Here is a 72,089-nt window from a genome sequence, read left to right as displayed (position 1 = left end):
GGCATAAAAATTACTATTCCCACTCCAGAGAGTGAAACAATAGTGAAAGCGTTGGATAGCGTAGGGGTAAAAATTACTATTCCCACTCCAGAGGGTGCAACAGTAGGGAAAGCGTTAGATAGCATAGGGGTAAAAATGACTATTCCCACTCCAGAGAGTGCAACAGTAGGGAAAGCGTTGGATAGCGGGTGGGTAAAAATTACTATTCCAATTCCATAGAGTGAAACAGTAGGGAAAACGTTGGATAGTGTAGAGGTAAAAATTACTATCCCCACTCCAGAGAGTGCAACAGTAGAGAACGCATTGGATAGCGTAGGGGTAAAAATTAATATTTCCACTCCAGAGAGTGCAACAGTAGGGAAAGCGTTGGATAGCGTAGTGGTAAAAATTACTTTTCCCAGTCCAGAGAGTGCAACAGTAGGGAAAGCGTTGGATAGCGTAGGGGTAAAAATTACTATTCCCACTCCAGAATGTGCAACAGTAGGGAAAGCGTTGGATAGCGTAGGCGTAAAAATTACTATTCTCACTTCAGAGAGTGAAACAATAGTGAAAGCGTTGGATAGCGGGTGGGTAAAAATTACTACTCCAACTCCATAGAATGAAACAGTAGGGAAAACGTTGGATAGCGTAGAGGTAAAAATTACTATTCCCACTCCAGAGAGTGAAACAGTAGGGAACGCGTTGGATAGCGTAGTGGTAAAAATTACTATTCCCACTCCAGAGAGTGCAAAAGTAGAGAAAGCGTTGGATAGCATAGGGGTAAAAATTACTATTTCCACTCCAGAGAGTGCAACAGTAGGGAAAGCGTTGGATGGCGGGTGGGTAAAAATTACTATTCCAAATCCATAGAATAAAACAGTAGGGAAAACGTTGGATAGCGTAGAGGTAAAAATTACTATTCCCACTCCAGAGAGTGAAACAGTAGGGAAAACGTTGGATAGCGTAGGGGTAAAAAATTACTATTCCAACTCCAGAGAGTGCAACAGTGGGGAAAGCGTTGGATAGTGTAGGGGTAAAAATTACTTTTCAAACTCCAGAGGGTGCAACAGTAGGGAAAGTGTTGGATAGTGTAGGGGTAAAAATTACTATTCCAAATCCAAAGTGTGCAAGAGTAGGGAAAGCGTTGGATAGGGTAGGGGTAAAAATTACTGTTCCAACTCCAGAGAGTGAAACAGTAGGGAAAACGTTGAATAGCGTAGGCGTAAAAATTACTATTCCCACTCCAGGGAGTGCAACAGTAGGGAAAGCGTTGGATAGCGGGTGGGTAAAAATTACTATTCCAAATCCATAGGGTGAAACAGTAGGGAAAACGTTGGATAGCGTAGAGGTAAAAATTACTATTCCCACTCCAGAGAGTGTAACAGTAGGGAACGCATTGGATTGCGTATGGGTAAAAATTACTATTCCAACTCCAGAGGGTGCAACAGTAGGGAAAGCGTTGGATAGTGTAGGGGTAACAATTACTATGCTAACTCCTGAGGGTGCAACAGTAGGGAAAGCGTTGGATAGTGTAGGGGTAAAAATTACTATTCCAACTCCAAAGGGTGCAAGAGTAGGGAAAGCGTTGAATAGCATAGGGGTAAAAATTACTATTCCCACTCCAGAGAGTGCAACAGTAGGGAAAGCGTTGGATAGCGGGTGGGTAAAAATTACTATTCCAACTCCATAGAGTGAAACAGTAGGGAAAACGTTGGATAGCGTAGAGGTAAAAATTACTATCCCCACTCCAGAGCGTGCAACAGTAGGGAAAACGTTGGATAGCGTAGGGGTAAAAATTACTATTTCCACTCCAGAGAGTGCAACAGTAGGGAACGCATTGGATAGCGTAGTGGTAAAAATTACTATTCCCACTCCAGAGAGTGCAACAGTAGGGAAAGCGTTGGATAGTGTAGGGGTAACAATTACTATGCTAACTCCAGAGGGTGCAACAGTAGGGAAAGCGTTGGATAGTGTAGGGGTAAAAATTACTATTCCAACTCCAGAAGGTGCAACAGTAGGGAAAGCGTTGAATAGCGTTGGGGTAAAAATTACTATTCCCACTCCAGAGAGTGCAACAGTAGGGAAAGCGTTGGATAGCGGGTGGGTAAAAATTACTATTCCAACTCCATAGAGTGAAACAGTAGGGAAAACGTTGGATAGCGTAGAGGTAAAAATTACTATCCCCACTCCAGAGCGTGCAACAGTAGGGAACGCTTTGGATAGCGTAGGGGTAAAAATTACTATTTCCACTCCAGAGAGTGCAGCAGTAGGGAAAGCGTTGGATAGCGTAGTGGTAAAAATTACTATTCCCAATCCAGAGAGTGCAACAGTAGGGAAAGCGTTGGATAGCATAGTGGTAAAAATTACTATTCCAACTCCAGAGAGTGAAACAGTAGGGAAAACGCAGGATAGCGTAGGGGTAACAATTACTATTCCCACTCCAGAAGGTGCAACAGTAGGGAAAGCGTTGGATAGCGTAGGCGTAAAAATTACTATTCCCACTCCAGAGAGTGAAACAATAGTGAAAGAGTTGGATAGCGGGTGGGTAAAAATTACTATTCCAACTCCATAGAGTGAAACAGTAGGGAAAACGTTGGATAGCGTAGAGGTAAAAATTACTATTCCCACTCCAGAGAGTGCAACAGTAGGGAACGCGTTTGATAGTGTAAGGGAAAAAATTACTATTTCCACTCCAGAGAGTGCAACAGTAGGGAAAGCGTTGGATAGCGTAGTGGTAAAAATTACTATTCCCACTCCAGAGAGTGCAACAGTAGGGAAAACGTTGGATAGCGTTGAGGTAAAAATTACTATCCCCACTCCAGAGCGTGCAACAGTAGGGAACGCGTTGGATAGCGTAGGTGTAAAAATTACTATTTCCACTCCAGAGAGTGCAACAGTAGGGAAAGCGTTGGATAGCGTAGTGGTAAAAAATACTATTCCCACTCCAGAGAGTGCAACAGTAGGGAACACATTGGATAGCGTAGGGGTAAAAATTACTATTTCCACTCCAGAGAGTGCAACAGTAGGGAAAACGTTGGATAGCGTAGGGGTAAAAATTACTATTCCAACTCCAGAGGGTGCAACAGTAGGCAAAACGTTGGATAGCGTAGGGGTAAAAATTACTATTCCCACTCCAGAGGGTGCAACAGTAGGGAAAGCGTTGGATAACATAGGCGTAAAAATTACTATTCCCACTCCAGAGAGTGAAACAGTAGGAAAAACGTTGGATAGCGTAGGGGTAAAAATTACTATTCCAACTCCAGAGGGTGCAACAGTGGGGAAAGCGTTGGATAGTGTAGGGGTAAAAATTACTATTCTAACTCCAGAGGGTGCAACAGTAGGGAAAGTGTTGGATAGTGTAGGGGTAAAAATCACTATTCCAACTCCAAAGGGTGCAAGAGTAGGGAAAGCGTTGGATAGGGTAGGGGTAAAAATTACTATTCCACCTCCAGAGAGTGAAACAGTAGGGAAAACGTTGTATAGCGTAGGAGTAAAAATTACTATTCCGACTCCAGACAGTGCAAGAGTAGGGAAAGCGTTGAATAGCGTAGGGGTAAAAATTACTATTCCCACTCCAGAGAGTGCAACAGTAGGGAAAGCGTTGGATAGCGGGTGGGTAAAAATTACTATTCCAACTCCATAGAGTGAAACAGTAGGGAAAACGTTGGATAGCGTAGAGGTAAAAATTACTCTCCCCACTCCAGAGCGTGCAACAGTAGGGAACGCGTTGGATAGCGTAGGGGTAAAAATTACTATTCCCACTCCAGAGAGTGCAACAGTAGGGAAAGCGTTGGATAGCGTAGTGGTAAAAATTACTATTCCAACTCCAGAGAGTGAAACAGTAGGGAAAACGCAGGATAGCGTAGGGGTAACAATTACTATTCCCACTCCAGAAGGTGCAACAGTAGGGAAAGCGTTGGATAGCGTAGGCGTAAAAATTACTATTCCCACTCCAGAGAGTGAAACAATAGTGAAAGAGTTGGATAGCGGGTGGGTAAAAATTACTATTCCAACTCCATAGAGTGAAACAGTAGGGAAAACGTTGGATAGCGTAGAGGTAAAAATTACTATTCCCACTCCAGAGAGTGCAACAGTAGGGAACGCGTTTGATAGTGTAAGGGAAAAAATTACTATTTCCACTCCAGAGAGTGCAACAGTAGGGAAAGCGTTGGATAGCGTAGTGGTAAAAATTACTATTCCCACTCCAGAGAGTGCAACAGTAGGGAAAACGTTGGATAGCGTAGAGGTAAAAATTACTATCCCCACTCCAGAGCGTGCAACAGTAGGGAACGCGTTGGATAGCGTAGGGGTAAAAATTACTATTTCCACTCCAGAGAGTGCAACAGTAGGGAAAGCGTTGGATAGCGTAGTGGTAAAAAATACTATTCCCACTCCAGAGAGTGCAACAGTAGGGAAAACGTTGGATAGCGTAGGGGTAAAAATTACTATTCCAACTCCAGAGGGTGCAACAGTAGGGAAAACGTTGGATAGCGTAGGGGTAAAAATTACTATTCCCACTCCAGAGGGTGCAACAGTAGGGAAAGCGTTGGATAACATAGGCGTAAAAATTACTATTCCCACTCCAGAGAGTGAAACAGTAGGAAAAACGTTGGATAGCGTAGGGGTAAAAATGACTATTCCAACTCCAGAGGGTGCAACAGTGGGGAAAGCGTTGGATAGTGTAGGGGTAAAAATTACTATTCTAACTCCAGAGGGTGCAACAGTAGGGAAAGTGTTGGATAGTGTAGGGGTAAAAATCACTATTCCAACTCCAAAGGGTGCAAGAGTAGGGAAAGCGTTGGATAGGGTAGGGGTAAAAATTACTATTCCACCTCCAGAGAGTGAAACAGTAGGGAAAACGTTGTATAGCGTAGGAGTAAAAATTACTATTCCGACTCCAGACAGTGCAACAGTAGGGAAAGCGTTGAATAGCGTAGGGGTAAAAATTACTATTCCCACTCCAGAGAGTGCAACAGTAGGGAAAGCGTTGGATAGCGGGTGGGTAAAAATTAATATTCCAACTCCATAGAGTGAAACAGTAGGGAAAACGTTGGATAGCGTAGAGGTAAAAATTACTATTCCCACTCCAGAGAGTGCAACAGTAGGGAACGCATTGGATAGAGTAGGGGTAAAAATTACTATTCCAACTCCAGAGAATGCAACAGTAGGGAAAGCGTTGGATAGTGTAGGGGTAACAATTACTATGCTAACTCCAGAGGGTGCAACAGTAGGGAAAGCGTTGGATAGTGTAGGGGTAAAAATTACTATTCCAACTCCAAAGGGTGCAAGAGTAGGGAAAGCGTTGAATAGCGTAGGGGTAAAAATTACTATTCTCACTCCAGAGAGTGCAACAGTAGGGAAAGCGTTGGATAGCGGGTGGGTAAAAATTACTATTCCAACTCCATAGAGTGAAACAGTAGGGAAAACGTTGGATAGCGTAGAGATAAAAATTACTATCCCCACTCCAGAGCGTGCAACAGTAGGGAACGCGTTGGATAGCGTAGGGGTAAAAATTACTATTTCCACTCCAGAGAGTGCAACAGTAGGGAAAGCGTTGGATAGCGTAGTGGTAATAATTACTATTCCCACTCCAGAGAGTGCAACAGTAGGGAAAGTGTTGGATAGCGTAGGGGTAAAAATTACTATTCCCACTCCAGAGAGTGAAACAATAGTGAAAGCGTTGGATAGCGGGTGGGTAAAAATTGCTATTCCAACTCCATAGAGTGAAACAGTAGGGAAAACGTTGGATAGCGTAGAGGTAAAAATGACTATTCCCACTCCAGAGAGTGCAACAGTAGGGAACGCGTTTGATAGTGTAAGGGAAAAAATTACTATTTCCACTCCAGAGAGTGCAACAGTAGGGAAAGCGTTGGATAGCGTAGGGGTAAAAATTACTATTCCAACTCCAGAGAGTGAAACAATAGGGAAAACGTTGGATAGCGTAGGGGTAAAAATTACTATTCCCACTCCAGAGGGTGCAACAGTAGGGAAAGCGTTAGATAGCATAGGGGTAAAAATTACTATTCCCACTCCAGAGAGTGCAACAGTAGGGAAAGTGTTGGGTAGCATAGGGGTAAAAATTACTATTCCCACTCCAGAGAGTGCAACAGTAGGGAAAGCGTTGGATAGCGGGTGGGTAAAAATTACTAATCCAACTCCATAAAGTGAAACAGTAGGGAAAACGTTGGATAGCGTAGGGATAAAAATTACTATCCCAACTCCAGAGGGTGCACCAGTAGGGAAAGCGTTGGATAGTGTAGGGGTAACGATTACTATTCTAACTCCAGAGGGTGCAACAGTAGGGAAAGCGTTGGATAGTGTAGGAGTAAACATTACTATTCCAACTTCAAATGGTGCAAGAGTAGGGAAAGCGTTGAATAGCGTAGGGGTAAAAATTACTATTCCAAATCCATAGAATGAAACAGTAGGGAAAACGTTGGATAGCGTAGAGGTAAAATTACTATTCCCACTCCAGAGAGTGCAACAGTAGGGAAAGCGTTGGATAGCGGGTGGGTAAAAATTACTAATCCAACTCCATAAAGTGAAACAGTAGGGAAAACGTTGGATAGCGTAGGGATAAAAATTACTATCCCAACTCCAGAGGGTGCACCAGTAGGGAAAGCGTTGGATAGTGTAGGGGTAACGATTACTATTCTAACTCCAGAGGGTGCAACAGTAGGGAAAGCGTTGGATAGTGTAGGGGTAAAAATTACTATTCCAACTTCAAAGGGTGCAAGAGTAGAGAAAGCGTTGAATAGCGTAGGGGTAAACATTACTATTCCCACTCCAGAGAGTGCAACAGTAGGGAAAACGTTGGATAGCGTAGAGGTAAAAATTACTATCCCCACTCCAGAGCGTGCAACAGTAGGGAACGCGTTGGATAGCGTAGGGGTAAAAATTACTATTTCCACTCCAGAGAGTGCAACAGTAGGGAAAGCGTTGGATAGCGTAGTGGTAAAAAGTTACTATTCCCACTCCAGAGAGTGCAACAGTAGGGAAAGCGTTGGATAGCGTAGGGGTAAAAATTACTATTTCCACTCCAGAGAGTGCAACAGTAGGGAAAGCGTTGGATAGCGTAGTGGTAAAAATTACTATTCCCACTCCAGAGAGTGCAACAGTAGGGAAAACGTTGGATAGCGTAGAGGTAAAAATTACTATCCCCACTCCAGAGCGTGCAACAGTAGGGAACGCGTTGGATAGCGTAGGGGTAAAAATTACTATTTCCACTCCAGAAAGTGCAACAGTAGGGAAAGCGTTGGATAGCGTAGTGGTAAAAATTACTATTTCCACTCCAGAGAGTGCAACAGTAGGGAAAGCGTTGGATAGCGTAGGGGTAAAAATTACTATTTCCACTCCAGAGAGTGCAACAGTAGGGAAAGCGTTGGATAGCGTAGTGGTAAAAAGTTACTATTCCCACTCCAGAGAGTGCAACAGTAGGGAAAGCGTTGGATAGCGTAGGGGTAAAAATTACTATTTCCACTCCAGAGAGTGCAAAAGTAGGGAAAGCGTTGGATAGCGTAGTGGTAAAAATTACTATTCCCACTCCAGAGAGTGCAACAGTAGGGAAAACGTTGGATAGCGTAGAGGTAAAAATTACTATCCCCACTCCAGAGCGTGCAACAGTAGGGAACGCGTTGGATAGCGTAGGGGTAAAAATTACTATTTCCACTCCAGAGAGTGCAACAGTAGGGAAAGCGTTGGATAGCGTAGTGGTAAAAATTACTATTCCCACTCCAGAGAGTGCAACAGTAGGGAACACATTGGATAGCGTAATGATAAAAATTACTATTTCCACTCCAGAGAGTGCAACAGTAGGGAAAACGTTGGATAGCGCAGGGGTAAAAATTACTATTCCAACTCCAGAGGGTGAAACAGTAGGGAACGCGTTGGATAGCGTAGTGGTAAAAATTACTATTCCCAATCCAGAGAGTGCAAAAGTAGAGAAAGCGTTGGATAGCATAGGGGTAAAAATGACTATTTCCACTCCAGAGAGTGCAACAGTAGGGAAAGCGTTGGATGGCGGGTGGGTAAAAATTACTATTCCCACTTTAGAGAGTGAAACAGTAGGGAAAACGTTGGATAGCGTAGGGGTAAAAAATTTACTATTCCAACTCCAGAGAGTGCAACAGTGGGGAAAGCGTTGGATAGTGTAGGGGTCAAAATTACTTTTCTAACTCCAGAGGGTGCAACAGTAGGGAAAGTGTTGGATAGTGTAGGGGTAAAAATTACTATTCCAACTCCAAAGTGCGCAAGAGTAGGGAAAGCGTTGGATAGGGTAGGGGTAAAAATTACTGTTCCAACTCCAGAGAGTGAAACAGTAGGGAAAACGTTGGATAGCGTAAGGGTAAAAATTACTATTCCGACTCCAGACAGTGCAACAGTAGGGAAAGCGTTGAATAGCGTAGGGGTAAAAATTACTATTCCCACTCCAGGGAGTGCAACAGTAGGGAAAGCGTTGGATAGCGGGTGGGTAAAAATTACTATTCCAACTCCATAGGGTGAAACAGTAGGGAAAACGTTGGATAGCGTAGAGGTAAAAATTAATATTCCCACTCCAGAGAGTGTAACAGTAGGGAACGCATTGGATAGCGTAGGGGTAAAAATTACTATTCCAACTCCAGAGGGTGCAACAGTAGGGAAAGCATTGGATAGTGTAGGGGTAACAATTACTATGCTAACTCCTGAGGGTGCAACAGTAGGGAAAGCGTTGGATAGTGTAGGGGTAAAAATTACTATTCCAACTCCAAAGGGTGCAAGAGTAGGGAAAGCGTTGAATAGCGTAGGGGTAAAAATTACTATTCCCACTCCAGAGAGTGCAACAGTAGGGAAACAGTTGGATAGCGGGTGGGTAAAAATTACTATTCCAACTCCATAGAGTGAAACAGTAGGGAAAACGTTGGATAGCGTAGAGGTAAAAATTACTATCCCCACTCCAGAGCGTGCAACAGTAGGGAACGCGTTGGATAGCGTAGGGGTAAAAATTCCTATTTCCACTCCAGAAAGTGCAACAGTAGGGAAAGCGTTGGATAGCGTAGTGGTAAAAATTACTATTCCCACTCCAGAGAGTGCAACAGTAGGGAAAGCGTTGGATAGCGTAGTGGTAAAAATTACTATTCCAACTCCAGAGAGTGAAACAGTAGGGAAAACGCAGGATAGCGTAGGGGTAACAATTACTATTCCCACTCCAGAAGGTGCAACAGTAGGGAAAGCGTTGGATAGCGTAGGCGTAAAAATTACTATTCCCACTCCAGAGAGTGAAACAATAGTGAAAGAGTTGGATAGCGGGTGGGTAAAAATTACTATTCCAACTCCATAGAGTGAAACAGTAGGGAAAACGTTGGATAGCGTAGAGGTAAAAATTACTATTCCCACTCCAGAGAGTGCAACAGTAGGGAACGCGTTTGATAGTGTAAGGGAAAAAATTACTATTTCCACTCCAGAGAGTGCAACAGTAGGGAAAGCGTTGGATAGCGTAGTGGTAAAAATTACTATTCCCACTCCAGAGAGTGCAACAGTAGGGAAAACGTTGGATAGCGTAGAGGTAAAAATTACTATCCCCACTCCAGAGCGTGCAACAGTAGGGAACGCGTTGGATAGCGTAGGGGTAAAAATTACTATTTCCACTCCAGAGAGTGCAACAGTAGGGAAAGCGTTGGATAGCGTAGTGGTAAAAAATACTATTCCCACTCCAGAGAGTGCAACAGTAGGGAAAACGTTGGATAGCGTAGAGGTAAAAATTACTATCCCCACTCCAGAGCGTGCAACAGTAGGGAACGCGTTGGATAGCGTAGGGGTTAAAATTACTATTTCCACTCCAGAGAGTGCAACAGTAGGGAAAGCGTTGGATAGCGTAGTGGTAAAAATTACTATTCCCACTCCAGAGAGTGCAACAGTAGGGAACACATTGGATAGCGTAGGGATAAAAATTACTATTTCCACTCCAGAGAGTGCAACAGTAGGGAAAACGTTGGATAGCGCAGGGGTAAAAATTACTATTCCAACTCCAGAGGGTGAAACAGTAGGGAACGCGTTGGATAGCGTAGTGGTAAAAATTACTATTCCCACTCCAGAGAGTGCAAAAGTAGAGAAAGCGTTGGATAGCATAGGGGTAAAAATGACTATTTCCACTCCAGAGAGTGCAACAGTAGGGAAAGCGTTGGATGGCGGGTGGGTAAAAATTACTATTCCCACTCCAGAGAGTGAAACAGTAGGGAAAACGTTGGATAGCGTAGGTGTACAAAATTTACTATTCCAACTCCAGAGAGTGCAACAGTGGGGAAAGCGTTGGATAGTGTAGGGGTAAAAATTACTTTTCTAACTCCAGAGGGTGCAACAGTAGGGAAAGTGTTGGATAGTGTAGGGGTAAAAATTACTATTCCAACTCCAAAGTGTGCAAGAGTAGGGAAAGCGTTGGATAGCGTAAGGGTAAAAATTACTATTCCGACTCCAGACAGTGCAACAGTAGGGAAAACGTTGGATAGCGTAGAGGTAAAAATGACTATTCCCACTCCAGAGAGTGCAACAGTAGGGAACGCGTTTGATAGTGTAAGGGAAAAAATTACTATTTCCACTCCAGAGAGTGCAACAGTAGGGAAAGCGTTGGATAGCGTAGTGGTAAAAATTACTATTCCCACTCCAGAGAGTGCAACAGTAGGGAACGCGTTGGATAGCGTAGGGGTAAAAATTACTATTTCCACTCCAGAGAGTGCAACAGTAGGGAAAGCGTTGGATAGCGTAGTGGTAAAAAGTTACTATTCCCACTCCAGAGAGTGCAACAGTAGGGAAAGCGTTGGATAGCGTAGGGGTAAAAATTACTATTTCCACTCCAGAGAGTGCAACAGTAGGGAAAGCGTTGGATAGCGTAGTGGTAAAAATTACTATTCCCACTCCAGAGAGTGCAACAGTAGGGAAAACGTTGGATAGCGTAGAGGTAAAAATTACTATCCCCACTCCAGAGCGTGCAACAGTAGGGAACGCGTTGGATAGCGTAGGGGTAAAAATTACTATTTCCACTCCAGAAAGTGCAACAGTAGGGAAAGCGTTGGATAGCGTAGTGGTAAAAATTACTATTTCCACTCCAGAGAGTGCAACAGTAGGGAAAGCGTGCGATAGCGTAGGGGTAAAAATTACTATTTCCACTCCAGAGAGTGCAACAGTAGGGAAAGCGTTGGATAGCGTAGTGGTAAAAAGTTACTATTCCCACTCCAGAGAGTGCAACAGTAGGGAAAGCGTTGGATAGCGTAGGGGTAAAAATTACTATTTCCACTCCAGAGAGTGCAACAGTAGGGAAAGCGTTGGATAGCGTAGTGGTAAAAATTACTATTCCCACTCCAGAGAGTGCAACAGTAGGGAAAACGTTGGATAGCGTAGAGGTAAAAATTACTATCCCCACTCCAGAGCGTGCAACAGTAGGGAACGCGTTGGATAGCGTAGGGGTAAAAATTACTATTTCCACTCCAGAGAGTGCAACAGTAGGGAAAGCGTTGGATAGCGTAGTGGTAAAAATTACTATTCCCACTCCAGAGAGTGCAACAGTAGGGAACACATTGGATAGCGTAATGATAACAATTACTATTTCCACTCCAGGGAGTGCAACAGTAGGGAAAACGTTGGATAGCGCAGGGGTAAAAATTACTATTCCAACTCCAGAGGGTGAAACAGTAGGGAACGCGTTGGATAGCGTAGTGGTAAAAATTACTATTCCCAATCCAGAGAGTGCAAAAGTAGAGAAAGCGTTGGATAGCATAGGGGTAAAAATGACTATTTCCACTCCAGAGAGTGCAACAGTAGGGAAAGCGTTGGATGGCGGGTGGGTAAAAATTACTATTCCCACTCCAGAGAGTGAAACAGTAGGGAAAACGTTGGATAGCGTAAGGGTAAAAAATTTACTATTCCAACTCCAGAGAGTGCAACAGTGGGGAAAGCGTTGGATAGTGTAGGGGTAAAAATTACTTTTCTAACTCCAGAGGGTGCAACAGTAGGGAAAGTGTTGGATAGTGTAGGGGTAAAAATTACTATTCCAACTCCAAAGTGTGCAAGAGTAGGGAAAGCGTTGGATAGGGTAGGGGTAAAAATTACTGTTCCAACTCCAGAGAGTGAAACAGTAGGGAAAACGTTGGATAGCGTAAGGGTAAAAATTACTATTCCGACTCCAGACAGTGCAACAGTAGGGAAAGCGTTGAATAGCGAAGGGGTAAAAATTACTATTCCCACTCCAGGGAGTGCAACAGTAGGGAAAGCGTTGGATAGCGGGTGGGTAAAAATTACTATTCCAACTCCATAGGGTGAAACAGTAGGGAAAACGTTGGATAGCGTAGAGGTAAAAATTACTATTCCCACTCCAGAGAGTGTAACAGTAGGGAACGCATTGGATAGCGTAGGGGTAAAAATTACTATTCCAACTCCAGAGGGTGCAACAGTAGGGAAAGCATTGGATAGTGTAGGGGTAACAATTACTATGCTAACTCCTGAGGGTGCAACAGTAGGGAAAGCGTTGGATAGTGTAGGGGTAAAAATTACTATTCCAACTCCAAAGGGTGCAAGAGTAGGGAAAGCGTTGAATAGCGTAGGGGTAAAAATTACTATTCCCACTCCAGAGAGTGCAACAGTAGGGAAAGCGTTGGATAGCGGGTGGGTAAAAATTACTATTCCAACTCCATAGAGTGAAACAGTAGGGAAAACGTTGGATAGCGTAGAGGTAAAAATTACTATCCCCACTCCAGAGCGTGCAACAGTAGGGAACGCGTTGGATAGCGTAGGGGTAAAAATTCCTATTTCCACTCCAGAAAGTGCAACAGTAGGGAAAGCGTTGGATAGCGTAGTGGTAAAAATTACTATTCCCACTCCAGAGAGTGCAACAGTAGGGAAAGCGTTGGATAGCGTAGTGGTAAAAATTACTATTCCAACTCCAGAGAGTGAAACAGTAGGGAAAACGCAGGATAGCGTAGGGGTAACAATTACTATTCCCACTCCAGAAGGTGCAACAGTAGGGAAAGCGTTGGATAGCGTAGGCGTAAAAATTACTATTCCCACTCCAGAGAGTGAAACAATAGTGAAAGAGTTGGATAGCGGGTGGGTAAAAATTACTATTCCAACTCCATAGAGTGAAACAGTAGGGAAAACGTTGGATAGCGTAGAGGTAAAAATTACTATTCCCACTCCAGAGAGTGCAACAGTAGGGAACGCGTTTGATAGTGTAAGGGAAAAAATTACTATTTCCACTCCAGAGAGTGCAACAGTAGGGAAAGCGTTGGATAGCGTAGTGGTAAAAATTACTATTCCCACTCCAGAGAGTGCAACAGTAGGGAAAACGTTGGATAGCATAGAGGTAAAAATTACTATCCCCACTCCAGAGCGTGCAACAGTAGGGAACGCGTTGGATAGCGTAGGGGTAAAAATTACTATTTCCACTCCAGAGAGTGCAACAGTAGGGAAAGCGTTGGATAGCGTAGTGGTAAAAAATACTATTCCCACTCCAGAGAGTGCAACAGTAGGGAAAACGTTGGATAGCGTAGAGGTAAAAATTACTATCCCCACTCCAGAGCGTGCAACAGTAGGGAACGCGTTGGATAGCGTAGGGGTTAAAATTACTATTTCCACTCCAGAGAGTGCAACAGTAGGGAAAGCGTTGGATAGCGTAGTGGTAAAAATTACTATTCCCACTCCAGAGAGTGCAACAGTAGGGAACACATTGGATAGCGTAGGGATAAAAATTACTATTTCCACTCCAGAGAGTGCAACAGTAGGGAAAACGTTGGATAGCGCAGGGGTAACAATTACTATTCCAACTCCAGAGGGTGAAACAGTAGGGAACGCGTTGGATAGCGTAGTGGTAAAAATTACTATTCCCACTCCAGAGAGTGCAACAGTAGGGAAAGCGTTGGATGGCGGGTGGGTAAAAATTACTATTCCCACTCCAGAGAGTGAAACAGTAGGGAAAACGTTGGATAGCGTAGGGGTACAAAATTTACTATTCCAACTCCAGAGAGTGCAACAGTGGGGAAAGCGTTGGATAGTGTAGGGGTAAAAATTACTTTTCTAACTCCAGAGGGTGCAACAGTAGGGAAAGTGTTGGATAGTGTAGGGGTAAAAATTACTATTCCAACTCCAAAGTGTGCAAGAGTAGGGAAAGCGTTGGATAGCGTAAGGGTAAAAATTACTATTCCGACTCCAGACAGTGCAACAGTAGGGAAAACGTTGGATAGCGTAGAGGTAAAAATGACTATTCCCACTCCAGAGAGTGCAACAGTAGGGAACGCGTTTGATAGTGTAAGGGAAAAAATTACTATTTCCACTCCAGAGAGTGCAACAGTAGGGAAAGCGTTGGATAGCGTAGTGGTAAAAATTACTATTCCCACTCCAGAGAGTGCATCAGTAGGGAAAGCGTTGGATAGCGTAGGGGTAAAAATTACTATTCCAACTCCAGAGAGTGAAACAATAGGGAAAACGTTGGATAGCGTAGGGGTAAAAATTACTATTCCCACTCCAGAGGGTGCAACAGTAGGGAAAGCGTTAGATAGCATAGGGGTAAAAATTACTATTCCCACTCCAGAGAGTGCAACAGTAGGGAAAGCGTTGGATAGCGGGTGGGTAAAAATTACTAATCCAACTCCATAAAGTGAAACAGTAGGGAAAACGTTGGATAGCGTAGGGATAAAAATTACTATCCCAACTCCAGAGGGTGCACCAGTAGGGAAAGCGTTGGATAGTGTATGGGTAACGATTACTATTCTAACTCCAGAGGGTGCAACAGTAGGAAAAGCGTTGGATAGTGTAGGGGTAACGATTACTATTCTAACTCCAGAGGGTGCAACAGTAGGGAAAGCGTTGGATAGTGTAGGGGTAAACATTACTATTCCAACTTCAAAGGGTGCAAGAGTAGGGAAAGCGTTGAATAGCGTAGGGGTAAAAATTACTACTCCAAATCCATAGAATGAAACAGTAGGGAAAACGTTGGATAGCGTAGAGGTAAAATTACTATTCCCACTCCAGAGAGTGCAACAGTAGGGAAAGCGTTGGATAGCGGGTGGGTAAAAATTACTAATCCAACTCCATAAAGTGAAACAGTAGGGAAAACGTTGGATAGCGTAGGGATAAAAATTACTATCCCAACTCCAGAGGGTGCACCAGTAGGGAAAGCGTTGGATAGTGTAGGGGTAACGATTACTATTCTAACTCCAGAGGGTGCAACAGTAGGGAAAGCGTTGGATAGTGTAGGGGTAAAAATTACTATTCCAACTTCAAAGGGTGCAAGAGTAGAGAAAGCGTTGAATAGCGTAGGGGTAAACATTACTATTCCCACTCCAGAGAGTGCAACAGTAGGGAAAACGTTGGATAGCGTAGAGGTAAAAATTACTATCCCCACTCCAGAGCGTGCAACAGTAGGGAACGCATTGGATAGCGTAGGGGTAAAAATTACTATTTCCACTCCAGAGAGTGCAACAGTAGGGAAAGCGTTGGATAGCGTAGTGGTAAAAAGTTACTATTCCCACTCCAGAGAGTGCAACAGTAGGGAAAGCGTTGGATAGCGTAGGGGTAAAAATTACTATTTCCACTCCAGAGAGTGCAACAGTAGGGAAAGCGTTGGATAGCGTAGGGGTAAAAATTACTATTCCCACTCCAGGGAGTGCAACAGTAGGGAAAGCGTTGGATAGCGGGTGGGTAAAAATTACTATTCCAACTCCATAGGGTGAAACCGTAGGGAAAACGTTGGATAGCGTAGAGGTAAAAATTACTATTCCCACTCCAGAGAGTGTAACAGTAGGGAACGCATTGGATAGCGTAGGGGTAAAAATTACTATTCCAACTCCAGAGGGTGCAACAGTAGGGAAAGCGTTGGATAGTGTAGGGGTAACAATTACTATGCTAACTCCTGAGGGTGCAACAGTAGGGAAAGCGTTGGATAGTGTAGGGGTAAAAATTACTATTCCAACTCCAAAGGGTGCGAGAGTAGGGAAAGCGTTGAATAGCGTAGGGGTAAAAATTACTATTCCCACTCCAGAGAGTGCAACAGTAGGGAAAGCGTTGGATAGCGGGTGGGTAAAAATTACTATTCCAACTCCATAGAGTGAAACAGTAGGGAAAACGTTGGATAGCGTAGAGGTAAAAATTACTATCCCCACTCCAGAGCGTGCAACAGTAGGGAACGCGTTGGATAGCGTAGGGGTAAAAATTACTATTTCCACTCCAGAGAGTGCAACAGTAGGGAAAGCGTTGGATAGCGTATTGGTAAAAATTACTATTCCCACTCCAGAGAGTGCAACAGTAGGGAAAGCGTTGGATAGCGTAGGGGTAAAAATTACTATTCCAACTCCAGAGAGTGAAAGAGTAGGGAAAACGCAGGATAGCGTAGGGGTAAAAATGACTATTCCCACTCCAGAAGGTGCAACAGTAGGGAAAGCGTTGGATAGGGTAGGCGTAAAAATTACTATTCCCACTCCAGAGAGTGAAACAATAGTGAAAGTGTTGGATAGCGGGAGGGTAAAAATTACTATTCCAACTCCATAGAGTGAAAAAGTAGGGAAAACGTTGGATAGCGTAGAGGTAAAAATTACTATTCCCACTCCAGAGCGTGCAACAGTAGGGAACGCGTTGGATAGCGTAGTGGTAAAAATTACTATTCCCACTCCAGAGAGTGCAACAGTAGGGAAAACGTTGGTTAGCGTAGAGGTAAAAATTACTATCCCCACTCCAGAGCGTGCAACAGTAGGGAACGCGTTGGATAGCGTAGGGGTAAAAATTACTATTTCCACTCCAGAGAGTGCAACAGTAGGGAAAGCGTTGGATAGCGTAGTGGTAAAAATTACTATTCCCACTCCAGAGAGTGCAACAGTAGGGAAAACGTTGGATAGCGTAGGGGTAAAAATTACTATTCCAACTCCAGAGGGTGCAACAGTGGGGAAAGCGTTGGATAGTGTAGGGGTAAAAATTACTTTTCTAACTCCAGAGGGTGCAACAGTAGGGAAAGTGTTGGATAGTGTAGGGGTAAAAATCACTATTCCAACTCCAAAGGGTGCAAGAGTAGGGAAAGCGTTGGATAGGGTAGGGGTAAAAATTACTATTCCAACTCCAGAGAGTGAAACAGTAGGGAAAACGTTGGATAGCGTAGGGGTAAAAATTACTATTCCAACTCCAGAGGGTGCAACAGTGGGGAAAGCGTTGGATAGTGTAGGGGTAAAAATTACTTTTCTAACTCCAGAGGGTGCAACAGTAGGGAAAGTGTTGGATAGTGTAGGGGTAAAAATCACTATTCCAACTCCAAAGGGTGCAAGAGTAGGGAAAGCGTTGGATAGGGTAGGGGTAAAAATTACTATTCCAACTCCAGAGAGTGAAACAGTAGGGAAAACGTTGGATAGCGTAGGAGTAAAAATTACTATTCCGACTCCAGACAGTGCAACAGTAGGGCAAGCGTTGAATAGCGTAGGGGTAAAAATTACTATTCCCACTCCAGAGAGTGCAACAGTAGGGAAAGCGTTGGATAGCGGGTGGGTAAAAATTAATATTCCAACTCCATAGAGTGAAACAGTAGGGAAAACGTTGGATAGCGTAGAGGTAAAAATTACTATTCCCACTCCAGAGAGTGCAACAGTAGGGAACGCATTGGATAGAGTAGGGGTAAAAATTACTATTCCAACTCCAGAGAATGCAACAGTAGGGAAAGCGTTGGATAGTGTAGGGGTAACAATTACTATGCTAACTCCAGAGGGTGCAACAGTAGGGAAAGCGTTGGATAGTGTAGGGGTAAAAATTACAATTCCAACTCCAAAGGGTGCAAGAGTAGGGAAAGCGTTGAATAGCGTAGGGGTAAAAATTACTATTCTCACTCCAGAGAGTGCAACAGTAGGGAAAGCGTTGGATAGCGGGGGGTAAACATTACTATTCCAACTCCATAGAGTGAAACAGTAGGGAAAACTTTGGATAGCGTAGAGATCAAAATTACTATCCCCACTCCAGAGCGTGCAACAGTAGGGAACGCGTTGGATAGCGTAGGGGTAAAAATTACTATTTCCACTCCAGAGAGTGCAACAGTAGGGAAAGCGTTGGATAGCGTAGTGGTAAAAATTACTATTCCCACTCCAGAGAGTGCCACAGTAGGGAAAGTGTTGGATAGCGTAGGGGTAAAAATTACTATTCCAACTCCAGAGAGTGAAACAGTAGGGAAAACGCAGGATAGCGTAGGGGTAAAAACTTACTATTCCCACTCCAGAAGGTGCTACAGTAGGGAAAGCGTTGGATACCGTAGGCATAAAAATTACTATTCCCACTCCAGAGAGTGAAACAATAGTGAAAGCGTTGGATAGCGGGTGGGTAAAAATTACTATTCCAACTCCATAGAGTGAAACAGTAGGGAAAACGTTGGATAGCGTAGAGGTAAAAATTACTATTCCCACTCCAGAGAGTGCAACAGTAGGGAACGCGTTTGATAGTGTAAGGGAAAAAATTACTATTTCCACTCCAGAGAGTGCAACAGTAGGGAAAGCGTTGGATAGCGTAGTGGTAAAAATTACTATTCCCACTCCAGAGAGTGCAACAGTAGGGAAAGCGTTGGATAGCGTAGGGGTAAAAATTACTATTCCAACTCCAGAGAGTGAAACAATAGGGAAAACGTTGGATAGCGTAGGGGTAAAAATTACTATTCCCACTCCAGAGGGTGAAACAGTAGGGAAAGCGTTAGATAGCATAGGGGTAAAAATTACTATTCCCACTCCAGAGAGTGCAACAGTAGGGAAAGCGTTGGGTAGCATAGGGGTAAAAATTACTATTCCCACTCCAGAGAGTGCAACAGTAGGGAAAGCTTTGGATGGCGGGTGGGTAAAAATTACTATTCCAAATCCATAGAATGAAACAGTAGGGAAAACGTTGGATAGCGTAGAGGTAAAATTACTATTCCCACTCCAGAGAGTGCAACAGTAGGGAAAGCGTTGGATAGCGGGTGGGTAAAAATTACTAATCCAACTCCATAAAGTGAAACAGTAGGGAAAACGTTGGATAGCGTAGCAATAAAAATTACTATCCCAACTCCAGAGGGTGCACCAGTAGGGAAAGCGTTGGATAGTGTAGGGGTAACGATTACTATTCTAACTCCAGAGGGTGCAACAGTAGGGAAAGCGTTGGATAGTGTAGGGGTAAAAAATTACTATTCCAAATTCAAAGGGTGCAAGAGTAGGGAAAGCGTTGAATAGCGTAGGGGTAAAAATTACTACTCCCACTCCAGAGAGTGCAACAGTAGGGAAAACGTTGGATAGCGTAGAGGTAAAAATTACTATCCCCACTCCAGAGCGTGCAACAGTAGGGAACGCGTTGGATAGCGTAGGGGTAAAAATTACTATTTCCACTCCAGGGAGTGCAACAGTAGGGAAAGCGTTGGATAGCGTAGGGGTAAAAATTACTATTCCAACTCCAGAGAGTGAAACAGTTGGGAAAACGCAGGATAGCGTAGGGGTAAAAATTACTATTCCCACTCCAGAAGGTGCAACAGTAGGGAAAGCGTTGGATAGCGTAGGCTTAAAAATTACTATTCCCACTCCAGAGAGTGAAACAATAGTGAAAGCGTTGGATAGCGGGTGGGTAAAAATTACTATTCCAACTCCATAGAGTGAAACAGGAGGGAAAACGTTGGATAGCGTAGAGGTAAAAATTACTATTCCCACTCCAGAGAGTGCAACAGTAGGGAACGCGTTTGATAGTGTAAGGGAAAAAATTACTATTTCCACCCCAGAGAGTGCAACAGTAGGGAAAGCGTTGGATAGCGTAGTGGTAAAAAGTTACTATTCCGACTCCAGAGAGTGCAACAGTAGGGAAAGTGTTGGATAGCGTAGGGGTAAACATTACTATTCCAACTTCAAAGGGTGCAAGAGTAGGGAAAGCGTTGAATAGCGTAGGGGTAAAAATTACTATTCCAAATCCATAGAATGAAACAGTAGGGAAAACGTTGGATAGCGTAGAGGTAAAATTACTATTCCCACTCCAGAGAGTGCAACAGTAGGGAAAGCGTTGGATAGCGGGTGGGTAAAAATTACTAATCCAACTCCATAAAGTGAAACAGTAGGGAAAACATTGGATAGCGTAGGGATAAAAATTACTATCCCAACTCCAGAGGGTGCACAAGTAGGGAAAGCGTTGGATAGTGTAGGGGTAACGATTACTATTCTAACTCCAGAGGGTGCAACAGTAGGGAAAGCGTTGGATAGTGTAGGGGTAAAAATTACTATTCCAACTTCAAAGGGTGCAAGAGTAGGGAAAGCGTTGAATAGCGTAGGGGTAAACATTACTATTCCCACTCCAGAGAGTGCAACAGTAGGGAAAACGTTGGATAGCGTAGAGGTAAAAATTACTATCCCCACTCCAGAGCGTGCAACAGTAGGGAACGCGTTGGATAGCGTAGGGGTAAAAATTACTATTTCCACTCCAGAGAGTTCAACAGTAGGGAAAGCGTTGGATAGCGTAGTGGTAAAAAGTTACTATTCCCACTCCAGAGAGTGCAACAGTAGGGAAAGCGTTGGATAGCGTAGGGGTAAAAATTACTATTTCCACTCCAGAGAGTGCAACAGTAGGGAAAGCGTTGGATAGCGTAGTGGTAAAAATTACTATTCCCACTCCAGAGAGTGCAACAGTAGGGAAAACGTTGGATAGCGTAGAGGTAAAAAGTTACTATCCCCACTCCAGAGCGTGCAACAGTAGGGAACGCGTTGGATAGCGTAGGGGTAAAAATTACTATTTCCACTCCAGAGAATGCAACAGTAGGGAAAGCGTTGGATAGCGTAGTGGTAAAAATTACTATTCCCACTCCAGAGAGTGCAACAGTAGGGAACACATTGGATAGCGTAGGGGTAAAAATTACTATTTCCACTCCAGAGAGTGCAACAGTAGGGAAAACGTTGGATAGCGCAGGGGTAAAAATTACTATTCCAACTCCAGAGGGTGAAACAGTAGGGAACGCGTTGGATAGCGTAGTGGTAAAAATTACTATTCCCACTCCAGAGAGTGCAAAAGTAGAGAAAGCGTTGGATAGCATAGGGGTAAAAATGACTATTTCCACTCCAGAGAGTGCAACAGTAGGGAAAGCGTTGGATGGCGGGTGGGTAAAAATTACTATTCCCACTCCAGAGAGTGAAACAGTAGGGAAAACGTTGGATAGCGTAGGGGTAAAAAATGTACTATTCCAACTCCAGAGAGTGCAACAGTGGGGAAAGCGTTGGATAGTGTAGGGGTAAAAATTACTTTTCTAACTCCAGAGGGTGCAACAGTAGGGAAAGTGTTGGATAGTGTAGGGGTAAAAATTACTATTCCAACTCCAAAGTGTGCAAGAGTAGGGAAAGCGTTGGATAGCGTAAGGGTAAAAATTACTATTCCGACTCCAGACAGTGCAACAGTAGGGAAAGCGTTGAATAGCGTAGGGGTAAAAATTACTATTCCCACTCCAGGGAGTGCAACAGTAGGGAAAGCGTTGGATAGCGGGTGGGTAAAAATTACTATTCCAACTCCATAGGGTGAAACCGTAGGGAAAACGTTGGATAGCGTAGAGGTAAAAATTACTATTCCCACTCCAGAGAGTGTAACAGTAGGGAACGCATTGGATAGCGTAGGGGTAAAAATTACTATTCCAACTCCAGAGGGTGCAACAGTAGGGAAAGCGTTGGATAGTGTAGGGGTAACAATTACTATGCTAACTCCTGAGGGTGCAACAGTAGGGAAAGCGTTGGATAGTGTAGGGGTAAAAATTACTATTCCAACTCCAAAGGGTGCTAGAGTAGGAAAAGCGTTGAATAGTGTAGGGGTAAAAATTACTATTCCGACTCCAGAGAGTGCAACAGTAGGGAAAGCGTTGGATAGCGGGTGGGTAAAAATTACTATTCCAACTCCATAGAGTGAAACAGTAGGGAAAACGTTGGATAGCGTAGAGGTAAAAATTACTATCCCCACTCCAGAGCGTGCAACAGTAGGGAACGCGTTGGATAGCGTAGGGGTAAAAATTACTATTTCCACTCCAGAGAGTGCAACAGTAGGGAAAGCGTTGGATAGCGTATTGGTAAAAATTACTATTCCCACTCCAGAGAGTGCAACAGTAGGGAAAGCGTTGGATAGCGTAGGGGTAAAAATTACTATTCCAACTCCAGAGAGTGAAAGAGTAGGGAAAACGCAGGATAGCGTAGGGGTAAAAATTATTATTCCCACTCCAGAAGGTGCAACAGTAGGGAAAGCGTTGGATAGCGTAGGCGTAAAAATTACTATTCCCACTCCAGAGAGTGAAACAATAGTGAAAGTGTTGGATAGCGGGAGGGTAAAAATTACTATTCCAACTCCATAGAGTGAAACAGTAGGGAAAACGTTGGATAGCGTAGAGGTAAAAATTACTATTCCCACTCCAGAGAGTGCAACAGTAGGGAACGCGTTTGATAGTGTAAGGGAAAAAATTACTATTTCCACTCCAGAGAGTGCAACAGTAGGGAAAGCGTTAGATAGCGTAGTGGTAAAAATTACTATTCCCACTCCAGAGAGTGCAACAGTAGGGAAAACGTTGGTTAGCGTAGAGGTAAAAATTACTATCCCCACTCCAGAGCGTGCAACAGTAGGGAACGCGTTGGATAGCGTAGGGGTAAAAATTACTATTTCCACTCCAGAGAGTGCAACAGTAGGGAAAGCGTTGGATAGCGTAGTGGTAAAAATTACTATTCCCACTCCAGAGAGTGCAACAGTAGGGAAAACGTTGGATAGGGTAGGGGTAAAAATTACTATTCCAACTCCAGAGGGTGCAACAGTGGGGAAAGCGTTGGATAGTGTAGGGGTAAAAATTACTTTTCTAACTCCAGAGGGTGCAACAGTAGGGAAAGTGTTGGATAGTGTAGGGGTAAAAATCACTATTCCAACTCCAAAGGGTGCAAGAGTAGGGAAAGCGTTGGATAGGGTAGGGGTAAAAATTACTATTCCAACTCCAGAGAGTGAAACAGTAGGGAAAACGTTGGATAGCGTAGGGGTAAAAATTACTATTCCAACTCCAGAGGGTGCAACAGTGGGGAAAGCGTTGGATAGTGTAGGGGTAAAAATTACTTTTCTAACTCCAGAGGGTGCAACAGTAGGGAAAGTGTTGGATAGTGTACGGGTAAAAATCACTATTCCAACTCAAAAGGGTGCAAGAGTAGGGAAAGCGTTGGATAGGGTAGGGGTAAAAATTACTATTCCAACTCCAGAGAGTGAAACAGTAGGGAAAACGTTGGATAGCGTAGGAGTAAAAATTACTATTCCGACTCCAGACAGTGCAACAGTAGGGTAAGCGTTGAATAGCGTAGGGGTAAAAATTACTATTCCCACTCCAGAGAGTGCAACAGTAGGGAAAGCGTTGGATAGCGGGTGGGTAAAAATTAATATTCCAACTCCATAGAGTGAAACAGTAGGGAAAACGTTGGATAGCGTAGAGGTAAAAAATACTATTCCCACTCCAGAGAGTGCAACAGTAGGGAACGCATTGGATAGAGTAGGGGTAAAAATTACTATTCCAACTCCAGAGAATGCAACAGTAGGGAAAGCGTTGGATAGTGTAGGGGTAACAATTACTATGCTAACTCCAGAGGGTGCAACAGTAGGGAAAGCGTTGGATAGTGTAGGGGTAAAAATTACAATTCCAACTCCAAAGGGTGCAAGAGTAGGGAAAGCGTTGAATAGCGTAGGGGTAAAAATTACTATTCTCACTCCAGAGAGTGCAACAGTAGGGAAAGCGTTGGATAGCGGGTGGGTAAAAATTACTATTCCAACTCCATAGAGTGAAACAGTAGGGAAAACGTTGGATAGCGTAGAGATCAAAATTACTATCCCCACTCCAGAGCGTGCAACAGTAGGGAACGCGTTGGATAGCGTAGGGGTAAAAATTACTATTTCCACTCCAGAGAGTGCAACAGTAGGGAAAGCGTTGGATAGCGTAGTGGTAAAAATTACTATTCCCACTCCAGAGAGTGCCACAGTAGGGAAAGTGTTGGATAGCGTAGGGGTAAAAATTACTATTCCAACTCCAGAGAGTGAAACAGTAGGGAAAACGCAGGATAGCGTAGGGGTAAAAACTTACTATTCCCACTCCAGAAGGTGCTACAGTAGGGAAAGCGTTGGATAGCGTAGGCATAAAAATTACTATTCCCACTCCAGAGAGTGAAACAATAGTGAAAGCGTTGGATAGCGTAGAGGGAAAAATTACTATTCCCACTCCAGAGAGTGCAACAGTAGGGAACGCGTTTGATAGTGTAAGGGAAAAAATTACTATTTCCACTCCAGAGAGTGCAACAGTAGGGAAAGCGTTGGATAGCGTAGTTGCAAAAATTACTATTCCCACTCCAGAGAGTGCAACAGTAGGGAAAGCGTTGGATAGCGTAGGGGTAAAAATTACTATTCCAACTCCAGAGAGTGAAACAATAGGGAAAACGTTGGATAGCGTAGGGGTAAAAATTACTATTCCCACTCCAGAGGGTGAAACAGTAGGGAAAGCGTTAGATAGCATAGGGGTAAAAATTACTATTCCCACTCCAGAGAGTGCAACAGTAGGGAAAGCGTTGGGTAGCATAGGGGTGAAAATTACTATTCCCACTCCAGAGAGTGCAACAGTAGGGAAAGCTTTGGATGGCGGGTGGGTAAAAATTACTATTCCAAATCCATAGAATGAAACAGTAGGGAAAACGTTGGATAGCGTAGAGGTAAAATTACTATTCCCACTCCAGAGAGTGCAACAGTAGGGAAAGCGTTGGATAGCGGGTGGGTAAAAATTACTAATCCAACTCCATAAAGTGAAACAGTAGGGAAAACGTTGGATAGCGTAGGAATAAAAATTACTATCCCAACTCCAGAGGGTGCACCTGTAGGGAAAGCGTTGGATAGTGTAGGGGTAACGATTACTATTCTAACTCCAGAGGGTGCAACAGTAGGGAAAGCGTTGGATAGTGTAGGGGTAAAAAATTTCTATTCCAAATTCAAAGGGTGCAAGAGTAGGGAAAGCGTTGAATAGCATAGGGGTAAAAATTACTATTCCCACTCCAGAGAGTGCAACAGTAGGGAAAACGTTGGATAGCGTAGAGGTAAAAATTACTATCCCCACTCCAGAGCGTGCAACAGTAGGGAACGCGTTGGATAGCGTATGGGTAAAAATTACTATTTCCACTCCAGAGAGTGCAACAGTAGGGAAAGCGTTGGATAGCGTAGTGGTAAAAATTACTATTCCCACTCCAGAGAGTGCAACAGTAGGGAAAGCGTTGGATAGCGTAGGGGTAAAAATTACTATTCCAACTCCAGAGAGTGAAACAGTAGGGAAAACGCAGGATAGCGTAGGGGTAAAAATTACTATTCCGACTCCAGAAGGTGCAACAGTAGGGAAAGCGTTGGATAGCGTAGGCTTAAAAATTACTATTCCCACTCCAGAGAGTGAAACAATAGTGAAAGCGTTGGATAGCGGGTGGGTAAAAATTACTATTCCAACTCCATAGAGTGAAACAGTAGGGAAAACGTTGGATAGCGTAGAGGTAAAAATTACTATTCCCACTCCAGAGAGTGCAACAGTAGGGAACGCGTTTGATAGTGTAAGGGAAAAAATTACTATTTCCACCCCAGAGAGTGCAACAGTAGGGAAAGCGTTGGATAGCGTAGTGGTAAAAAGTTACTATTCCGACTCCAGAGAGTGCAACAGTAGGGAAAGCGTTGGATAGCGTAGGGGTAAAAATTACTATTCCAACTCCAGAGAGTGAAACAATAGGGAAAACGTTGGATAGCGTAGGGGTAAAAATGACTATTCCCACTCCAGAGAGTGCAAAAGTAGGGAAAGCGTTGGATGGCGGGTGGGTAAAAATTACTATTCCAAATTCATAGAATGAAACAGTAGGGAAAACGTTGGACAGCGTAGAGGTAAAAATTACTATTCCCACTCCAGAGAGTGAAACAGTAGGGAAAACGTTGGATAGCGTAGGGGTAAAAATTACTATTCCAACTCCAGAGGGTGCAACAGTGGGGAAAGCGTTGGATAGTGTACGGGTAAAAATTACTTTTCTAACTCCAGAGGGTGCAACAGTAGGGAAAGTGTTGGATAGTGTAGGGGTAAAAATTACTATTCCAACTCCAAAGGGTGCAAGAGTAGGGAAAGCGTTGGATAGGGTAGGGGTAAAAATTTCTGTTCCAACTCCAGAGAGTGAAACAGTAGGGAAAACGTTGGATAGCGTAGGGGTAAAAATTACTATTCCGACTCCAGACAGTTCAACAGTAGGGAAAGCGTTGAATAGCGTAGGGGTAACAATTACTATTCCCACTCCAGATAGTGCAACAGTAGGGAAAGCGTTGGATAGCGGGTGGGTAAAAATTACTATTCCAACTCCATAGAGTGAAACAGTAGGGAAAACGTTGGATAGCGTAGAGGTAAAAATTACTATTCCCACTCCAGAGAGTGTAACAGTAGGGAACGCATTGGATAGCGTAGGGGTAAAAATTACTATTCCAACTCCAGAGGGTGCAACAGTAGGGAAAGCGTTGGATAGTGTAGGGGTAACAATTACTATGCTAACTCCAGAGGGTGCAACAGTAGGGAAAGCGTTGGATAGTGTAGGGGTAAAAATTACTATTCCAACTCCAAAGGATGCAAGAGTAGGGAAAGCGTTGAATAGCGTAGGGGTAAAAATTACTATTCCCACTCCAGAGAGTGCAACAGTAGGGAAAGTGTTGGATAGCGGGTCGTTAATAATTACTATTCCAACTCCATAGAGTGAAACAGTAGGGAAAACATTGGATAGCATAGAGGTAAAAATTACTATCCCCACTCCAGAGCGTGCAACAGTAGGGAACGCGTTAGATAGCGTAGGGGTAAAAATGACTATTTCCACTCCAGAGAGTGCAACAGTAGGGAAAGCGTTGGATAGCGTAGTGGTAAAAATTAGTATTCCCACTCCAGAGAGTGCAACAGTAGGGAACGCGTTAGATAGCGTAGGGGTAAAAATGACTATTTCCACTCCAGAGAGTGCAAGAGTAGGGAAAGCGTTGGATAGCGTAGTGGTAAAAATTAGTATTCCCACTCCAGAGAGTGCAACAGTAGGGAAAGCGTCTGATAGCGTAGGGGTAAAAATTACTATTCCAACTCCAGAGAGAGAAACAGTAGGGAAAACGCAGGATAACGTAGGGGTAAAAATTACTATTCCCACTCCAGAAGGTGCAACAGTAGGGAAAGCGTTGTATAGCGTAGGTGTAAAAATTACTATTCCCACTCCAGAGAGTGAAACTATAGTGAAAGAGTTGGATAGCGGGTGGGTAAAAATTACTATTCCAACTCCATAGAGTGAAACAGTAGGAAAAACGTTGGATATCGTAGAGGTAAAAATTAGTATTCCCACTCCAGAGAGTGCAACAGTAGGGAAAACGTTGGATACCGTAGAGGTAAAAATTACTATTCCCACTCCAGAGAGTGAAACAGTAGGGAACGCGTTGGATAGCGTAGTGGTAAAAATTACTATTCCCACTCCAGAGAGTGCAAAAGTAGAGAAAGCGTTGGATAGCATAGGGGTAAAAATGACTATTTCCACTCCAGAGAGTGTAACAGTAGGGAACGCATTGGATAGCGTAGGGGTAAAAATTACTATTCCAACTCCAGAGGGTGCAACAGTAGGGAAAGCGTTGGATAGTGTAGGGGTAACAATTACTATGCTAACTCCAGAGGGTGCAACAGTAGGGAAAGCGTTGGATAGTGTAGGGGTAAAAATTACTATTCCAACTCCAAAGGATGCAAGAGTAGGGAAAGCGTTGAATAGCGTAGGGGTAAAAATTACTATTCCCACTCCAGAGAGTGCAACAGTAGGGAAAGTGTTGGATAGCGGGTCGTTAATAATTACTATTCCAACTCCATAGAGTGAAACAGTAGGGAAAACATTGGATAGCATAGAGGTAAAAATTACTATCCCCACTCCAGAGCGTGCAACAGTAGGGAACGCGTTAGATAGCGTAGGGGTAAAAATGACTATTTCCACTCCAGAGAGTGCAACAGTAGGGAAAGCGTTGGATAGCGTAGTGGTAAAAATTAGTATTCCCACTCCAGAGAGTGCAACAGTAGGGAACGCGTTAGATAGCGTAGGGGTAAAAATGACTATTTCCACTCCAGAGAGTGCAAGAGTAGGGAAAGCGTTGGATAGCGTAGTGGTAAAAATTAGTATTCCCACTCCAGAGAGTGCAACAGTAGGGAAAGCGTCTGATAGCGTAGGGGTAAAAATTACTATTCCAACTCCAGAGAGAGAAACAGTAGGGAAAACGCAGGATAACGTAGGGGTAAAAATTACTATTCCCACTCCAGAAGGTGCAACAGTAGGGAAAGCGTTGTATAGCGTAGGTGTAAAAATTACTATTCCCACTCCAGAGAGTGAAACTATAGTGAAAGAGTTGGATAGCGGGTGGGTAAAAATTACTATTCCAACTCCATAGAGTGAAACAGTAGGAAAAACGTTGGATATCGTAGAGGTAAAAATTAGTATTCCCACTCCAGAGAGTGCAACAGTAGGGAAAACGTTGGATACCGTAGAGGTAAAAATTACTATTCCCACTCCAGAGAGTGAATTAGTAGGGAACGCGTTGGATAGCGTAGTGGTAAAAATTACTATTCCCACTCCAGAGAGTGCAAAAGTAGAGAAAGCGTTGGATAGCATAGGGGTAAAAATGACTATTTCCACTCCAGAGAGTGCAACAGTAGGGAAAGCGTTGGATGGCGGGTGGGTAAAAATTACTATTCCAAATCCAGAGAGTGCAACAGTGGGGAAAGCGTTGGATAGTGTAGGGGTAAAAATTACTATTCCCACTCCAGAGAGTGAAACAGTAGGGAAAACGTTGGATAGCGTAGGGGTAAAAAAATACTATTCCAACTCCAGAGAGTGCAACAGTGGGGAAAGCGTTGGATAGTGTAGGGGTAAAAATTACTTTTCTAACTCCAGAGGGTGCAACAGTAGGGAAAGTGTTGGATAGTGTAGGGGTAAAAATTACTATTCCAACTCCAAAGGGTGCAAGAGTAGGGAAAGCGTTGGATAGGGTAGGGGTAAAAATTACTGTTCCAACTCCAGAGAGTGAAACAGTAGGGAAAACGTTGGATAGCGTAAGGGTAAAAATTACTATTCCGACTCCAGACAGTGCAACAGTAGGGAAAGCGTTGAATAGCGTAGGGGTAAAAATTACTATTCCCACTCCAGAGAGTGTAACAGTAGGGAACGCATTGGATAGCGTAGGGGTAAAAATTACTATTCCAACTCCAGACGGTGCAACAGTAGGGAAAGCGTTGGATAGTGTAGGGGTAACAATTACTATGCTAACTCCTGAGGGTGCAACAGTAGGGAAAGCGTTGGATAGTGTGGGGTAAAAATTACTATTCCAACTCCAAAGGGTGCAAGTGTAGGGAAAGCGTTGAATAGCGTAGGGGTAAAAATTACTATTCCTACTCCAGAGAGTGCAACAGTAGGGAAAGCGTTGGATAGAGGGTGGGTAAAAATTACTATTCCAACTCCATAGAGTGAAACAGTAGGGAAAACGTTGGATAGCGTAGAGGTAAAAATTACTATCCCCACGCAAGAGCGTGCAACAGTAGGGAACGCGTTGGATAGCGTAGGGGTAAAAATTACTATTTCCACTCCAGAGAGTGCAACAGTAGGGAAAGCGTTGGATAGCGTAGTGGTAAAAATTACTATTCCCACTCCAGAGAGTGCAACAGTAGGGAAAGCGTTGGATAGCGTAGGGGTAAAAATTACTATCCCAACTCCATAGAGTGAAACAGTAGGGAAAACGCAGGATAGCGTAGGGGTAAAAATTACTATTCCCACTCCAGAAGGTGCAACAGTAGGGAAAGCGTTGGATAGCGTAGTCGTAAAAATTACTATTCCCACTCCAGAGAGTGAAACAATAGTGAAAGAGTTGGATAGCGGGTGGGTAAAAATTACTATTCCAACTCCATAGAGTGAAACAGTAGGGAAAACGTTGGATAGCGTAGAGGTAAAAATTACTATTCCCACTCCAGAGAGTGCAACAGTAGGGAACGCGTTTGATAGTGTAAGGGAAAAAATTACTATTTCCACTCCAGAGATTGCAACAGTAGGGAAAGCGTTGGATAGTGTAGGGGTAACGATTACTATTCTAACTCCAGAGGGTGCAACAGTAGGGAAAGCGTTGGATAGTGTAGGGGTAAAAATTACTATTCCAACTTCAAAGGGTGCAAGAGTAGGGAAAGCGTTGAATAGCGTAGGGGTAAAAATGACTATTCCCACTCCAGAGAGTGCAACTGTAGGGAAAGCGTTGGATAGCCGGTGGGTAAAAATTACTATTCCAACTCCATAGAGTGAAACAGTAGGGAAAACGTTGGATAGCGTAGAGGTAAAAATTACTATCCCCACTCCAGAAAGTGCAACAGTAGGGAACGCATTAAATAGCGTAGGGGTAAAAATTACTATTTCCACTCCAGAGAGTGAAACAGTAGGGAAAGCGTTGGATAGCGTAGTGGTAAAAATTACTTTTCCCAGTCCAGAGAGTGCAACAGTAGGGAAAGCGTTGGATAGCGTAGGGGTAAAAATTACTATTCCAACTCCAGATAGCGAAACAGTAGGGAAAACGCAGGATAGCGTAGGGGTAAAAATTACTATTCCCACTCCAGAAGGTGCAACAGTAGGGAAAGCGTTGGATAGCGTAGGCGTAAAAATTACTATTCCCACTCCAGAGAGTGAAACAATAGTGAAAGCGTTGGATAGCGGGTGGGTTAAAATTACTATTCCAACTCCATAGAGTGAAACAGTAGGGAAAACGTTGGATAGCGTAGAGGTAAAAATTACTATTCCCACTCCAGAGAGTGCAACAGTAGGGAACGCGTTTGATAGTGTAAGGGAAAAAATTACTATTTCCACCCCAGAGAGTGCAACAGTAGGGAAAGCGTTGGATAGCGTAGTGGTAAAAAGTTACTATTCCGACTCCAGAGAGTGCAACAGTAGGGAAAGCGTTGGATAGCGTAGGGGTAAAAATTACTGTTCCAACTCCAGAGAGTGAAACAATAGGGAAAACGTTGGATAGCGTAGGGGTAAAAATTACTATTCCCACTCCAGAGGGTGCAACAGTAGGGAAAGCGTTGGATAGCATACTCGTAAAAAATTACTATTCCACTCCAGAGAGTGCATCAGTAGGGAAAGCGTTGGATAGCATAGGGGTAAAAATGACTATTCCCACTCCAGAGAGTGCAAAAGTAGGGAAAGCGTTGGATGGCGGGTGGGTAAAAATTACTATTCCAAATTCATAGAATGAAACAGTAGGGAAAACGTTGGACAGCGTAGAGGTAAAAATTACTATTCCCACTCCAGAGAGTGAAACAGTAGGGAAAACGTTGGATAGCGTAGGGGTAAAAATTACTATTCCAACTCCAGAGGGTGCAACAGTGGGGAAAGCGTTGGATAGTGTACGGGTAAAAATTACTTTTCTAACTCCAGAGGGTGCAACAGTAGGGAAAGTGCTGGATAGTGTAGGGGTAAAAATTACTATTCCAACTCCAAAGGGTGCAAGAGTAGGGAAAGCGTTGGATAGGGTAGGGGTAAAAATTACTGTTCCAACTCCAGAGAGTGAAACAGTAGGGAAAACGTTGGATAGCGTAGGGGTAAAAATTACTATTCCGACTCCAGACAGTTCAACAGTAGGGAAAGTGTTGAATAGCGTAGGGATAAAAATTACTATTCCCACTCCAGATAGTGCAACAGTAGGGAAAGCGTTGGATAGCGGGTGGGTAAAAATTACTATTCCAACTCCATAGAGTGAAACAGTAGGGAAAACGTTGGATAGCGTAGAGGTAAAAATTACTATTCCCACTCCAGAGAGTGTAACAGTAGGGAACGCATTGGATAGCTTAGGGGTAAAAATTACTATTCCAACTCCAGAGGGTGCAACAGTAGGGAAAGCGTTGGATAGTGTAGGGGTAACAAATACTATGCTAACTCCAGAGGGTGCAACAGTAGGGAAAGCGTTGGATAGTGTAGGGGTAAAAATTACTATTCCAACTCCAAAGGATGCAAGAGTAGGGAAAGCGTTGAATAGCGTAGGGGTAAAAATTACTATTCCCACTCCAGAGAGTGCAACAGTAGGGAAAGTGTTGGATAGCGGGTCGTTAAAAATTACTATTCCAACTCCATAGAGTGAAACAGTAGGGAAAACGTTGGATAGCGTAGAGGTAAAAATTACTATCCCCACTCCAGTGCGTGCAACAGTAGGGAACGCGTTAGATAGCGTAGGGGTAAAAATGACTATTTCCACTCCAGAGAGTGCAACAGTAGGGAAAGCGTTGGATAGCGTAGTGGTAAAAATTAGTATTCCCACTCCAGAGAGTGCAACAGTAGGGAAAGCGTCTGATAGCGTAGGGGTAAAAATTACTATTCCAACTCCAGAGAGAGAAACAGTAGGGAAAACGCAGGATAACGTAGGGGTAAAAATTACTATTCCCACTCCAGAAGGTGCAACAGTAGGGAAAGCGTTGTATAGCGTAGGTGTAAAAATTACTATTCCCACTCCAGAGAGTGAAACAATAGTGAAAGAGTTGGATAGCGGGTGGGTAAAAATTACTATTCCAACTCCATAGAGTGAAACAGTAGGAAAAACATTGGATATCGTAGAGGTAAAAATTAGTATTCCCACTCCAGAGAGTGCAACAGTAGGGAAAACGTTGGATACCGTAGAGGTAAAAATTACTATTCCCACTCCAGAGAGTGAAACAGTAGGGAACGCGTTGGATAGCGTAGTGGTAAAAATTACTATTCCCACTCCAGAGAGTGCAAAAGTAGAGAAAGCGTTGGATAGCATAGGGGTAAAAATGACTATTTCCACTCCAGAGAGTGCAACAGTAGGGAAAGCGTTGGATGGCGGGTGGGTAAAAATTACTATTCCAAATCCATAGAATGAAACAGTAGGGAAAACGTTGGATAGCGTAGAGGTAAAAATTACTATTCCCACTCCAGAGAGTGAAACAGTAGGGAAAACGTTGGATAGCGTAGGGGTTAAAAATTACTATTCCAACTCCAGAGAGTGCAACAGTGGGGAAAGCGTTGGATAGTGTAGGGGTAAAAATTACTTTTCTAACTCCAGAGGGTGCAACAGTAGGGAAAGTGTTGGATAGTGTAGGGGTAAAAATTACTATTCCAACTCCAAAGGGTGCAAGAGTTGGGAAAGCGTTGGATAGGGTAGGGGTAAAAATTACTGTTCCAACTCCAGAGAGTGAAACAGTAGGGAAAACGTTGGATAGCGTAAGGGTAAAAATTACTATTCCGACTCCAGACAGTGCAACAGTAGGGAAAGCGTTGAATAGCGTAGGGGTAAAAATTACTATTCCCACTCCAGAGAGTGTAACAGTAGGGAACGCATTGGATAGCGTAGGGGTAAAAATTACTATTCCAACTCCAGACGGTGCAACAGTAGGGAAAGCGTTGGATAGTGTAGGGGTAACAATTACTATGCTAACTCCTGAGGGTGCAACAGTAGGGAAAGCGTTGGATAGTGTGGGGTAAAAATTACTATTCCAACTCCAAAGGGTGCAAGTGTAGGGAAAGCGTTGAATAGCGTAGGGGTAAAAATTACTATTCCCACTCCAGAGAGTGCAACAGTAGGGAAAGCGTTGGATAGAGGGTGGGTAAAAATTACTATTCCAACTCCATAGAGTGAAACAGTAGGGAAAACGTTGGATAGCGTAGAGGTAAAAATTACTATCCCCACGCAAGAGCGTGCAACAGTAGGGAACGCGTTGGATAGCGTAGGGGTAAAAATTACTATTTCCAGTCCAGAGAGTGCAACAGTAGGGAAAGCGTTGGATAGCGTAGTGGTAAAAATTACTATTCCCACTCCAGAGAGTGCAACAGTAGGGAAAGCGTTGGATAGCGTAGGGGTAAAAATTACTATTCCAACTCCATAGAGTGAAACAGTAGGGAAAACGCAGGATAGCGTAGGGGTAAAAATTACTATTCCCACTCCAGAAGGTGCAACAGTAGGGAAAGCGTTGGATAGCGTAGGCGTAAAAATTACTATTCCCACTCCAGAGAGTGAAACAATAGTGAAAGAGTTGGATAGCGGGTGGGTAAAAATTACTATTCCAACTCCATAGAGTTAAACAGTAGGGAAAACGTTGGATAGCGTAGAGGTAAAAATTACTATTCCCACTCCAGAGAGTGCAACAGTAGGGAACGCGTTTGATAGTGTAAGGGAAAAAATTACTATTTCCACTCCAGAGAGTGCAACAGTAGTGAAAGCGTTGGATAGTGTAGGGGTAACGATTACTATTCTAACTCCAGAGGGTGCAACAGTAGGGAAAGCGTTGGATAGTGTAGGGGTAAAAATTACTATTCCAACTTCAAAGGGTGCAAGAGTAGGGAAAGCGTTGAATAGCGTAGGGGTAAAAATGACTATTCCCACTCCAGAGAGTGCAACTGTAGGGAAAGCGTTGGATAGCGGGTGGGTAAAAATTACTATTCCAATTCCATAGAGTGAAACAGTAGGGAAAACGTTGGATAGCGTAGAGGTAAAAATTACTATCCCCACTCCAGAAAGTGCAACAGTAGGGAACGCATTGGATAGCGTAGGGGTAAAAATTACTATTTCCACTCCAGAGAGTGAAACAGTAGGGAAAGCGTTGGATAGCGTAGTGGTAAAAATTACTTTTCCCAGTCCAGAGAGTGCAACAGTAGGGAAAGCGTTGGATAGCGTAGGGGTAAAAATTACTATTCCAACTCCAGAGAGCGAAACAGTAGGGAAAACGCAGGATAGCGTAGGGGTAAAAATTACTATTCCCACTCCAGAAGGTGCAACAGTAGGGAAAGCGTTGGATAGTGTAGGCGTAAAAATTACCATTCCCACTTCAGAGAGTGAAACAATAGTGAAAGCGTTGGATAGCGGGTGGGTAAAAATTACTATTCCAACTCCATAGAGTGAAACAGTAGGGAAAACGTTGTATAGCGTTGAGGTACAAATTACTATTCCCACTCCAGAGAGTGCAAAAGTAGGGAAAGCGGTGGATAGCGTAGTGGTAAAAATTACTATTCCAACTCCAGAGAGTGAAACAATAGGGAAAACGTTGGATAGCGTAGGTGTAAAAATTACTATTCCCACTCCAGAAGGTGCAACAGTAGGGAAAGCGTTGGATAGCGTAGGCGTAAAAATGACTATTCCCACTTCAGAGTGTGAAACAATAGTGAAAGCATTGGATAGCGGGTGGGTAAAAATTACTACTCCAACTCCATAGAATGAAACAGTAGGGAAAACGTTGGATAGCGTAGAGGTAAAAATTACTATTCCCACTCCAGAGAGTGAAACAGTAGGGAATGCGTTGGATAGCGTAGTGGTAAAAATTACTATTCCCACTCTAGAGAGTGCAAAAGTAGAGAAAGCGTTGGATAGCATAGGGGTAAAAATTACTATTTCCACTCCAGAGAGTGCAACAGTAGGGAAAGCGTTGGATGGCGGGCGGGTAAAAATTACTATTCCAAATCCATAGAATGAAACAGTAGGGAAAACGTTGGATAGTGTAGAGGTAAAAATTACTATTCCCACTCCAGAGAGTGAAACAGTAGGGAAAACGTTGGATAGCGTAGGGGTAAAAAATTACTATTCCAACTCCAGAGAGTGCAACAGTGGGGAAAGCGTTGGATAGTGTAGGGGTAAAAATTACATTTCTAACTCCAGAGGGTGCAACAGTAGGGAAAGTGTTAGATAGTGTAGGGGTAAAAATTACTATTCCAACTCCAAAGGGTGCAAGAGTAGGGAAAGCGTTGCATAGGGTAGGGGTAAAAATTACTGTTCCAACTCCAGAGAGTGAAACAGTAGGGAAAACGTTGGATAGCGTAAGGGTAAAAATTACTATTCCGACTCCAGACAGTGCAACAGTAGGGAAAGCGTTGAATAGCGTAGGGGTAAAAATTACTATTCCCACTCCAGGGAGTGCAACAGTAGGGAAAGCGTTGGATAGCGGGTGGGTAAAAATTACTATTCCAACTCCATAGAGTGAAACAGTAGGGAAAACGTTGGATAGCGTAGAGGTAACAATTACTATTCCCACTCCAGAGAGTGTAACAGTAGGGAACGCATTGGATAGCGTAGGGGTAAAAATTACTATTCCAACTCCAGACGGTGCAACAGTAGGGAAAGCGTTGGATAGTGTAGGGGTAACAATTACTATGCTAACTCCTGAGGGTGCAACAGTAGGGAAAGCGTTGGATAGTGTGGGGTAAAAATTACTATTCCAACTCCAAAGGGTGCAAGAGTAGGGAAAGCGTTGAATAGCGTAGGGGTAAAAATTACTATTCCCACTCCAGAGAGTGCAACAGTAGGGAAAGCGTTGGATAGCGGGTGGGTAAAAATTACTATTCCAACTCCATAGAGTGAAACAGTAGGGAAAACGTTGGATAGCATAGAGGTAAAAATTACTATCCCCACTCAAGAGCGTGCAACAGTAGGGAACGTGTTGGATAGCGTAGGGGTAAAAATTACTATTTCCACTCCAGAGAGTGCAACAGTAGGGAAAGCGTTGGATAGCGTAGTGGTAAAAATTACTATTCCCACTCCAGAGAGTGCAACAGTAGGGAAAGCGTTGGATAGCGTAGGGGTAAAAATTACTATTCCAACTCCATAGAGTGAAACAGTAGGGAAAACGCAGGATAGCGTAGGGGTAAAAATTACTATTCCCACTGCAGAAGGTGCAACAGTAGGGAAAGCGTTGGATAGCGTAGGCGTAAAAATTACTATTCCCACTCCAGAGAGTGAAACAATAGTGAAAGAGTTGGATAGCGGGTGGGTAAAAATTACTATTCCAACTCCATAGAGTGAAACAGTAGGGAAAACGTTGGATAGCGTAGAGGTAAAAATTACTATTTCCACTCCAGAGAGTGCAACAGTAGGGAACGCGTTTGATAGTGTAAGGGAAAAAATTACTATTTCCACTCCAGAGAGTGCAACAGTAGGGAAAGCGTTGGATAGCGTAGGGGAAAAAATTACTATTCCAACTCCAGAGAGTGAAACAATAGGGAAAACATTGGATAGCGTAGGGGTAAAAATTACTCTTCCCACTCCAGAGGGTGCAACAGTAGGGAAAGCGTTAGATAGCATAGGGCTAAAAATTACTATTCCCACTCCAGAGAGTGCAACAGTAGGGAAAGCGTTGGATAGCGTGTGGGTAAAAATTACTATTCCAACTCCATAGAATGAAACAGTAGGGAAAACATTGGATAGCGTAGAGGTAAAAATTACTATTCCCACTCCAGAGAGTGAAACAGTAGGGATAACGTTGGATAGCGTAGTGGTACAAATTACTATTCCCACTTCAGAGAGTGCAATAGTAGGGAAAGCGTTGGATAGGGTAGGGGTAAAAATTACTATTCCAACTCCAGAGAGTGAAACAGTAGGGAAAACGTTGGATAGCGTAGGGGTAAAAATTACTATTCCGACTCCAGACAGTGCAACAGTACGGAAAGCGTTGAATAGCGTAGGGGTAAAAATTACTATTTCCTCTCCAGAGAGTGCAACAGTAGGGAAAGCGTTGGATAGCATAGTGGTAAAAATTACTATTCCAACTCCAAAGAATGAAACAGTAGGGTAAACGTTGGATATTGTAGAGGTAAAAATTACTATTCCCACTCCAGAGAGTGCAACAGTAGGGAATGCATTGGATAGCGTAGGGGTAAAAATTACTATTTCCTCTCCAGAGAGTGCAACAGTAGGGAAAGCGTTGGATAGCATAGTGGTAAAAATTACTATTCCCACTCCAGAGAGTGCAAAAGTAGGGAAAACGTTGGATAGCGTAGGGGTAAAAACGTACTATTTCAAATCCAGAGAGTGAAACAGTAGGGACAACGTTGGATAGCATAGGGGTAAAAATTACTATTCCCACTCCAGAGGGTGCAACAGTAGGGAAATCATTGGATAGCGTAGTGGTAAAAATTACTATTCCCACTCCAGAGAGTGCAACAACAGGGAAAGCGTTGGATAGCGTAGGGGTAAAAATTACTATTCCAACTCCAGAGAGTGAAACAGTAGGGAAAACGCAGGATAGCGTAGGGGTAAAAATTACTATTCCCACTCCAGAAGGTGCAACAGTAGGGAAAGCGTTGGATAGCGTAGGCGTAACAATTACTATTCCCACTCCTGAGAGTGAAACAATAGTGAAAGCGTTGGATAGCGGGTGGGTAAAAAATACTATTCCAACTCCATAGAGTGAAACAGTAGGGAAAACGTTGGATAGCGTAGAGGTAAAAATGACTATTCCCACTCCAGAGAGTGCAACAGTAGGGAACGCGTTTGATAGTGTAAGGGAAAAAATTACTATTTCCACTCCAGAGAGTGCAACAGTAGGGAAAGCGTTGGATAGCGTAGTGGTAAAAATTACTATTCCCACTCCAGGGAGTGCAACAGTAGGGAAAGCCTTGGATAGCGTAGGGGTAAAAATTACTATTCCAACTCCAGAGAGTGAAACAATAGGGAAAACGTTGGATAGAGTAGGGGTAAAAATTACTATTGCCACTCCAGAGAGTGAAACAGTAGGGAAAACGTTGGATAGCGTAGGGGTAAAAAATTACTATTCCAACTCCAGAGAGTGCAACAGTGGGGAAAGCGTTGGATAGTGTAGGGGTAAAAATTACATTTCTAACTCCAGAGGGTGCAACAGTAGGGAAAGTGTTAGATAGTGTAGGGGTAAAAATTACTATTCCAACTCCAAAGGGTGCAAGAGTAGGGAAAGCGTTGCATAGGGTAGGGGTAAAAATTACTGTTCCAACTCCAGAGAGTGAAACAGTAGGGAAAACGTTGGATAGCGTAAGGGTAAAAATTACTATTCCGACTCCAGACAGTGCAACAGTAGGGAAAGCGTTGAATAGCGTAGGGGTAAAAATTACTATTCCCACTCCAGGGAGTGCAACAGTAGGGAAAGCGTTGGATAGCGGGTGGGTAAAAATTACTATTCCAACTCCATAGAGTGAAACAGTAGGGAAAACGTTGGATAGCGTAGAGGTAACAATTACTATTCCCACTCCAGAGAGTGTAACAGTAGGGAACGCATTGGATAGCGTAGGGGTAAAAATTACTATTCCAACTCCAGACGGTGCAACAGTAGGGAAAGTGTTGGATAGTGTAGGGGTAACAATTACTATGCTAACTCCTGAGGGTGCAACAGTAGGGAAAGCGTTGGATAGTGTGGGGTAAAAATTACTATTCCAACTCCAAAGGGTGCAAGAGTAGGGAAAGCGTTGAATAGCGTAGGGTAAAAATTACTATTCCCACTCCAGAGAGTGCAACAGTAGGGAAAGCGTTGGATAGCGGGTGGGTAAAAATTACTATTCCAACTCCTTAGAGTGAAACAGTAGGGAAAACGTTGGATAGCATAGAGGTAAAAATTACTATCCCCACTCAAGAGCGTGCAACAGTAGGGAACGCGTTGGATAGCGTAGGGGTAAAAATTACTATTTCCACTCCAGAGAGTGCAACAGTAGGGAAAGCGTTGGATAGCGTAGTGGTAAAAATTACTATTCCCACTCCAGAGAGTGCAACAGTAGGGAAAGCGTTGGATAGCGTAGGGGTAAAAATTACTATTCCAACTCCATAGAGTGAAACAGTAGGGAAAACACAGGATAGCGTAGGGGTAAAAATTACTATTCCCACTGCAGAAGGTGCAACAGTAGGGAAAGCGTTGGATAGCGTAGGCGTAAAAATTACTATTCCCACTCCAGAGAGTGAAACAATAGTGAAAGAGTTGGATAGCGGGTGGGTAAAAATTACTATACCAACTCCATAGAGTGAAACAGTAGGGAAAACGTTGGATAGCGTAGAGGTAAAAATTACTATTTCCACTCCAGAGAGTGCAACAGTAGGGAACGCGTTTGATAGTGTAAGGGAAAAAATTACTATTTCCACTCCAGAGAGTGCAACAGTAGGGAAAGCGTTGGATAGCGTAGTGGTGAAAATTACTATTCCCACTCCAGAGAGTGCAACAGTAGGGAAAGCGTTGGATAGCATAGGGGAAAAAATTACTATTCCAACTCCAGAGAGTGAAACAATAGGGAAAACATTGGATAGCGTAGGGGTAAAAATTACTATTCCCACTCCAGAGGGTGCAACTGTAGGGAAAGCGTTAGATAGCATAGGGGTAAAAATTACTATTCCCACTCCAGAGAGTGCAACAGTAGGGAAAGCGTTGGATAGCGTGTGGGTAAAAATTACTATTCCAACTCCATAGAATGAAACAGTAGGGAAAACATTGGATAGCGTAGAGGTAAAAATTACTATTCCCACTCCAGAGAGTGAAACAGTAGGGATAACGTTGAATAGCGTAGTGGTACAAATTACTATTCCCACTTCAGAGAGTGCAATAGTAGGGAAAGCGTTGGATAGGGTAGGGGTAAAAATTACTATTCCAACTCCAGAGAGTGAAACAGTAGGGAAACCGTTGGATAGCGTAGGGGTAAAAATTACTATTCCGACTCCAGACAGTGCAACAGTAGGGAAAGCGTTGAATAGCGTAGGGATAAAAATGACTATTTCCTCTCCAGAGAGTGCAACAGTAGGGAAAGCGTTGGATAGCATAGTGGTAAAAATTACTATTCCAACTCCAAAGAATGAAACAGTAGGGTAAACGTTGGATATTGTAGAGGTAAAAATTACTATTCCCACTCCAGAGAGTGCAACAGTAGGGAACGCATTGGATAGCGTAGGGGTAAAAATTACTATTTCCTCTCCAGAGAGTGCAACAGTAGGGAAAGCGTTGGATAGCATAGTGGTAAAAATTACTATTCCCACTCCAGAGAGTGCAAAAGTAGGGAAAACGTTGGATAGCGTAGGGGTAAAAACTTACTATTTCAAATCCAGAGAGTGAAACAGTAGGGACAAAGTTGGATAGCATAGGGGTAAAAATTACTATTCCCACTCCAGAGGGTGCAACAGTAGGGAAATCATTGGATAGCGTAGTGGTAAAAATTACTATTCCCACTCCAGAGAGTGCAACAACAGGGAAAGCGTTGGATAGCGTAGGGGTAAAAATTACTATTCCAACTCCAGAGAGTGAAACAGTAGGGAAAACGCAGGATAGCGTAGGGGTAAAAATTACTATTCCCACTCCAGAAGGTGCAACAGTAGGGAAAGCGTTGGATAGCGTAGGCGTAACAATTACTATTCCCACTCCAGAGAGTGAAACAATAGTGAAAGCGTTGGATAGCGGGTGGGTAAAAAATACTATTCCAACTCCATAGAGTGAAACAGTAGGGAAAACGTTGGATAGCGTAGAGGTAAAAATGACTATTCCCACTCCAGAGAGTGCAACAGTAGGGAACGCGTTTGATAGTGTAAGGGAAAAAATTACTATTTCCACTCCAGAGAGTGCAACAGTAGGGAAAGCGTTGGATAGCGTAGTGGTAAAAATTACTATTCCCACTCCAGAGAGTGCAACAGTAGGGAAAGCGTTGGATAGCGTAGGGGTAAAAATTACTATTCCAACTCCAGAGAGTGAAACAATAGGGAAAACGTTGGATAGAGTAGGGGTAAAAATTACTATTGCCACTCCAGAGGGTACAACAGTAGGGAAAGCGTTAGATAGCATAGGTGTAAAAATTACTATTCCCACTCCAGAGAGTGCAACAGTAGGGAAAGCGTTGGGTAGCATAGGGGTAAAAATTACTATTCCCACTCCAGAGAGTGCAACAGTAGGGAAAGCTTTGGATAGCGGGTGGGTAAAAATTACCATTCCAACTCTATAGAGTGAAACAGTAGGGAAAACGTTGGATAGCGTAGGGATGAAAAAATTACTATCCCAACTCCAGAGGGTGCACCAGTAGGGAAAGCGTTGGATAGTGTAGGGGTAACGATTACTATTCTAACTCCAGAGGGTGCACCAGTAGGGAAAGCGTTGGATAGCAAGTGGGTAAAAATTCCTATTCCAACTCCATAGAGTGAAACAGTAGGGAAAACGTTGGATAGCGTAGAGGTAAAAATTACCATCACCACTCCAGAGAGTGCAACAGTAGGGAACGCATTGGATAGCGTAGGGGTAAAAATTACTATTTCCACTCCAGAGAGTGCAACAGTAGGGAAAGCGTTGGATAGCGTAGTGGTAAAAATTACTTTTCCCACTCCAGAGAGTGCAACAGTAGGGAAAGCGTTGGATAGCGTAGGGGTAAAAATTACTATTCCAACTCCAGAGAGTGAAACAGTAGAGAAAACGCAGGATAGCGTAGGGGTAAAAAATTACTATTCCCACTCCAGAAGGTGCAACAGTAGGGAAAGCGTTGGATAGCGTAGGCGTAAAAATTACTATTCCCACTTCGGAGAGTGAAACAATAGTGAAAGCGTTGGATAGCGGGTGGGTAAAAATTACTATTCCAACTCCATAGAGTGAAACAGTAGGGAAAACGTTGTATAGCGTAGAGGTAAAAATTACTATTCCCACTCCAGAGAGTGCAACAGTAGGGAACGCGTTGGATAGCGTAGTGGTAAAAATTACTATTCCCACTCCAAAGAGTGCAAAAGTAGGGAAAGCGTTGGATAGCGTAGTGGTAAAAATTACTATTCCAACTCCAGAGAGTGAAACAATAGGGAAAATGTTGGATAGCGTAGGGGTAAAAATTTACTATTCCTACTCCAGAGGGTGCAACAGTAGGGAAAGGGTTAGATAGCATATGGTTAAAAATTACTATTCCCACTCCTGAGAGTGCAACAGTAGGGAAAGCGTTGGATAGCGGGTGGGTAAAAATTACTATTCCAACTCCATAGAATGAAACAGTAGGAAAAACGTTGGATAGCGCAGAGGTAAAAATTACTATTACCACTCCAGAGAGTGAAACAGTAGGGATAACGTTGGATAGCATAGTGGTAAAAATTACTAATCCCACTTCAGAGAGTGCAACAGTAGGGAAAGCGTTGGATAGTGTAGGGGTAAAAATTACTATTCCAACTCCAGAGAGTGAAACAGTAGGAAAAACGTTGGATAGCGTAGGGGTAAAAACTACTATTCCGACTCCAGACAGTGCAACAGTAGGAAAAGCGTTGAATAGCGTAGGTGTAAAAATTACTATTCCCACTCCAGAGAGTGCAACAGTAGGGAAAGTGTTGGATAGCGGGTGGGTAAAAATTACTATTCCAACTCCATAGAGTGAAACAGTAGGGAAAACGTTGGATAGCGTAGAGGTAAAAATTACTATTCCCACTCCAGGGAATGCAAGAGTAGGGAACACATTGGATAGCGTAGGGGAAAAAAATACTATTTCCACTCTAGAGAGTGCAACAGTAGGGAAAGCGTTGGATAGCGTAGTGGTAAAAATGACTATTCCCACTCCAGAGAGTGCAACAGTAGGGAAAGCGTTGGATAGCGTAGGGGTAAAAAATTACTATTCCATCTCCAGAGAGTGAAACAGTAGAGAAAACGTTGGATAGCGTAGGGGTAAAAATTACTATTCCCACTCCAGAGGGTGCAACAGTAGGGAAAGCGTTGGATAGCATAGGCGTAAAAATTACTATTCCACTCCAGAGAGTGCAACAGTAGGGAAAGCGTTGGATAGCATAGGGGTAAAAATGACTATTCCCACTCCAGAGAGTGCAAAAGTAGGGAAAGCGTTGGATGGCGGGTGGGTAAAAATTACTATTCCAAATTCATAGAATGAAACAGTAGGGAAAACGTTGGACAGTGTAGAGGTAAAAATTACTATTCCCACTCCAGAGAGTGAAACAGTAGGGAAAACGTTGGATAGCGTAGGGGTAAAAATTACTATTCCAACTCCAGAGGGTGCAACAGTGGGGAAAGCGTTGGATAGTGTAGGGGTAAAAATTACTTTTCTAACTCCAGAGGGTGCAACAGTAGGGAAAGTGTTGGATAGTGTAGGGGTAAAAATTACTATTCCAACGCCAAAGGGTGCAAGAGTAGGGAAAACGTTGGATAGCGTAGGGGTAAAAATTACTATTCCGTCTCCAGACAGTGCAACAGTAGGGAAAGCGTTGAATAGCGTAGGGGTAAAAATTACTATTCCCACTCCAGAGAGTGCAACAGTAGGGAAAGCGTTGGATAGCGGGTGGGTAAAAATTACTATTCCAACTCCATAGAGTGAAACAGTAGGGAAAACGTTGGATAGCGTAGAGGTAAAAATTACTATTCCCACTCCAGAGAGTGTAACAGTAGGGAACGCATTGGATAGCGTAGGGGTAAAAATTACTATTCCAACTCCAGAGGGTGCAACAGTAGGGAAAGCGTTGGATAGTGTAGGGGTAACAATTACTATGCTAACTCCAGAGGGTGCAACAGTAGGGAAAGCGTTGGATAGTGTAGGGGTAAACATTACTATTCCAACTCCAAAGGATGCAAGAGTAGGGAAAGCGTTGAATAGCGTAGGGGTAAAAATTACTATTCCCACTCCAGAGAGTGCAACAGTAGGGAAAGTGTTGGATAGCGGGTCGTTAAAAATTACTATTCCAACTCCATAGAGTGAAACAGTAGGGAAAACGTTGGATAGCGTAGAGGTAAAAATTACTATCCCCACTCCAGAGCGTGCAACAGTAGGGAACGCGTTAGATAGCGTAGGGGTAAAAATGACTATTTCCACTCCAGAGAGTGCAGCAGTAGGGAAAGCGTTGGATAGCGTAGTGGTAAAAATTAGTATTCCCACTCCAGAGAGTGCAACAGTAGGGAAAGCGTCTGATAGCGTAGGGGTAAAAATTACTATTCCAACTCCAGAGAGAGAAACAGTAGGGAAAACGCAGGATAACGTAGGGGTAAAAATTACTATTCCCACTCCAGAAGGTGCAACAGTAGGGAAAGCGTTGTATAGCGTAGGCGTAAAAATTACTATTCCCACTCCAGAGAGTGAAACAATAGTGAAAGAGTTGGATAGCGGGTGGGTAAAAATTACTATTCCAACTCCATAGAGTGAAACAGTAGGAAAAACGTTGGATATCGTAGAGGTAAAAATTAGTATTCCCACTCCAGAGAGTGCAACAGTAGGGAACGCGTTTGATAGTGTAAGGGAAAAAATTACTATTTCCACTCCAGAGAGTGCAACAGTAGGGAAAGCGTTGGATAGCGTAGTGGTAAAAATTACTATTCCCACTCCAGAGAGTGCAACAGTAGGGAAAGCGTTGGATAGCGTAGGGGTAAAAATTACTATTCCAACTCCAGAGAGTGAAACAATAGGGAAAACGTTGGATAGCGTAGGGGTAAAAATTACTATTCCCACTCCAGAGGGTGCAACAGTAGGGAAAGCGTTAGATAGCATAGGGGTAAAGATTACTATTCCCACTCCATAGAGTGCAACAGTAGGGAAAGCGTTGGATAGCGGGTGGGTAAAAATTACTATTCCAACTCCATAGAATGAAACAGTAGGGAAAACATTGGATAGCATAGAGGTAAAAATTACTATTCCCACTCCAGAGAGTGAAACAGTAGGGATAACGTTGGATAGCGTAGTGGTAAAAATTACTATTCCAACTCCAGAGAGTGAAACAGTAGGGAAAACGTTGGATAGCGTAGGGGTAAAAATTACTATTCCGACTCCAGACAGTCCAACAGTAGGGAAAGCGTTGAATAGCGTAGGGGTAAAAATGACTATTTCCTCTCCAGAGAGTGCAATAGTAGGGAAAGCGTTGGATAGCATAGTGGTAAAAATTACTATTCCAACTCCAAAGAGTGAAACAGTAGGGAAAACGTTGGATAGCGTAGAGATAAAAATTACTATTCCCACTCCAGAGAGTGCAACAGTAGGGAAGGCATTGGATAGCGTAGGGGTAAAAATTACTATTTCCTCTCCAGAGAGTGCAACAGTAGGGAAAGCATTGGATAGCATAGTGGTAAAAATTACTATTCCCACTCCAGAGAGTGCAAAAGTAGGGAAAACGTTGGATAGTGTAGGGGTAAAAACTTACTATTCCAACTCCAGAGAGTGAAACAGTAGGGAAAGCGTTGGATAGCATAGGCGTAAAAATTACTATTCCACTCCAGAGAGTGCAACAGTAGGGAAAGCGTTGGATAGCATAGGGGTAAAAATGACTATTCCCACTCCAGAGAGTGCAAAAGTAGGGAAAGCGTTGGATGGCGGGTGGGTAAAAATTACTATTCCAAATTCATAGAATGAAACAGTAGGGAAAACGTTGGACAGCGTAGAGGTAAAAATTACTATTCCCACTCCAGAGAGTGAAACAGTAGGGAAAACGTTGGATAGCGTAGGGGTAAAAATTACTATTCCAACTCCAGAGGGTGCAACAGTGGGGAAAGCGTTGGATAGTGTAGGGGTAAAAATTACTTTTCTAACTCCAGAGGGTGCAACAGTAGGGAAAGTGTTGGATAGTGTAGGGGTAAAAATTACTATTCCAACGCCAAAGGGTGCAAGAGTAGGGAAAGCGTTGGATAGGGTAGGGGTAAAAATTACTGTTCCAACTCCAGAGAGTGAAACAGTAGGGAAAACGTTGGATAGCGTAGTGGGAAAAAATTACTATTCCGTCTCCAGACAGTGCAACAGTAGGGAAAGCGTTGAATAGCGTAGGGGTAAAAATTACTATTCCCACTCCAGAGAGTGCAACAGTAGGGAAAGCGTTGGATAGCGGGTGGATAAAAATTACTATTCCAACTCCATAGAGTGAAACAGTAGGGAAAACGTTGGATAGCGTAGAGGTAAAAATTACTATTCCCACTCCAGAGAGTGTAACAGTAGGGAACGCATTGGATAGCGTAGGGGTAAAAATTACTATTCCAACTCCAGAGGGTGCAACAGTAGGGAAAGCGTTGGATAGTGTAGGGGTAACAATTACTATGCTAACTCCAGAGGGTGCAACAGTAGGGAAAGTGTTGGATAGTGTAGGGGTAAAAATTACTATTCCAACTCCAAAGGATGCAAGAGTAGGGAAAGCGTTGAATAGCGTAGGGGTAAAAATTACTATTCCCACTCCAGAGAGTGCAACAGTAGGGAAAGTGTTGGATAGCGGGTCGTTAAAAATTACTATTCCAACTCCATAGAGTGAAACAGTAGGGAAAACGTTGGATAGCGTAGAGGTAAAAATTACTATCCCCACTCCAGAGCGTGCAACAGTAGGGAACGCGTTAGATAGCGTAGGGGTAAAAATGACTATTTCCACTCCAGAGAGTGCAACAGTAGGGAAAGCGTCTGATAGCGTAGGGGTAAAAATTACTAATCCAACTCCAGAGAGAGAAACAGTAGGGAAAATGCAGGATAACGTAGGGGTAAAAATTACTATTCCCACTCCAGAAGGTGCAACAGTAGGGAAAGCGTTGTATAGCGTAGGCGTAAAAATTACTATTCCCACTCCAGAGAGTGAAACAATAGTGAAAGAGTTGGATAGCGGGTGTGTAAAAATTACTATTCCAACTCCATAGAGTGAAACAGTAGGAAAAACGTTGGATATCGTAGAGGTAAAAATTAGTATTCCCACTCCAGAGAGTGCAACAGTAGGGAACGCGTTTGATAGTGTAAGGGAAAAAATTACTATTTCCACTCCAGAGAGTGCAACAGTAGGGAAAGCGTTGGATAGCGTAGTGGTAAAAACTACTATTCCCACTCCAGAGAGTGCAACAGTAGGGAAAGCGTTGGATAGCGTAGGGGTAAAAATTACTATTCCAACTCCAGAGAGTGAAACAATAGGGAAAACGTTGGATAGCGTAGGGGTAAAAATTACTATTCCCACTCCAGAGGGTGCAACAGTAGGGAAAGTGTTAGATAGCATAGGGGTAAAGATTACTATTCCCACTCCAGAGAGTGCAACAGTAGGGAAAGCGTTGGATAGCGGGTGGGTAAAAATTACTATTCCAACTCCATAGAATGAAACAGTAGGGAAAACATTGGATAGCATAGAGGTAAAAATTACTATTCCCACTCCAGAGAGTGAAACAGTAGGGATAACTTTGGATAGCGTAGTGGTAAAAATTACTATTCCAACTCCAGAGAGTGAAACAGTAGGGAAAACGTTGGATAGCGTAGGGGTAAAAATTACTATTCCGACTCCAGACAGTGCAACAGTAGGGAAAGCATTGAATAGCGTAGGGATAAAAATGACTATTTCCTCTCCAGAGAGTGCAATAGTAGGGAAAGCGTTGGATAGCATAGTGGTAAAAATTACTATTCCAACTCCAAAGAGTGAAACAGTAGGGAAAACGTTGGATAGCGTAGAGATAAAAATTACTATTCCCACTCCAGGGAGTGCAACAGTAGGGAAGGCATTGGATAGCGTAGGGGTAAAAATTACTATTTCCTCTCCAGAGAGTGCAACAGTAGGGAAAACATTGGATAGCATAGTGGTATAAATTACTATTCCCACTCCAGAGAGTGCAAAAGTAGGGAAAACGTTGGATAGTGTAGGGGTAAAAACTTACTATTCCAACTCCAGAGAGTGAAACAGTAGGGAAAACGTTGGATAGCGTAGGGGTAAAAATTACTATTCCCACTCAAGAGGGTGCAACAGAAGGGAGAGAGTTGGATAGCACAGGCGTAAAAATTACTATTCCCACTCCAGAGAGTGCAACAATAGGGAAAGCGTTGAATAGCGTAGGGTAAAAATGACTATTCCCACTCCAGAGAGTGCAACAGTAGGGAAAGCGTTGGATAGCAGGTGGGTAAAAATTACTATTCTAACTCCATAGAGTGAAACAGTAGGGAAAACGTTGGATAGCGTAGAGGTAAAAATTACTATTCCCACTCCAGAGAGTGCAACAGTAGGGAACGCATTGGATAGCGTAGGGGTAAAAATTACTATTCCCACTCCAGAGGGTGCAACAGTAGGGAAAGCATTGCATAGCGTAGTGGTAAAAATTACTATTCCCACTCCAGAGAGTGCACCAGTAGGGAAAACGTTGGATAGCGTACGGGTAAAAACTTACTATTCCAACTCCAGAAAGTGAAACAGTAGGGAAAACGTTGGATAGTGTAGGGGTAACAATTACTATTCCCACTCCAGAGGGTGCAACAGTAGGGAAAGAGTTGGATAGCATAGGCGTAAAAATTACTATTCCCACTCCAGAGAGTGCAACAGTAGGTTAAAGCGTTGGATAGCATAGGGGTAAAAATTACTATTCCCACTCCAGAGAGTGCAACAGTAGGGAAAGTGTTGGATGACGGGTGGGTAAAAATTACTATTCTAACTCCATAGAATGAAACAGTAGGGAAAACGTTGGATAGCGTAGAGGTAAAAATTACTATTCCCACTCCAGAGAGTGCAACAGTAGGGAAAACGTTGGATAGCGTAGGGGTAAAAATTACTATTCCCACTCCAGAGGGTGCAACAGTAGGGAAAGCGTTGAATAGCGTAGGGGTAAAAATTACTATTCCCACTCCAGAGAGTGCAAGAGTAGGGAAATCGTTGGATAGCGGGTGGGTAAAAATTACTATTCCAACTCCATAGAGTGAAACAGTAGGGAAAGCGTTGGATAGCATATTAGTCTATTTCCCCTTTGTTATCTATGTGGTTAGTCCCTCCTCCTATGCTCTCTTATATTCGGCTCCTTTTCTTTTCATATCTCTTATCTATCAGTTCCTGTCATTTTCCGATAGTCTTCTCTGGCTCGGCTGTCTGTCCTTCTTTTGCGGCTTCCAGCCTCCTCCTATTACTTTTTTCCCTCTGGATATGTATTCCGGCATCCTTGACTGCACCCTTCCGGCTTTCTGTCAACCTCTCTTTTTTTATCTTTCTTTCCCTTTTCCTTTCTTTCTTCATTTTTCCTATCCCTTTGAATTGTTCTCTTTTTTTCCATTCAAATTCTTATTTTCTTTCTTTTTTCTTTTGCTGTTTCCGTCCAGGTATTAACTCTTGCCTTTATTTTTCCCCTGTTTCTTTTTCTATTCCCTCTTCCTGTAACTCCTACATACCATATTTTCTGTATCTTTCTTTACTACTATCTTTTTTCCGCGCAAATTTACAACCTTGTTGTTCTTGATCCACATCTTATTATCAAAAGCATTTCGCATTTGATAGTGCTCATGTTACTGATAACCCTCACAGTACTGTGAAGTTGTGAAGTAGTGTGGCTCACTGGTTAGAGGCGGCAGACCCGAGAGCAGAGGACGGCCCGGGACCAGGGTTCGATTCCCGGCGCGGCAGGTTTCTGGACCAGGGTCAGCGGACTCGATAATTCTCTCGCCTCGGTGCCCACTCTGATCAGCGATCACACTCGGCAACTCTGGGCATTAGCTTGCCTCATCTTCACTAACGGCCCCACCAGACCGCCGGGGATGCCTGGTCTCACCCTGGAGATACCCATTAAGGGACCATCTCTCAGGGAAGCCAGGAAGGGTTTCGCAGCGGTCGAAGCGCCTTGGGACCCTACGGGTAAGTAGTGCGCTATATAAATGCCTATACATTTACATTTACATTTACATTTACTCATGCTATTGATAATTGTTCTTTTCCCATTGATATGACTGATAATGTCTGAATTATTTCATGGAATGTAAAGGGTTTGCATAATCCAATTAAGAAACAATGAGTTCTCATGCATCTTTCAAAATTACAATGTAAAATTGCTATTTTACAAGAAATGCATCTTAATAATAATGATATAAATTCCCTTAAAAAGCAATGAGTTGGTGCTGTCTACAGTTCCCCAGTTAGGGATAGGAAAAATGGAGTGGAGATACTAATTCATAAGTCCCTGTCCCTTACTGTGGAGAGTGAGGAGAAGGACACTGATGGTCGTTGGCTCCTTCTTCACACCCTCATAAATGGTTCACGTATTTCTCTCCTCAACATTCATGGCCCCACTGGCATAAACCCCCAATTCTGGCAATCTATGTCACACAAACTTCAGGCATGCTCTGATTCTAATCTCGTTGTGGGGGGTGATTGTAATCAGAATCTCGATCTATTTATTAACAGGAAATCCTCTTCCAGATATGTCCCTGACAAAATGCAAAAAAACCCTTTGTAAAGACTATACACTCCAGAGCACGGGTACTCATAGTACGGCCCCTGGGCCGCCAGCGGCCCGGCAAGCATTCCTCGGCGGCCAGCGGACCTTTCAGACATTGTAACCGTGGTTTAAAAAAAAAATTATAGTGTCTTTAAACACTGCCGGTTGCAGCAGCGTGAGTCTAAGAGACTATGCTGCTCTGTGGGGGCCGGGCGACCAGTGATAATCAAAGTGGAGCTCCAGGAGTGAAGAGGTGAAATACAACAAAGCCTCATTAACATGCAAATGGTCTTTTAAAGACCTGTGAAGTGCTCAGGTGCGGCTGTGTGTGTGTGCCCTGGAAGCCATCTCAGCCGGGTACACACAGGTAGGGTGAGATGACAGAGGGAGACGGAGGGAGAGGGAGAGATGGAAAGGGAGGGAGACAGAGGGAGAGGGAGGGAGGGAGGGAAAGGAAGGGAGACAGAGGGGGAGGGAGGGAGGGAAAGGTAGGGAAATGGAAGGAGACAGAGGGAGAGGGAGGGAGGGACAGGGAGGGAGACAGAGGGAGGGAGGGAAAAGGAGGGAGAGGGACGAAGGGAGAGGGAGATTGACAGAGGAAGGGTGAGACAGACAGAGGGAGAGGGAGGGAGGGAGGGAGGGAGAGGGAGACAGATAGAGGGCGGTAGAAGGGAGAAAGACAGAGGGAGAGAGAAGGAGGGAGAGGGAGACAGACAGAGGGAGGAGGGAGACAGAACGGGTGGAGGGAGAGAGAGGGAGGAGGGAGACAGACACAGAGGGAGGAAGGAGACAGGGAGGGAGGATAGAGTCAGAAGGAGGAGGGAGACAAACACAGAGGGAGGAGGGAGACAGACAGAGGGAGTAGGGAGACAGACAGAGGAAGGAGGGAGGGAGGGAGGGAGGAAGACAGAGAGGGAGGAGGCAAGAGAGAGGGAGGAGGGAGACAGAGAGGGAGGAGGTAGACAGACAGAGGGAGGAGGGAGGGAGGAAGACAGTGAGGGAGGAGCGAGACGGATAGAGGGAGGAGGGAGGGAGGAAGACAGAGAGTGAGCAGGGAGACAGAGAGGGAGAAGGTAGACAGACAGAGGGAGGAGGGAGACAGACAGAGGGAGGAGGGAGACAGACAGAGGGAGGAGGGAGACAGACAGTAGGGAGGAGGGAGGAGGGAGTCAGGGTGAGGGAGACAGAGAAAGGGAGAGGGAGACAGAGAGAGGGAGAGAGAGGGAAGGAGACGGAGGAAGGGATGGAGAGAGGAGGGAGACAGAGTGAGGGAGACAGAATGAGGGAGACAGAGTGAGGGAGACAGAGAAAGGGAGAGGGAGTCAGAGAGAGGGAGCGAGAGGGAAGGAGACAGAGGGAGGGAGGGAGGAGGGAGACAGAGTGAGGGAGACAGAGAAAGGGAGGCAGAGAAAGGGAGAGGGAGACAGGGAGAGGGAGCGAGAGGGAAGGAGACAGAGGGAGGAAGGGAGACAGAGGGAGCAAGAGGAAAGGAGACAGAGGGAGACAGAGGGAAGGAGACAGAGGGAAACAGAGGGGGATAGAGAGAGAGAGAGAGAGAGGGATATAGAGAAAAAGAGATAGAGAGAAAAAGAGAAAGAGCGAGTGCGAGAGATGTGTCTGGTGGCTCAGTGGACGAAGACGTCAGCTGCAGGGACTTGTGTTCAACATCTTGGTCACAGTTTATTTTTGTTGCTCTAGCCCCGCCCCCTCCCCCACGGACTGCACCCCCACTAGTGCGGCCCTCGGACACAAACCACAATGTAAATTTGGCCCCAGAGAGAAAGTTTGTGAGTACCCATGCTCTAGAGGGTTGGTAGATGCATGGAGAATTTTCAATCCTGACTCTTTGGAATTTACTTTCTTTTCCCCGACTCATAACTCTACATCTCAAATTGACTATATTTTTCTGAGCCCACATCTTCTTCCCAACTTATGGCATGCTGAAATTGGTTCCCTTTTGATTTCTGTTCACGCTCTTGTTCTTATCAATTTAAATCTTCCCTCCCAGTCTTCTAAATCCCGCCGTTGGCGATTCAATAACTATCTTCTCAAGCAGCCCTTGTTTATTGGACGTTTTAAGGATTTTATTTCAGACTTTTGTTAATGGAAGGACTATAGCTGATAATTCCAGAACCTTTAGAAATATTATTTATTGAGCATCTAAGAGTTCTTCCCCTATTGCTGCCATAACCCTAGATGCAGAGAAAGCATTTGGCCGCGTCCACTGGATTTTTATGATGTATACTTTCAAATGACATGGTTTTAGACCCTCTATCTTATCTCTGATCAGTTTACTATATCCCTCGCCTACTACCTCAGTTTTTGCCAATGGCTCTCAATTGTCTTATTTTCCCTTACAACAAGGTACTCGTCAAGATGTCCTCTTTCTCCTTTGCTTTTTATTCTTTCCCTTGAACCTTTTTTACATTCTTTGCATCATTCACCTTCCTTCCGAGGCTTTAAACATAAGGCAATTGAAATCAAATATACGGCTTATGCAGACGATATTATATATATAATTCAAATCCATCACTTTCTCTGCCTGCATTCTTCTATCTTCCTATGCCTCCTTATCTGGGTACAAATTAAATTTTTCCAAATTTGAAGTTCTTCCATTAAATAAATACTGTTTAAAGAGCATGTTTAAAGGGTTTGCTCTTAAATGGAATACTAGTAGTATTACCTGCTTGGGGATTAAATATTCCTCCTCCGTTGCAAAAACGATCCAACTTAATTTAGATAAGGTTCTCTTAAAAGTTAATAATATGACAAATAATAATAATAATAATCCACATTTGTAAAGCGCACAATCACCCATAAGGGTCTCTAGGCGCTGGGGTCCGTCGGGAAGATTAAGCAAGCTATTGCCCAGAGTCACATGGTGCTGGGCTAATCTGCTGCCGGAGCCGGGGATCGAACCGTGATCCCCAGATTCCGGAGTCAGTCGCCCTGGCCGCGGCGCCACACCACTTCCACAAACAAATGGTCTCCCCTTTTCCTATCATGGCGGGGTATGTTGGACACTATCAAAATGATGATGCTTCCCGTCATTAATTTCTATCTGTCCATGTTACCAGTTAGATATCCTTTAAAGTTTTTTAAATCCCTTAATGGGACTCTAAGTACATTTCTCTGGAATTGACGGAAGGCCCGATTTTTTTTATCCCTCTTATCTGCTCCTAAAGACCGGGGTGGTGTACACTTCCCCAATTTCCGACAATATCACTCTTTTTTTTTTTAGTCCTCATCAAGCAAACAGATTTCTTAGAGTATGGAGAAGTCGGGGGCCCCTTTATCTCGTTTGGATCCGTTCCAAAACGACCACCTTATAACTCTCTGGGGGAACTGTTTGCCTTGTCCTCTGAGGCCCCCTTTTTTCCATATCTGGATACACGATTTTTGGAGTTGGGGGGAGCTAGTCATTATGACTACTCTATTCAAGCCTCCGCTTGAAATCGTTGTTACTTTTGCCTTAATCATTGGACACCCTAGATGTTACCAAATTGTATTTTTCCCAGATATTCCAGAACCTATTTTTCTTACTTTGCCTTCCCTTTTTATCCAGATTACATACCCTAAGTACTGAGTTAAGCCAATCCGAGTATCTTGGAGGAGATTGTTTTATCCAATTAATACACATTTCCCTTCTAGCTAGGAGAATTAACAAAAAGAGGATTTTTTCTTTATCCTTCGACGCATTAGTAGCATGCAAGTTATTTCTAACCCCAAAAATAATCAAATCACTGCTTACCTCCACTGGTTGTTATAGTACTTCTGAAAGTGTCTTACCAATCTGGCTCCAGTATTCTGCTAACATCGCACAATCTTGAAACATGTGGAGGTCGTCTGCTCTTTCTATTCCACATTTGGGACATTACTTTACTGTATTGTTTTTGAATTTTGACAGTTTTTTTGGTGTCCAATATGCTCTGTGAATTGTGAATAAGTGATTTTTTTTCAGAGGAGCAGATTTTGCCACTTGTCCTGCGATGTTGTTAGAGGATTCCCAGATTTTTGTAATATCGAGCTCTGGCATAGATTTGCACCAGATGTCATGAGGGGCTTTGTATTCTTCCTCACCAGATCTTATCAATGCCCAGTACCAGAAAGCTATTTCTTTTCTAAAAGGTTCTGTGTCCAGAAGTTTGTGTTCGATAGGTTCATCCCCTTGCATATTTTCTTTTACTCCTTTGATCCAGCTATTTAGTTGGTAATACTTAAACCTTGATAAGGTTCCATTGGTTTCTCTGTCTAGTATCTCCCATTCTATGATCTTGCTATCGCTTATCAGGTTACCCCAGTAGTTTATGTTAGCTTCCTTTAAGGGGTTTATTAGGGTGTCTTTTAGGCAATCCGGTGTGCCTGGGGAATCCCAGATTGGAGAGAATTTACTGTAATAGGGTATTGTCAGAGTGGTTCTGACTTCATACCAGGTTCTTGCTTCTGATCTTACCGTCTTCAATTTAATTTTGTTTTTTAATTTTGGATGTCCGAATTTATATAGGTAGTAGTCTTCCCCAGGACCGATTAAGGCCTTCCAGTGCATGGGCCATTTTTCGCAGATGCCCAACAGGGTCCTTATATTTCTAAACTGGAAAGCTTTACAATATTCCAAAATGTCTGGACTGGCAATGCCTCCTTGCATCTTGCTTCTTCTTAGCTTTTTCCAGCTGATCCTTGTTCCTTTTGCGGCCCAAATAAAGCTGGATAACTTTCTTTGCAGTTTTTTTTATCTCCATTTTGTTAAAATCAAGCGGGAGAGAATTAAACAGGTATGTGCATTTTGGAACTATCGTCATTTTAATTAAGTTTGACTTCCCTAGGAAAGAAAGATGTAGGCTGGCCCAGGCCTTAAGGAGAGTTCTTATGTCCTTATATATTCTCTTAAAGTTTAAGGCGGCTATCCCTTCAATATCTTTGATGTATTCTATCCCTAGATACTTTATTTTGTTCTTCACAAGGGGATTCCCCGACAAGTTGTACCATTCCATTATTTCAGATTTTGTTTGATTTACTTGGTATCCTGAAACTGCCCCGAACCTACTAAAAATGTTTTCTATTTTTGGCAGTGAGCTTGTTAAGTTGCCCGTGAATATCATTAAATCATCTGCAAATAATGCAACTTTCTTCTCCCATCCTTTATGTGTGAAAGTTACTATCCCTTCTTCTTCCCTTAGTAGGCATGCAAGAGGCTCTATATAGAAATCAAATATTAAGGGGGAGAGGGGACATCCTTGTCTAGTTCCTCTTTCTATCTGGACCTTTACCAACATTCTTGCTGTTGGTCTTTTATAGATGTTTTTTACTGCGTTCTCAAACTTATCCCCTAGGTCGAACTTAGCCAGAGTGGCATTCAAGAAGGGCCAACTGACCCTATCAAAGGCTTTGGCAGCATCGAATGTTATAACTGCCAAAGGTGTATGATAGTGAGTCGCAATGTCTATAGTGGTAATCAATTCATGTGATTGTTCCGTAATTTGCCTGCCCTTGATGAAACCCTTTTGGTTTGGATGGATTAGGGACCCTGCCACAGCCCCTAATCTTTTTGCCAAAATTTGTGTATAGATCTTATAGTCACAGTTTAAGAGTGAGATGGGCCTATAGGAATCACATTTAGTAGGATCCTTTCCTGGCTTCAGCAAAATACTAACTATTGCTTCATTCCAGGATCCGGGGAGATCTTTATTACTAAGGAAGATTTCATTAAAAAGTTCGGTGAGAGGAGTCAAAACAACCGTTTGAAGAGCCAAAAAGACTTCATTTGGTAGAGAGTCTGGGCCTGCTGCTTTTCCCCTTTTTAGAGCCTTTATTACCTCAGAGACCTCTTTCTCAGTAATTTCTTCATTAAGATCTAACTTGTGGTCTAGGGATGCCTTTGGGATTTCAATCCCTTCTAATAAGCTTTGTATTTCGTCACTGGAGCAAGAAGATTCTTCGGTGTACAAATTTGTGAACAAGTCTGCAAATTCTTTCCTTATTTCATTGTTTTCTGAGAGTATACCTTGCTGGCTCGCTTTTTGTATTTTGTTAATCCTATTCCTAGTTCGCTCAGTTCTTGATTTCCATGCTAGGATCTTTCCGCACCCTTCACCGTATTGATAATGCGAAAGTTTGCTGGCCTTCCATCTTTCTCTGACTGTTGTTTCCAAGTAGTCATTCATTTCCATTTTCTTACTTTTTACTTTGATTTCTAATTCTTCTCTCTCTTTACTGGTACTGGCCCTATATAACTGTATGTTGAGTTCCATTAAATCTTTCTCAATGCTTTTTACAAAAGATCTTTTCTCCCTATTTTTGTAGGCCATTATGTTAGTGATTTTCCCCCTAATACATGCTTTATAAGCGTCCCAAGCTATTTGCTTTGTTGTTCCTTCTTTGTTTAAATCAAAAAACTTTTGAGTTTCCTCTGTTAGTTTAGCTATGCAGGCTTGGTCCAATAATATTTTCTTATCTACTGTCCATCTTTGGAGGATGGGAGAGTTTATTAGAGTCATGTTAAGCTTTACCGCGGAGTGGTCTGCGAGATGTTCTGGTATATGTTCTACTTTTTTTATGTGTTCAGTTAGACAACTGCTGACCAAGAAGAAGTCGATACTGGATTCGTGGCCTAATCTCTTATTTTTAAAGGTAAATTTATGTTGTTTATTCCCTTTTTCTTTCCAGATATCATCTATCCCTAAGTCTTTGATACAGATTCCAAGCCACTCTCTCATTTTGGGTGTTAGAAGTGATTTTCCTATCGGGTATCGATCTTCTTTAGGGTTTAGTAAAACATTGAAGTCACCTCCCAATATTATGGGTGAGTCAACCATCAATAAATGGGAATACAGATTTTGAAGTGATTCAGGGTCGTCAATGTTTGGACCATAGTAGCCCACCACCGTGTACATGTTGTTATAACTTTTTGCTTTTACGCTCACCCATCTTCCCTTCTTATCTACTTCCGAATTTTCAATGACTGCTTTAAGAGATTTCTTAAAGATGACTGCCACTCATTTTACATTACAAGTCTGGTTTGCCGGAATACAGTGTTCTATCCAGCTTTGGCTTTTGCATATAGACTCCCATTCCTCCTTAGTTAGGTGAGATTCTTGAATTATTATTATTTCGCAATCAATGTTTTTCAGATACTCCAGGATTTTTGCTCTACGTTTTCTTACTCGCAGTCCATTTACATTCCAAGTTACGATGTTGAGCGTTTTTCCTTCCCCTCCTGAACTTGTATTAATCATCCTCAGTCCAATTTATGCTTTTAACTTGGTGACCTCTCAACTCCCCATAGCTTGTTTTTAGGACTTTATTATTTTTATTTTTTCCCCCCAATTTGCTCCCCACCTTGTGACATACTTTTTCTTTTTCTCTTTTTTGTTTTTCCTTGGTGAGCATTACTGTGTTTAGTCTCCCCCCCCCCCCGGAGAAGCCTCCCTCTTCTTTTCTCCGCTGGGCATACATTGCCCATTTTGAGCTCCCTGCCTTTGAGTACAAAGTTGTGCACTTTCCTTTCCCACCTTAAAGCATTTGCTGAGGCCTGTCTCCATATAATACTATTGTTTAGATGTTAGGTTAAAGATTATTAGTTGTTGATTAGGAGTGAGAGTGGATGCGAGAGTGATCTTCCTGCTGGGTCTTGATTTGGTCTATGAGGTTTTCCACCTCTTTTGGATCCCTTATATTAAAAACTTTATTGTTCCACATGATCCTTAATGAGGCCGGAAAACGCATTTGGACGTTTGCACCTAATGCTTTTAGTTGTGGCATGCGTTGTCCCAGTTCCCACTGTCTGTCTTGAGTGGTTTTTGAGATGTCCGATCTAATCCTACAATACCATCCATCCTTTGAGAATGAAACCGCCTTTAGACCCTCACTTAGAATCCGTTCCTTTAGAGAGTAGGTCATAAAATTAATCAGTATTTTCCGGGGATTTTTTCTTTGTTTCCCTTTTCTAAAGGGATCACGATGTATCCTTTGGATATCTTCAGCAAGATTGATGGATTTGGTCCAGGGAATTAGTTCTTCTAGAAGGTGGACTATGAAACCCTGAATATCTTCCCCTTCTAGGCCTTCGGGAATATTTAGTATTTTTAAGTTGTTTCGTCTGGCATGATTTTCCATAGACTCTAGCCTCTCACTGATCTCCAGTTCTCTAGTTTTAAGTTTATTTATCTCTTTATGGTTTGCTTCCGTTTTCTTGTTCAAGGTTTCTATTTCTCCTTCTACATGTGTAACTCTGTCGATAAGAGTATTTATTTTTTGGTCGAGTGTCTCACATGTTTCTTGAATCTTTGTCTGTTTTTTTTCAGAAATTGCAAATTTGTCTCTTAGCTCTCTCATCATTGCCCCCATCTCTCCTAAGATCTTTTCCGCCTGAGGCTCGTTAGAGCAATCTGCACTAGTGCTAGCCTGGGTACTGTTGCTGATACTGTTTCTACAATTTTTGGTATGTGCTGTCTCTAGGTCATGGTCTTTTCATGGTGGAGAAGCTTGATCTTGTGCTTTTGTGTTTCTGGTATCATTCATCTGCTCTTCAGGCTTACTTCCTCCTTCTAGTTCTTGGTTTTCAACCATAGCCAATGCTTGATATTTGTTGCTTGTTGGTACTCCAAAGCCTCCTATTTCAGGCTTCTCGGCCATCGTTTATTTATTTATTTATTTATATTCTTATAGCTCGCCTGAATCAGCCCCGAAGGGGTATCTCCGCGCGTGGCTACTGTATGAGATGGACAGATTATATTGAGGGGGTGACAGAGAAAAAGGTCAGGTTAACCTGATGTGAACAGGAGAGTTTTTAGTTTCTTCCTAAAGGAAAAAAGATTGGAGATTTGTCTCAGCTGCGGTGGAAGGGAATTCCACAACAGGGGGCCTTTAAGGGAGGGTGCTCGGCCTCCCTGTCTTGCTCTGGTAACTTTAGGTATATGTAGCGACATAGTGTTGCTGGATCGCAGAGCACGTCCGGGAGAGTAGAGGAAAAAAATATCTTTTAGATATTTGGGACCAGACCCATAAATGCACTTATGCATAATGCAGCAGAGTTTAAAATTTACCCTCTGTTGCACTGGAAGCCAGTGGAGGTGGGAAAGGAGAGGGCGGGAAGGGGTACGAGGAGGGGCATTCAGGATGAGTCTTGCCGCGGTGTTCTGCACCACCTGCAGTCTACGTAGTTGTTCATGGTTGGCGGAACTGAGTAGACTATTGCAATAGTCTACCCGTCCAAGGATTAGTGCCTGTACTAGCGTTTTCCTATGGATGTTTGGTAGGAAAGGGAAGATACGCCGTAGAAGACCAATTGTGCGGAAACACGTTCCCGTGACCTGGCTGACGTGATCTTTCATAATCAAAGTTTGGTCTAGGCGTACCCCCAGATTTTTGATGGTCTGTTTGGGCGCTGGGACAGGTCCTAGCTCAAGTGGCCACCAATCCGGCGACCAGAGCAGGGTGGCCCCTCCAAACAACATGACCTCCGTTTTGGTCACATTGCATTGGAGGAAGTTCTGGGCCATCCAACCAGCCACCGCTCTCATGCCGTTTTGGAAAGATTGCATGACTGCAGGTGTGATGGTTTGAAAGGGAAACAACAGCTGAGTATCGTCAGCGTAGGAGATTGGTGAGAACCCTTAAGATCTAATAATCTCTGCCAAAGGGGACTCGTTGAGGCTACACTTGTATTTGGTACTGCTTGGAGCTCTTTATTCGTACTTTTTTCTTGTACCTTGAAAAAGGATCTAAGTGATGGGGTAATTTTTTGGGTACTACACAGCCCAGGTTTTACTAAACTGAGCCGGGTTGCTCGTGAAAGAGGAGCCGTGCCCTTTTTGTTTCTTCTTTTGGTTTCTTTGGGGGTAAGGTGTATCTTGCCTCTGTTTTTGTCCCTTTCCTTGTCCGTGTTTTTGTCACTATCACTAGCCTGACTAGGATCTCTAGATTCTTTAGGATTTTTGGTGTCCTTATGGTATTTAGTTATTTTTAAACTTTCCGGATCTTTGATGGATTTTGTATCCAAATGTCTGTTCTTCGAGCTCCTCAAGCTATACCCACCTCCAATATGTCTCTCTTCCGCCAAACTTTTCTTTTCTTTTCCTACAAGGGTGGCCTTAGGTCTTTCCAGTTTCTCTGTCTTGTAGGTTCCACCTTCCACTTTTTCCCCCTCTCCACTCTTCACTGCAGCTTCCTGAGCTAGTTTTTGCGACACCCTAGGGTCCCCAGACTCACAACCTTTTGTGTAGGAACGAAAAGGGGTGTCTCTTATTGTGTCTTGCTGTTGATCTCCTTCTGTTTCTCTTCCTTTCAATCTTCCTTTCAGATTTTTAAGGGTACAATTATCAAGCCTAGCACTGTTAGATGTTGTAGAATAGTCCAAAGTGGATATAGGGCTTCCCCTAAAGGAGACGCGATGGGCAATGTTGTTTTTTTTCTGGTGTGCTCGGGCTGCCTCTGCCCACACTACCAGTGAGCCCCGATCCACAGGGCTTTGAATTTCGTGTGACTCCAGTGCCGTGCAGTTCACCCTTTCTCCACTGGGTGTCAGTCTTGCCTCTGTTAGCTGGTCGATCTTGTAACTCACTTTAGCTCCCTTTAACTCAGCTTAATTATTGCAGGGTACAGTCGTTTTTATAGCTTCAAAGAAAGTTCTCGGCAAGCCGTGCAGCGCTGATGTAGTGCAGATGCAGATGTGAGGTGGACAATCCAGATCCAAATCAGTGCAGAACAGAGCCCACAAATGAGTTCAATTATTCTCTGATAGATCGTTTGAAGTTTTTTCAGAATATGCTTTCCGTTTTTTTTTCTTCTTTTTTTCCTGTTGCTGGCTCCTAGATTAAGCCTCTTCAATGAGCCCTGCAGTTTGTTTGTTTTTTCCACTAAACCACTGTTGCCCTCACGGACCCCCGAGCTTTGTAGGGTCGGAAAGCCGAGTGCACCAAACAGCTGAGCTCCGAAGCGGCAGGGGCGGCTACTGTTTCCGTCACCAGAGAGCAGAGAGCAGAGATGTAGGATGCAGCCGCGTCGCCTGGGGCCCCGAGCTAATGGAAGGTGATGCGAAACAACCTTGAGCCCCCCAGACCCGGGGCTGGTGCCGCTCTCCACAGACCCCCAGTTGCAGGCAGGCAGGCTGACAGCCCACGGCACTCACCGGTCGGGGCACCAGGCTCCTCGCGGACGCGGATGCAAACACAGAGGCTGACGCAAACACAGACATAGACACTGGCTCTGGCAATTCAGGGTGATTCGAGATGCTTGTGTGGGCACAAACGCGGACCCAGATCACATACGGCAGGAGACAGGAGACGAGGTAACATCATATTTCAGCTCCGGTGGGCATTTTTAGGGGAAAAAACGGCTCCCTCGGGCAAGGAGCTCACGACTGGGCTCTTCACTCAGCCGCCATCTTCTCCTCGAAAGCCGACAATATCACTCTTACTTTTTAATTCGTCAAGTGCTACCATATTTATCTTCCTCTGAAGGGATTTCCAGTTCTTTATGGCACAATTTGGAGGAATCGCTAATTTATCCTTTTCCTTTTCCCTTGTTGGCTAGTTTTGCTAATCCTCCTCGTTCTTTTAATCACCCAACGATTTCCCATTTCATTTCTACCTTTCACCCAGTTAAGTGCAAATCCCAGTCACCTCTACAAGTATTTTTAGACTCACCTCTGTGGCATAATATACTCTTTAAACTATCAAATCATACAATTTTTTGGAAACAATGGGCAGCTAAAGGGATAATCCTTGTCAAACATTTACTTAAAGATTCTCTTTTCCTCACCCCCCAAGAGGTACAGCTTACATTTCTTGTATCAGTCTCCTCATTACTTGGATAAGAATCTTTTAGAATGCTTTTAATTGATAGATTCTCTCTCCTTTCCGGATCTTCTTCACCTTCTTCTGTCTCCATATTTGAACCCCTAACTACTTCTCCCTCTATTCGTGCCTCACGCATCTATACATATCTCAATTTATCCACTCTTGATCGCCCCAAGACTAAAGTTGAACTTCTATGGGAATCTGATTTGCAGAGTACCCTCTCAATTCTCACCTGGAACTCTATATGGGCTTGCATACACCACACCTCCTGCAATGCTAGCACCACTCAGACCCTCTATTATTTTTTATCAAAGATTAATGTTTAATCCTTTATCCCTATAACGTAGAATTATCCCCAAACTGTTGGTCATGTCAACGCAACATTGGCACATTAATGAACTCCTTTTTCCTTTGTCCCAACATTTCCCATTTTTGGACTCAAGTGTGTAAGTCTGTATCTTCCATCTGTTCAATTTATTTTCCTTTCGAATTATATTCTATATTCCTTAGAAGTAACTCTGTAATATGGATTGGTTCCCGCAAGATTGGTATCCTTGTGGATATGCTAATTGCTATTGCTTTTCAGGTAATAACCTCTAATTGGAAAGATGCTTCTAAAGTTTCCTATTCCGCTTGGTGGAATCTTCTCTGTTACCATCACAGACTGGATAGAGCGCCCGTCAGCACATCTCAGCAAATGATTCATAAAAAAAGCCTTGTGGTCTCCACTCACCAATTATGTATCCTCATCTGCACTTTGTAATAATGAATCTTCTTTTGTTTACCAACTGCCATGACTTTTTCTTCGTTTTTATTTTCTTTCATTTGCTTTGTAGCTTTTATCAGTCAAGGTTGAGTATGTTTCATACCAATGATATTGTAATGTTTTTTGGTAATCTTTATATGGCTTTTTATGAGGTCATCTCTCTCTTTTCTTTTCTTTCTCTCTTCTTTCTCCACCTCTTTTCCTTTTTTGTCTTTGCTTTCTTTCTTCCGCTTATTTCTTTTCTTCTCTTTCTTTTCCTTTCCTCTCCTGTCTTTCCCTTCTTTGAAAAATGTAAAATGCTATCCCGTTTCAAGGTGCGACCTTTCATTATTGCTTCATATTTTGGGATTGGTATCATTGGTAGTTATCTTGTAATGTTTATTCCCTCATATCTATGCTGTTTTGTTACCCTTTTGCTCTTTTGTTATGCAAAGGTTTGTACACTGTTATACCTTTGCCTTTACTTGATTCAATAAAGCTCTTTAAACTCAACAAAAAAAGGCTAGAATAATAAAAAGCACCAGCCAAGTAAAATAGGTCTGCCTGTAATGTGCTATTGCATGTAACCAGTACCCTGCATAGATGCTGCAGGGATGTGTTAGCACATAACACGCGTAATGCTTTGTCAAAACTTGTATCTCTTTCATTATATTAATTTTCTGCCTGCTCATCCCCCTCAGCTTGTTTAGCCACAACAACAGTTGTTCATTGATGGCATCTCTTCTCTAGTTATACAATGTTATATGAATCATGTTTTAAATATGTTTTAAAAGTCTGAGTCACAATTTTAGAACTGTGTGATAGTAGGGTTTTCCCAAACAGCTACATATTGTAGCCATGTTTTTCATCTATTTAACAATCTGTACATGTGCTTAAAAATTCATTGTTTGTTCATGTTGTAGGAAACCACCAAGCAACAAAATATGATGCTAGATGATCTGAGGGAAAATTTACGCCACATTACTGATGAGAACCAAACCATAAGTGAGCAGTACTCTGAGTTAAAGGAGAAAGCGATTGTGGTCGGAAATGAAAAAATAGCTGAGAAAAAGCGGTCTAGAAAGTATAAAGAAAAGTACTCATCCATGCAAGGTACAGTATGCTACAATCTTTGCTAAATAATGTTTTTAAGAAATAGGAAGAATGTTAATCCAAAATTTAGGCTCCATTTTTCATGTTAAATATATTTTCTAGTTCCCATTAGAGCAAGACACTTGGATCAGACGTTTTTGGAATTGATTACTAGAGGGTGGGAGGAATTCGTACTTGACCTTTTTTGTTTTATAAAATAAGCTTAGTTTTCATGAACATTAAACAAAGTTAAAAGTTCAATATAGTAGGCAAAATGTACTTTGTCAGTATGTCTGATCCTGTTCCAGGTGTACAAGTCAGACAGGGGTTATTGGGCCATATCTGTGGTGGCCGATTGCCTCTGGTTCTTGGGGTCTCTCCTACAATGGCTCTGCAAACTAGGCCAAGTGCACCCTTTCTGTACTTGACTCCTAGGGTAGGGAGGGCAAGAGGTCAGAGACACAGAACTTAACAGAACACCTGGCACAATATCTTACAATGCTCCTATGGAAAAACAAACATGAATATCTGGGAAAAGTTGCAAATAAATTATAGAAGGGCTCACTTGCATGAAATTCAACCCTATAAACAAAAATATCTTGCCAAAGTTATTTATAGTATATGCATAACATAATAAAGTGCATAGTGTCTTGATAAGAGGAACCATCACATGGTTGACAGTGAAGCTCAGTGGGATTTATAAACCATAAAAGACAATGAAACATGTTGAACCTGAAACTCGTTAACAAAAACAGTTGATAAGCATTTAAATGCAACTCGATAGGGTTCCAGAAAAAATCTGTCTGCAAGATCTAACTGTCAAGTTCTTAAATGTCTCCAGTTCCCAAGTTGAACTTTTCCACCTGTGGCAGTTAACTTACACCACAGTAAGTTATCTTTCACAATCTCATCTGGGTTCTCAAAAGCTCTCTTCTCCTCTCTTGAGAGCAACAGGGAATCACATACCTCAGCTTTTGAATCAAAGGCCATTTGTCTAAGTGTGAGAAAGTAGCTCTATATATACTGGACAATAATGCAGTACAGTGTGTATAGAGTCCACCAACCCCAAAGGTATAACAGAGGTTAAAGTGACCTTACTCTCCAAAGTGGTAACTTGGTCAAGCAGTAAGGCAGTACCAGAGGACAGTGTAAAGCACTTGTTGTACACACTCAGGCAGCAAAAGGTTTCACACACTCAAGAATTGAACTCCAGGCCAATTGTTGTTATATCCTTAGATACAGTTGAACCAACAGTTATAAAAATTTACTTTTCAAGTTATGAGTACTCTCATGTAAATACTTTGCAGAGGAGCAATAAAGGTTGAGCTCACAACAATTACAGGATAGCTAGTAAGCAACACAGTTCTGAAACACACTCTAGCATTGAGCTCAATGGGTTTTTCACAGGTAAGTACAGTTGATTACTTTATGGATTACTTTGGTAGTTCCAGGACTAGATCTTAGATTCAGTCCTGGGGTTTAAGCTGACCCCAGATTAGCAAAAACGTCTTAGTTACTGTGATGAATTTTCCTGAATATAAAGCTGTTTTAAAAGTTCACGCTTAGAAACTTTTCAAGGTAATTCTAACAATGGTATCCAATGGGAGGAAATTCAGGTTACAGGTAAAGTACGATCACGTTACTTTTGTAACCCAGCACTAGTCTCCTAGAGCCACCACTGGGGGCTTAACTCAAAACAGGTGGGTAATTGTGTTTCAGTATTTCGTACGATTTTTAAAGAATATTTGCCGTTTTCAAAAGTAGACAGAAGAAATTTCATTGAAAAGCAGACAATGGGTTCCTATGGAGAAAATACAGGTTACTAGTAAACCCGCTAGGGATTACTTTTGCGCTGCAGTACTGGGCTGAAAGGTACAGTTCTGTCTTCTCTCCTGATCACAGGTGAGTACTTTCAAATTCGGACTTTGGCTGATTTTATAGGAATATTTTCAGTTTTCAAAACTTCACACTTAGAAAATGTTCGAGTCAAAATGGGTCAAGGTTATCCAATGGCAGGTAAGTGAATTACTGGTTTCCAGGTGAGTACTTGATTGGTGAAGTTAGGGTTCTGGGCATAGACTCAGGGGTCCCCCAAGATCAGGTGAGTACAGTTAGTTCAGTCCCAGAAGCACAGGGGCGGCCGGGTGCAGAGGTAGGTAGGCCTAATGTTATCCAATTAGGGTAAGGGGGCCTTCGGTTGGTGGCTGCTGGCTAGCAGGCCACGCGGCTCTGGGAGCTGGGCTCCTGGTCACTTGCTGAGGGCAAGGGGGGAAGAAGGATAGGGCAAAGAGGTCACAGTCAGCAGCACTTGGGCGGCTGGGTGCAGGGTGCTTTTGAGCCCTCGGGCGCTCAATGTTATCCAATGAGGATCTTGACAAAAGGAACAAAGGATGCAGGCTCGGGGACGGTGACTCTCCAGGGGCGACCAGCACTTCAAGAGGTAAGTTGGGATGATGGAGCACAGGCAGGTACCCCAAAGGGAGGCATTGGGGGCCGCGGGGCACCGGGTGCAGGGGTGTCTAAGGGGGTCGGAAAAGCTTATCCTCGGCTGGTCGCGGTTGGGGTGGCCCCTTGTTCTGAGTCCGCAGGCATCGGCTGGTTCATCGAGGAGGGTTTTTGGCAACTGGACTTCGGGTCCCAGTCGCCGGGGGGACGTCCTTGTGGTCTTGGTTCGGGTTGGCACGGCCCGGGCTCGGCTTGTGCAGTGGGGGCTGGTCGGGAGCTTCCTGGTTGGCACCAGGTGGGTTGTTGCAGCAGAGCCTCAGCTGATGGTAGTCCCAATCTTTGAGAGGGTCAAGGCAGGCATGTCCTCTAGGTGTCCCAAGGTTGCTGTCTGCGTAGGTTGCAGGGATTAGGCAGGAGCAGGTTCCAGGATCAGCAGGCCGGTAGACCTGTGGCCAAGTCAGTTGTTGTTGTCCTGTTGTTAGCAGCTGCGCGGCGGGTCTTCTTCTTCTTGATCTTCTTTCTTATTTTGGTATCGGGATCTGAGGAAGGAAGGTTCAGGGAGCCCCTAAATACTAAATGTAGGATGGTTACAGGTAGGGCAAGGTCAGGAACCAATGGGTCCCTGTCCTGGGGTGAGGACACCCGTAGCCTGCTCCTCTCCGGGGGCAGGGGGGCAGGAGCCTATCTGGGATTGGACAGGGCTCCCCATCTATAAGATGGCTAGAGCCCGGGGTTGTGCTTTACCTCGCCTCCTTCACCTGAGGGGTGGACTTGGCAAAGGTTGGAATCTTTCCTGATGTAGTTTTTTCCGCCAGTCTCCCCGCCAGAGTGGGGGTAGAACAAGTGGGAGGCTAGTTGCTGGGTACAGCAAATGGTCTGGAGAAGCTCTCAGAGGCAGTATGCCTTTGAAGCTTCCCCCTGTCCATCCTGGGGGAGGAGACATAGCACCACGCCCAGGATGTGCATTGTTGCAGGCCCAGGAGGGCGGGGGCTCTCCAACCAGGGGTCCAGCTACATGTCTGCTGTGTCCCTCCATCCATGTGGCAGCCTCTGCAGCCACTCAGCCCAGACGTGAATTGTAGGTTCGGGTTTTGGAGGGCATCTCTAAGATGCCCACTCGTGCATTTTACATTAACCCCTTAAGTGCTGCCGTCGGCCAACGGTCGTCACGGGCACTACCTCCCCAGTGCTGCGCACGACCGTTGGACGTCCAGTTCAGCACTGGATAATGGACAGCGCAGCACTGGGGAGGTTTGTTTACTAGCTTTAAAGGGGTTAAATCCCACACTGGCACCATTGCAGGTTTAATGTGCTGAGAAGTTTGGTACCAAATTTGTCAGTCTTCAGTGTAGCCATTATGGTGCTGTGGAGTTCGTAAATGACAACCTCCGAGCACCATATACCAGCCGCGGTCGATAGTGGAAGTACCGACCGGGCGGTGATGTGGGGAGGGGGAGGGGCAGGGTGGGGGGTAGTAATGTATGGATTGCGGAGTTTAAAAGGTAAGTAAACATAAAAATAAATAAAACGAATTTCGTTGCACACACTGCATCACCAAATGCGATGCAGTGTGTGCAACAAAATTTGTTTTATTTATTTTTATGTTTACTTACCTTTTAAACTCCGTAATCCATACATTACTACCCCCCACCCTGCCCCTCCCCACGTCACCGCCCGGCCGGTACTCCCACTACCGGCTGCGGCTGCCATATACTCTTAAATGGCATCACTGCACTTACAGTGCCCAGGAATGGCCTGGGGTACTGTAGGGGCACAGGGCTCATGCACCTGTGCCCTCACCTCTGGCATAGGGCACCCAGCTAGAGGGGTGACTGAAGTATTCCAGGGCAGTGGGTGCTATGGGCATGGCACACAGGGATGTGTGCCAATTTGACTCTTGTTTTAGTTCTGTACTTAGGCACTCAGCCTGCAAAGGCAGTGTGTGGGTGCCAGGGCCCCTGAGGGTGGCACAATAAGTGCTGCAGCCCTCAAGGGTCTTCTCTGGTCACCATTCCCTGGGTACCTAGGGTACCATTTACTAGGGTCTGACAGGCGGCCAGAGATGCCAATTGGGTGTTTTGTTTCAGCATAGTTTTTCTTTTTAGGGAAGGAACACAGGCCCTGGGTTCCTGATTGACAGGGACCCAGGGCACACTCAGTCAAAGCACATCAGCAGATCAGAAAAAAAGTGGTGGCATACCAAGGCAAGGAAGATGGCACTTTCTCACACTAAGGAAAGACAATCTTTCAAGGCCAAAGTATTTAGCTTACATTCTGGTCTGGTCCAGAAAGTTATCCACCTAAATAGGATATGAAGACCAATACTGTCAATCAAATAGTGTTGACCAAATTATTGATGGACTATATATGAGGATGTGGAATATGGGACGCCTAACAATCATATCTAAATTTATCCTCCACAATCTGAAGTAAACCGTCTCCCATATAGCCCCAAACATCCAATCCATTATGACAATTGAGACCCATTTAGCCTGGTGCCATTTCAATATGATCCCTAGAGGTTTTTTGCCCAACCTAGAGGCAAACCCAAAAAATGGCTCTTATTATCCTTATCAGGGTAATTTCTTTTTCATAAAAGGGGAGGAGACCAAGTGCAGACAGGATCAAAAATGACCCCTAGGTATGGTATGGAGGGGACCCTCTCTAAGACATGACCATTGGCAGAAAGTGGCCTATATTTCGTGGACTTGGGGCCCATTGTCCTCATGTATGACTTGCTATAGTTAGTGGACAAATCTAAACGTGCCATGAAAGCAACAAATTATTCTAATAATCACTGAAGTCCGAACAGAACTGGTTGAATAGGCAGAATAGGCTGTTTTGTAAGTGTTCAGTAAAGTGGATATAAAGTGTGATCTGACCTGCGGGGGAGTCAGCATTCTCATTAGAGAACATTACATCTTCCTAATATATACAGCATAAAAAGGAATGGGGCCAGGATACAGGCCTGGCAAACACTCCGCTGAACTTTGTGCAGGAGCCATCCCTATATTAACTCACCATAGAGGACAAATCATGGTTCTAATCACTTACAATGTACACAGCATTAGCATCCAACCCATTAGAAAATGTAACTGCCCAAAGTATGGCACTATTCACTCCGTCAAAGATAGAAGTAGGATCCATGAATGCCAGGTGGAGGTGGCCTGACCTTCATTTATGTATTTGCTTATGATCAAATGTAGGTTCAAGTTTTGATTACTAGTATTGAAACTCGGTCTAAAGCCAAACTGCAAATCAGAGGTTTCAATTTTCTTCCTCTCAGCTTAAAAGTCTATGAATGATCATCCTCCCCACAACTTTCACAACAATGTCTATTAAGGAAATGGGGCAAAAGAAGTGGGCTGGCGGTCCTGTCATCCTTTTAGAAAACAGGAACAATAACTGAGATCCCTTAAGTGTGTATAAAAATTCACCAATACCATCTTCGAACATCTTAGTCTACTCCCTTGATTACTAGATGCTATGCCTAGGGTAATGGACTCGCGGTTAACTCTTTCCTGCTGGAGGGACAACCTCAGCCTCAAGAAGATTGGGTTGTGGTCACTGGAACTCAATGGATATATCGTCACATCTTCTAAGTCGGCAATAAACTGCCTGAAACTAGGATAAAATAATAACTGTTGAGCCGCCTCTACTCGTTAAGGTAGGAAGAAGTAATGTTGTCCCCTCCAAATTAAGCACATCAAATGAAACATTCAAGTTAAATTCAGCAACAAGAATGTTTGAAGAATCCCCCCAAACCTGAGTGCTCAAACTGAAACTTGTTATTCTACATAAACAAAAGCTGGAGGAGAAGGGGTCATTAGCATGGCAGTGACTCAGACATGGGTATAAATTAACATCCTCGACTTTCTGCAGCCCGATGCCGGCATCCGCAGCTGTGGGAAATGAGGTGTATGCACCGGGGCACGATTCCTGTGTTCTATAATGGAGCTCGTGCCTCCATGACTACGGTTTCAGAGAGATTGATACGGTCGCTGCCCTGAGACCCTCAGGCCTGTGGGTGATGATCTGGCCTACACTGCAAGGCAGCATTGTGGGATCCTGGGCTGAACTATTCAGTGGCAGTATAGAGAGACTGGAGCTAGCCGCGACCTGCCAAGTGCCGACACCTGGTGACAGAGCGAGGCCAGCGCGCAGTGGAAGCCTGGCAGAGCCAGTGAGGATGGCACTTAGTGGAGGCCTGGCTGGGCTAGTGGCCTTGCCTCGTGACCGGATCGAGTGCACGACTGGCCAGGACTGGAGCGAGTGCTGCTGATTGAGTGAGGATTGGAGTGTCGACTTTCGAGAGATCCAAGAGACAGACATGACTTAGTGAGGGAGCGGGTTACTGAAGTGAAGTAGTTGGCCCAAAACATCTCAGGCATGGTTGCAGGGCGAATCCAACTCATGTGTCAGGAAGATCTAAAGCGACTACGACTTTCTACATTGCTTTGTAGTGTGACATACATTACATATGAGTCCCGGAACAGTATGGGAGGCGGGACCCCTGGAGAGGCTCTTTACTTTGGTTGGCGTTGCTGTGGACAACCTACCAATACCTATGGCCTGCATTGCCTACGTGCGTGGTCAGCATCCAATCCTGGGAGGCCAGGATCTGACTGCGGTGTCTTGCCCGTTGGCAGCGCATAGAGAAGCTTGGAGAGGGTACCCCGACCAGGGCACACAGCACAATCCACCATTGTCAATTCCTGCCTTTCACACAGTCGTTGCCCTCTGAGGCCACGATGGCCTCCGCCAGGATTAAGAAAGACAGGTCTGTTAACGGTATGCTACTGAAACAACCTACTGCATCCTCAAAAGCGAGTGCACCAGTGGACGATGAGGGGCCGAAGGGAGATCTAGAAGCCCAAGACGCCCCTGCAACCCAGGCTTTCATGTCCAAACTCTTCTTGTCCATCCGTGAGGATCTGATCACTCTGCAAACTCAACTTTTGGCAGACTTGAAGTATGTTAGGAAGGATCTGGATGAGGTGGGGGACCGTGTTGCTTTCCTGGGAGAACGTGAAACTAACAGGGATGAAGAGCTGGTGATAATGCAGCAGGAACTGCTGCGACTATGCAAACAACATATCGAACTGCAAGCGGCTGCAGGGGATTTTGCAAATCATTCGCACCTCAACAATGTGCGCATCAGAGATGCCTCCTCCCGAGCAGAAGG

Source organism: Lissotriton helveticus, chromosome 2_1, assembly GCF_964261635.1.
Source record: "Lissotriton helveticus chromosome 2_1, aLisHel1.1, whole genome shotgun sequence".
In the NCBI taxonomy this organism is placed as follows: Eukaryota; Metazoa; Chordata; class Amphibia; order Caudata; family Salamandridae; genus Lissotriton; species Lissotriton helveticus.
The sequence above is the reverse complement of the archived record's forward strand: the minus strand, read 5'-3'. Positions refer to the sequence as shown.